At 47.7% G+C, this 60,215-nt stretch overlaps 1 protein-coding gene across 1 annotated transcript; it reads left to right on the top strand.

Annotated features, from left to right (window-relative positions):
- The first annotated feature begins 19,924 nt into the window (after positions 1 to 19,924).
- ADAMTS15 (ADAM metallopeptidase with thrombospondin type 1 motif, 15) lies at positions 19,925 to 42,168 on the top strand. The gene is made up of 8 exons (XM_004689089.2): positions 19,925 to 20,881; positions 31,104 to 31,236; positions 31,968 to 32,135; positions 32,354 to 32,637; positions 35,473 to 35,650; positions 36,640 to 36,821; positions 36,925 to 37,100; positions 38,850 to 42,168. Exons 1-8 carry the CDS (start codon positions 19,925 to 19,927, stop codon positions 39,622 to 39,624), a joined length of 2,853 nt encoding a protein of 950 aa, XP_004689146.1. The 3' UTR covers positions 39,625 to 42,168.
- Positions 42,169 to 60,215: the final 18,047 nt, after the last annotated feature.

Here is a 60,215-nt window from a genome sequence, read left to right as displayed (position 1 = left end):
ATTATTCCATTTGTTTCCCAAATCTGTAATGACAGCAGGGCTGGTGAAATCTTACATGCTCACTGCTTTTGCATAGTTTACAAAGTAAAAATGATTTTACATATTTTCAATGGTTGAAGAAAATGAAAACGCATAATAAAATTTCATGACTCTTGAAAATGGTATGAAATTCAAATTTCAGTGTCCATAAATGTTTTATGGGAAGGCCGCCTCAGCCACTCATTTACACGTTGTCTGTTCTTCTGCTGCAAGGGCATGGCTGAGTGAGCCTAAAATACATTTACAATCTGGCCCTTTGCAGGAAAACTTTGCTGACTCTTGACTCTGGAATTATAGTAAAGCAGTATTGATTTGGAGTTCTTAAGGTTGGAATGTGGGGTTATGTAGATTTACAATAGATGAATCTTAATGGAATTTCTTGCTCTGAATAGGAATAAAAAATTAAACTAGAAATATCTTTCTGTCTTTAATTCTTTGTCTAACAGTTATTATTTAACTAGACCAGATGTAATTAAACATTTATGCTAACTTATATTGTAGATCTTTTGTGAATTTTAAGTTTATGATTTAATTATAACTGGTACAACTAAAGCTTTTTTTTTAAAAAAAGATTTATTCATTATTATGTATATAGAACTGGGGTGTAGGCCAGGGGTGTAGGCCAGAGGTGCAGGGGTGGTGAGAGGATTCACCAAAAAGAGTGGGGAGGAAAAAAGGTAGATTGACAAAGTACACTGCTGAAAGGAGTTAGGGCGTGACAGGAGAGGTCTGCTGTCACCTCCCTGGCGGGTATCAAACTTGTGCTGAAGTGGCTGCGGCTATCTTCATAGTGTTGTGCTTTAACCTGTTGTGCCACCAGGGAGGGCCCACAACTAAAGCTTCCTGGAGTATATACTATGGACTTATACTATACTTATACTAAGCTCTGGTGTCCTCTAGGCTCTTCTTCATGTAGGAAAGGACATTAGTGGTCATAATCAGCTTCCATTCTGCACACAAGAAACAAAAATGCAGAAATTTTAGTGACTTGCACAAGAAAAAGGGACACTTGTACATTGTTGGTGGGTATGTAGGTGGTCTAGCCCCCTAAGGAAAATAGTTTGGAGGTTTCTCAAAATAGTAAAAACAGACCTACCATACAGTCCAGCAATCCCATTCTTAGGTATCTACCCAAAGAGTGCAAAAATGCTAATACAAAGGTACATACGCACTCCTATTTTGACTGCAGCACTATTTACAATGACCAAGTTATGAGAACAACCTAGGTGCCAATGGCAGATGAGTGGATTAGAAAGATGCAGTATGTGTATACAAGGGAATACTACTCACTCATGAAAAAGAATATTGCCATCTGCAACTACATGGATGGAATTGGCAGGATTTTGGTACTTGAAAAATGTCAGGAGAAAGACAAATCCTGGATGGTCTCACTTATATGTGGAATATAGAGAAACAAAACAAAGGCTCAGATAAAGCCAGACCAAAAACAGATCCTAGAAACCTGACTGTAGAATGGAGGTTAACAGAGGCAGAGAGGGAAGGAGAGCAAAGAGGGTAGGGTACCTAGCAGGGAGGGTGGAGAACTGTGAGTACCTTAGTGGGGGCATGCATCTGAATAGGTAAAAATCTATGCCTTTGAATCATATTTCTCATTGTTGTAGATCAGTGTTACTTTAAAAAAAGTTACATTGTAAAAACACATAATTAATGGTACTATGGTACCCTTAATTTAGGTATGGGTACTGTGGTACTTCCTGCGTGAAAATAAAAGAAACTGCATTACTTTAAAATTGATTGCTTATAGGGCCAGCTGTTATTTTTCTCTTAATTAAATTTACTTATAAATATTTATACCATTGTTCATTTTTTAAACAATGTTTAACTCCCCTCCCCACCCCAAGGTGAAGTCCCCTTAGACTTTCCTCCCCGAATTCACCCTTGCCAGGCATTATTTTAAGAGCTCATTAAAGTTAAATTGAAATTTAATAGAACAACAGCATCCATCATTGAATGCTTGCTGTGGGCTGAACTGGGCCGAACAGCTCACAAACATTTCACTTTATCGTCACAAAAATCCTTATCTTACCAATAAAGAAGTAGGTTAAGTAACTGACTTAAGGTCACCCAGTAAGTGGTGGAAATGGTGTTCTTAACCAAGGTCATACTCATAAATTGCCAATTAAGTTTAATATTTTTTTGGTGATAATGTCCTACACTGGACTAGTGTTCCTTTGTTTGGAACCAAGGATTAAATCATGGTATTATAGGGCTGGAAGAGACTCTGGGACTTTATCTTTATAGATCTAAAAAAAGGGATAAACAGCTTTTCTCAAAAGCCTGTTTTAGTAGTTACATACAAACAGAGTTCTTTCTTCCTAAACAAAATAATGCCCTTTTGGTCACAAAGCATATTCACCTTCTATCACATTGGCTTTTATATAATTGCCGTGATCCTGCATTGCTTGTAACAGAATTTCCCGCCCTCATCCAGTACCAAATCGCACCTACATCGCCGGCAACACATGTTTGAGTTTGGAAATGGCTTTTGTGTTTAGGTTCTCTTTATTTTCATTTGGGCATCTGGCTTTTGTGATTGTTACCTGTAAAAATGCAAGCATTCCTGGGTATTTTTAGCCAATTCTTTCTTAGTCCGAAATAGCCTATCTCTTGAAACCTTGGGAACCTCACCCAGCATTTGCAAAGCCACCAAGCCACTTTATGTTCAATTTCCTAACTCCTGTGAAGTGCTATCTACTCTGATTATTTTTCCTACTCTGGTGTTTACACCAGTTATAGTTTTGATGGTTATGTGTTTGACCCTGTTATCTATCTCGCTGAGACCAGATCTAGTACCAAATTTAATGCAATATTGGCATTGGCCTACTGGCGAAACAATTTTTAATTTATTTTAAAAGACTGAGAAACAAACCTCTTTGTTCTTACTGTTCGTATTTTTAGTTGCTAACTTGCAAATATTGGGTTCAGTATTGGGCACGCAAAATAAAAAGTTCCCCAAGATTCCGTGTGGAATGTGCCTGTGACCTGTGATCACCACTGTTATTAGGCAGGGGGTGTTATTTGCACATTTTGAGTCCTTCCCTCCAAAACAATGGCCTCAACGATGACGGAGACTTAGGTCATGTTTGCACCACAACCATATTACCAGCAGGTGGCACTATTGAACTTGGTATTTATCCTCCTAATTTTTAATAGCAATTTCCCCCAAAGTTTGAAATCCCTGTCAAGTTATGCAAGTCTGAAACAACAGTTCTTCAAAACTGTAGAAATAAAAACTTGATTGTTCATGGAAATTTCTTACAGTCAGTTGCTGAAATAGTTTAATGGTCTTTTAATATAACATTTCTACAGACTTTTATCTAGATTTCTGCTTTTCATCAGACAGCGTCTCTCAGTTCAAGTTATTAGGCAGTCTTGGAGAGCTGGCCAACCTGTCTTGAGCTTACCTGTCTATGGACACCGGATAACGAGAACGGTTGGGTTTACTGTACACCCGATGAATGCTAACAATACCTTCCATAGAGAGCCATGATTGATTCCTACCACCAGGTGGGAGTCTTGCTACATTTACCTTTTGTAGAGGCTGTAAGAGGGTCTGAAATCTCTCAACTCAGGTTCTGTCAGCCGCTTGTGATCATGCACACACAGCCACACCAGCACCGTTGTGAGCAAGTATAAATATGTATTTTATTGTACTAATTGGTTAAGAGGGAAGAAAAGAGGGATGGAAGAAAGAAACTGGAATTTCAAGAAGAAATGCGGTTTCTCACAACAGTTGGGTTTTTATCCACAAGGTCTTCAAGGGACTTGATATAAAACTACCCATTTTTTATCAGTGCATTCCAGTGTGAAGCTGAGAAGCGTGCTCTTCACACAGCAAGCCCATGTAAATGTACCTTGTTTCCTATCCTCATCTTGGTCTTCATCGTCTTCATCATCACTGTTTACTCCCTACCTGGTCAGGTAGACCTTGTAAAGAGTCTGCCATGTATGTGGGCTGTTCCCTGCTCATTCTCAGGCTCACCCTTCTTTTTGAGTGACAGGGGGTTCACCTGATCTTTGCTCTCAGGGAAACCAGTAGGAGAGGAACACGTGGGCTTCATAGCAAGTCCTGGTAGGAGTGTTTGGCCTATAAGAGATCTGAGGAGGGGGAAACAGAAATAATGAGAGTCGGAATTTCAGACAATGTGGCCTTAGCATGAGGGAGAAATCTGTGGCCTTGCTCTTGGTGTTCCCTCTTCCTGCTTGCGTTTCTGGGGGACTTCGCAGAAGGGGAGTGTCCTCACCCTGCTCAAGAAATGGCAAGGGGCACTTGAGGGGTTTTAAAAAGGGTCCTTGAATGTAGCGAGACACCTCATCAGGAGACCTAACAACAGGGAAACGAACATTATTTTCATTCTGGTCAAAGAATCCAATGTTCTTGCCTTTAGACAGCTAGGCCTGGTGCAAACTGTGTAGCTGTCTATGGACCCTACTTCCTGAGGCAGCAGGGGTTGCTTCTTTTTCTCCAGAAACTTATTCCTTGTAGTCTACTCTGCCTGGAGCCTTATCAAACTCTTTGTATTGGAACATTTTAAAGAGGGACGGAGGCCCTCCCTGGTGGCGCAGCTGTTTAAAGCGAAGCGCCTCAAGCTAGCTGCAGCCGCTTCAGTGTGAATTCGATCCCTGGCCCTGGAGGTGACCCACATGGCACTGCAGGCCCCTCCTGACCGGCCCGCTGCTCCCCTCAGCAGTGTACTTTGTCAGTCTGCCTGTTCTGCTCCCCACTCTGTCTCTGGTAAATCCTCTCACTGTGCCTGTACCCTAGTTCTGTATGCATGAATAACTAAATCTTAAAAAATAATAGAGGGACGCAGACATTGTTTTCCTCACCTCTTACGCTATAGCTGGGGGAATAGAGGCCCACAAAGCAGTCATCTCAGAGTCCCATGGCTAGTGGACGGCAGACTCAGGGTCTTCAGCCTAGAGTCCTGTCCATGTCACATCTAATTCCACTCTCCCTGCAGAGCAGAACCTGTGCTTGGAGTGATGGAAATGGTGTTTGTAACCAAAGCCATAGTCATAAATTACCAGTTCAGTCCCAGAGCTGCTTGGAAGTGGGGGTGGAGGTAGAATGTGGGTGCCCTTGATGCAGTGGGGTGGAAAGGCATCCTGTGTAATCCAGCTACTGTTATTTTCACTCAGAACTCTGTGTTTGATGTGTTTGTTTTTCTTCAGCAAAAGAACCTTCCTTATGGAAGAATTTAGAATATTTAGAATCTAACCATATATAGTGTTTTACGAAGGAGTGCTTCACCCTGGGTTCAACTATCTAAGATTGTGTAGGTATCTTCTGAATGCCTCAAAAGGTGATGGAGAGAGAGAACAGCCTGAGGACTTGGGAGATAGCGAGATAGGAGAGGTGGGAGGAGATAGACGGTCACAGTGATGGAGAGGGCTGAGTATTTGCAGGGAAAAGCATTTTAATTAGCACAGGAGCTTCAAATGTTGAGAACTTTCCACTATTTTGCTCATGTACTATTTATGCTTCTTTATCTTTTTAAAAAAGATTTATTCATACAAGAATTGAGGTATAGGCCAGACGTGTGTGTTGGGGGGTGAACAGATTCACCAGGGACAGAGTGGGGAGCAGAAGACAAATCTACTGAGATACACTGCTGAGGGGAGCAGAGGTGAGACAGGAGAGGTCTACTGCTCCCTGTGGTCAGGTATTGAACTCAGGCTGTGGCAGTGATAGTGCTAAAATTTAACCCTAGGCCATCAGGGAGATCCCTCGGTTTCTTTTTGACCAGACTAGGGAGTGTCTGAATATAAGAGCGAACAGCACATAGGAACTACTTTTCCACTTCTTGGTTCATGTCATCTGGAGCTATTTCTGCACATAGTAGTAGATAGAATTATTTCCTGAAAGTGAGAAAACAGGGGATGAGATTTAAGAATGAAAAGATGGAAGAAGAAAATTCAGAAAGAGGGATCAATTGAGTGCAGATCATGGAGAAGAGGAAAGACTAGGCCAGGGGCTGCAGAGATGAGAACTGGACCAAAGTAAGAAAGAGAGAACTGGCACAGAGCTTCTCCTAGCCCCTCCACCCTGGGGTGCTTGTGTGCACTCTGGGCTTGTGCACAGAGGTGCAGGTAGGTTTGATGTCTGGCCCGTCGGAACTCCCTGGGATGTCGAGGTGGAACATTACTCAGGGGAACATTACTCAGCAGTGACGACCTGGCAGTGATGGGAACTAAGAATGTGGGCTTGGGGACCTCATGCAGAGGTGACAGATGTAAAATCAGGGGTGTTCTTTCGTTCCATTTGCCTTTCCACTCACTGTTTGCTTCCCCTCTTGTACCACTTTTCCTTTTTCTTACTGAACAGGTGAAATCAGCCTGTGCAGTCACCATGCTTGCTATCTCCTCTCCTGCCCCACCTGAGGCCTTTCCAGAAGCAGGAAGCAGCAAGAACATTCTGTTTTCCTTACGAAAGCAGTGTTTTCTCCCCAGTTAGGCTCTGTGGCCAACAAGCATCTTCCACTTGGTCTGTTGACCAACTGGAAATGTTAGGGTGGCCTGTGCTGATGTGAAGAAGATTCCTGGTGACCCTGGGGAGGAAAAGGGAGGAGGGGAGAAATCTCCACTTGCTGTGACTGAAGTCTCAGCAGCTACAACTTGATAGTGTTGGACAAGTTGCTGGGCTGCTCATGCTAGGTTGGCTAAGGAATGACAATACTGGAGGGCCTCCTGGTGGTGCAAGGGGTTGCCACGCAGACTATGAAGCTATCGGCAGCTACTGCAACACAAATTCGATCTCCGGCCAGGGAGGTGATCCACATGGTGCAGCATGTCTCTCCTGTCTCTCCCGTTGCGCCCCTCAGCAGTGTATGTGAGGAGATCTGCCTGTTCTGCTCCCCACTCTGTCTCTGATGAATCCTCTCACCTCCAGCACCTCTGGCCTAAACCCCAGCTCTTGTACGTATACATAAATAAATCTTTAACAAAATGACAATACTGGATCCTTGGCTCTCAATAGTGATAAGGAGGCTGCCTAGATGTGGGGGAGGCAGAACCCCAGAAGCCTTATGAAGGAGACCTCATCAGGCTCCTCTGTGGCATGCTGGGGACTGCAAGATGGAGGGAGACTGGGGTCTGCAGGCACCCGGGCTCTGCCTGCAGCTGTGCCAGGAAGGAGAGCCTGAGCCTCAGGGATTTTTCTCCCCCAGGGCATCAGTGGTTCTTCCTCACTGACACACTCGCCTTCCCACCCTTTGATGGCTCATGTTTTTGAGAATCAGAGAAAACACATGTTGATGAGCCTCATGTATATGGCATTGTGGATGCTCAGTGGGAGTTGGCTGTCTCCCTTTGGATGTGCCATTCTCCCAGCAGCTGTCCACGTGCTCTGTTCACGTCCCGGAGAGAGCCAGACAGGCTACGTTAGTAGCCCCAGCCCAGCCTCACACGCACAGTCCAGGCAGGTGTCCTCAAGGTATTTCAGGATGTGAAGCCAGAGGAAAAAAATCGAGGGCAGTAGTTTGTGAAGTGGAACCCTCTCCTCCCAGGACTTTCTTGAAGACCCTTCCCATCTACTGGGTTTGGTAAGAAGACTGATGGGTGAGCGCAGGGTGGACAGATGGACCCAGGAGCAGGGGACTTGTTTCTTGTTTACGAGACTTGTGTTGCCCTCTGGTATGTAACCTGTACAGCCACCATGGCAACTGGCTTGGGAGCTCATTCTCCCTCCTCTTTTTTTTTTTTTTTAAGATTTATTTATTTATGTATACAGAATGGGGTTACAAGCCAGAGATATGGAATAGGGGTGTTGGGGTGAGAAGATTCTTCAGAGGCAGAGCGGGACCAGAATAGGCAGATCGACTAAAATACACTGTTGAGGGGAGCAGTGGGCAGGACAGGAGACGTCTGCCATTCCATGTGGGTCACTCCATGTGGGTCACGCCATGTGGGTCAGTTCCCTGGCCCGGGATTGAACTCGTGCTGAAGCAGCCGCTGCAGCTAGTTTCATAGTGCTATGCTTTAACTCATTGTGCCACCAGAGAGGGCCCCCTCCTCTCCTCTTAAAGAAGCTCCTTGCTGGCCTCTGTCTGAAACTTGAAGGTGCAAATGTACCCAAATGGCAAAAACTTAAAACCTGTTAACAATTTTCTTCACTTTCTTTTAAATGAGGATTCTGGTAGAAGCAAAATTTGAGAAAATGGAGTGAGGACTCCTGAGAAGAATTATAGCAAGCAGCAGGAAGCACTGTGGTAAGCAAGGGCTGGCGAGGGGTGTGGTGGTTGAGGGGACAGAGGCGTGCTAGGAGACAGAGAACACTGAGGGGGTTCGTATGAGGACAGGAAGAGTTGGCTGCCTTGGGGCTTCCATGGGCTACAAGCCTACCCCCTAACTGTACCCACATGAAGAGAGCAAGAGTCTGCCCTGCACCTCAGTTTTTCCTGGCAGAAGCGATCAAACAAATTGCAAACTCCTGCAGTGAGAAGTGGATCAAGCGTCTAATCACAGGAGTCCCAAATAATGCTACTTGGTGGAGTCCATGTGTCCTTATTAGTGATAATAAGAATATTCTTCCTGGTTCATAAATAAGGAACATAAGGTTCCAGGAGACTAGGACATTTAACGAGCACCTTCAGATATACCAGCATTAAGTAGAGCGGGGCTTAGTTTGAAGGTCTGCAGTTTGGGATCTTGAGCTAGATGGTTCTGGGCTCCCAGTCTCTGAGTGTTTCAGGCTCCGGTCCTCCTGGAGAGTCCTGGGTGATCGCCCAGGAGCCCATAAGCATGTGTGAGAGGTTGTTGAGACAGGAACTTTGTTGCAATTTTGAGGCAATGAGGGTGCAGGTTTGCAAGGCAAGACTCTATTACTTGAGCAGAAGTTCTTGTGCTATTGATTGAAAGCATACAGGCTAGTACAAGCTGGTCATGCCACAATGGTATGAGGAATAAGTTCCTGAGGGTGGGATTGGAATGGGGGACAAAGTTGTACAAGGGACAGGGAAGGGGACACCATGACCATACGTCAAGAGTCATTTGCGTCAGCAAGGTATTTGATGTTATCACAGGCAGGAATATCACGAGACCACCATGGAGATAGTCATGGAATCAGATCAACAGCAGCCTAAGCGTCCCTAGGTGATATGGATTATGGTCCTTAGGCAGTCGAGGAATGTTCTGCTGTGATTTGCGGATAGCAAAGGGGTCACAGTTGCCCACGAGTGGCCAGCTAGAAGTCAGCTCCTAGGAACCCACAGTAGGGCTGGTAGATCTCTGGGAAGTGAGTTTTCTGAGAGTCTGCAACTCTCCCAATATTGTGAATGAAATTTTGTGTGTATGTACATGCCTGGGTGATTTTTAGGGGTGAGGTTTCCCTGCACTAAAAACATTCTCAGAAGTCCCCAGATGGTTAAGAATTGCTTCACTGGAGCAAATGGCCATCTCTGCTGAGTTCCCTAGTGCCATAGTGTCAAGGAAAGAAAGTGAAAACAAATGCAAGGGGGAAATGCACGTTAATATAATTAGAATCAAATGGGTGTTCTCTGTAGCTCTTTGTAAAGACTCCAAAGACAGTAAACCAGTCATTTTAAGATCATCAAGTTACTTGTTACAGAGTAGAATCAGCTTCAAGGCAATTCACTTATTCTTGTGTATTCAATTTAAGGGAGCTTGAGAATATATGTTCCAGAGTGTGACAGGGAGCGTGTGAGTAGAGGGAGGATAAGGACAGACTATCTGGCTGGGTTGCAGGATGGGACAGGAAAGGGGAGTACCCTTTGGATGAGGGGCAAACCCATCTAATGACAATGGCATGGTCCCGCCAGAAGAAAGGCAGCTGAGTGGGGCACAGAGGAAACAGCTGGCTGGAAAGTGATACAAGAACTTCAGACTCACTTTTATGTCTCATTAACAAAATGGTGATCGTTGCCCAGCCTTTTTAAGTCATACCAAAGTGGAAATGCTAGTAATTCTTGACCTGCCGCTCGCCCTCCTCAAGGTTTTTGTGAGGATAAAGTGAGATGATATCCGAACTCATTTAAAAATCATAAGCTATTTTATAGCTGTCAAGTAATTTTATTAGGAGGAGAAGAGGATGATGGAAGAAAATATGGTGTGGGAGGAGTGGTGGGTTCTATTTTGGAGTCTCTTCTAACATTCTGGAGCCTGAAGGGGTGTTTTACCTTGGTATGCTGGAAGGCCTGAGGTTTCAGATCTAGCTCCATCCGGGAGCTACTACTCTTCCGGACACTGATGGAGATAGAGGAGAGGGCATGCTGGGAGGGCCAGAGGAGAGGAAGTTTGTTTGGAAGAAAAAAACAATTTGCCTTCTAAACGACTAAACAAGAGTCAGGTTTTAGGACAAGATCTTGCTCAACTTTATGTTTTTAAAAGATTTATTTATTTATGCATACGAAAACTAGGGTACAGGCAGGAGGTGCAGGGGGGTGAGAGGATTCACCAGAGACAGATTGGGAAGCAGAACAGGCAGATGTACTGAAATACACCACTGAGGGGAGCAGTAGGCAGGACAGGAGAGGTCTACTCCCTGGCCAGGGATTGAATTCCCCGCTGCGGTGGCTGTGGATAGTTTCACAGTGCTGTGCTTTAACATGCTGTACCACCAGAGAGGTCCCTCTTGCTCAACTTTCAGTAAGATTATATCACAAATGATGTAATCCTCTCCAAGATGTTCAGCTAGACTTTCTCAGACCAGGTCATTTGACATGTGTATTTTAGCTGAGGTCAATCAAGACCCTACAGCCACACAAGAAACTTTACTACCTAGAAAAATAGAAATTGGGGTAATTACCCAGAATGAATATTTTAAAATCAGAAATAGTTTTTCTATTAAAAAAAAAACAACTTGTATTTATGACAGGCAAACACCCTGGCCTCATTAATGAGTCTCCTTCTCCTCATCATGTGAATCCCCCTCCTCTCCTGGAAGTTCAGAGCCCTGTTCTTTTCCTTAATTTATTACAAATACCTTTACACTCTCCAACCATGGAGATTCTTCATACATATGTAATTGAATTTACTTTTTTCACTTTCTAATCTGTCTGATGTTCATTTGGTGACTTGACCAGCCCAAAAGAACCCATATGTTCACTTTCTGACCCTACACAATTGATCCATCACAAACTGAAATGATCTAAAGTGAAAAAATGCATTCAATCCACTGAACATCATAGTTTAACCTAGTCTACCTTAGGAGTGCTCAGCACCTTTACATTGTTCTGAGTTGGGTAAAACCATCTAATGCAAAGACTAATTTCAAGTAAAGTGTTGAACAGCTCATGTGATTCATTAATTGCTGCATTCAAAGTGAGAGCAGTCTGCAGAATGTAAGTTGCTTACCACCGTGGCTGTGTGCCTAGGAGTGGCTCTTCCTATCATGGGAGATGCTCCCTATCATAGCATCATGGGAGAGGGTCCTAGAACCTATTGTTAGCTGGGAAAAGCTCAAAATATAAAATGTGAACTATGGGGGCCCTCCCTGGTGGCACGATGGATTAGGACACAGAACTGCAAGCGAGTTGCAGCCACTTCAGTGCGAGTTCTACCCTCAGCCCCGGAGGTGACCCACATGGCACGGCAGACCTCTCCTGGCCCGCCAGCTGCTTTCCTCAGCAGTGTACTTTATGAGTCGGCCTGTTCTGCTCCCCACTCTGTCTCTGGTGAAGCCTCTTACCACCCCTGCTCCTCTGGCCTGTACCCCAGTTCTATATGTATAAATAAAATAAATCTTAAAAAAAAAAACTTTAAAGTTAAAAAAAAAAGTGAGCCATGGCTTCTCCTGAAGGCATGCTGATGTTGTACTGCTGTAAAGTCAACGAGTCATTCCGCCAAACCCTCCTAAGTTGGGAACATCCGATTTAAATTCATCTCTGTTGTAGGTGTTCTTCCTCAGCCAGCTGAGGGGTGAGCTATCCTGATCAGCCAAGAACAGCCAAAGTAACTTACATTGGTGTGAATCTATGGGGACATGAAGATCTATAAAACTGATTACTAAATTGGGGAGCTTTTATTTAAGACTGTGCAAGGGGAAATTTAGAGTATAAGGAGGTAGGTAGTAACTATTATTTGATGAGCTTCCCTAAGCGGGTCAGGACCCATTGTTCTAACCTCCTAGCATCCAAGAGAACAACTACAAGACTTAAGTACCAGAGGGACTTTTGGTAAATACTTGCTGCAGAGAAAAACAGAGTGGGTGGCTTGGAGGGAAAAAAACGAGTTAAATATTTCCTCTGAGCAGAGGAGAATGGATCCAGGCCCAGTGTATAGTTCACGGGGCCCTGGATGAGTCTCTAGCCGCTCCAGCTGTCTCCGCATCTAGGAGGTGATTGGCCAAAGGTGCCCGTGCTGGTGGAGGCCAGTGGATGATGTGGCTACAGTTCCTGAGTCTTCCACAAAACCTCCCAAGCCTGTATCTTTCTAGATACATCTTCTCTGGGAACCTCTTTGGCATGATTTTCTTGAAGAGCAAATGAAACATCTCTGGGGGTCTTTGAAAAAATGTGCCAAAAAGTGAAATATACAAAAAATGATAAACAGTGGGGGGAGGGAAATGCACTGGACTATGGTAATGGCACACGGGTGATTTGGTGGTGGGAAGCCCACGGGGATTGAAACTGAGGTGGAAAAAGGCATAAAATGATGTAAAAATAAACTATTATATTATTAAAAAAAACAGCTGATATATCCTTAAATCTATCTCTGTACAGAACCTGATCTGAATCCACACATGGCAGACCAAGGATTTGTAATATCTGATCAGGGGAATTGGGAAACTTCTTTCATTCACATTTTTTTCCCAAGAAAATTTTGCCTAGACCATAGAGCTTAGTCTTCATTTCTCCCCCAACTGTTTTTTCCCCTTAATCTTTTTTTCCCACTGGGGAGCTAACTGCAGTGTGCTGATTTGACAGGGAAGCAGAGGTCACTGTTGGTCCTGATGTTGGTGAGTAATCAGGGTCTGAAAGATGTGTAGTCTTCACAGTAGAGCCTCCTCATTGCCTCCTTCTGGCCTCAGTGCCTCATGCCTTTGGGATGATCTTCTATCTGGAGCCTCCTTGCCCACCTTGTTCAGCCAAGCTGTCAATCCCTAGCCTGGGGATTGTCATGGAGATGGATGCAAAAGAAAAGCAAGACGTGGTTTTGCTGAGTATCCAAAGCAGTCTGGCTGTAGTCCAGCCTTAGGAAAAGGATTTTTTTTTAAAGATTTATTTATTTATGCTTGTAAGAACTGGGGTATAGGCCAGATGTGTGTGTGTGTGTGAGAAAGAGGATTCACTAGAGACAGTGGGGAACAGAAAAGGCAGATCTACTGAGATACACTGCTGAGGGGAGCAGCAGGTGGGACAGGAGAGGTCCTCAATGCCATGTGGGTCACCTCTCTGGTGTGGGGTCGAATTTGTGCTGCAGTGTCTGTGGACAGCTTCATATTGCTGCAGAAAGTAAGAAAAATGGAGCAATCAAAGATAAATGGAGTGTTAGACAGGCATAGAGGAGTCTGATAGGGTAGCCTCTATGGGAGAGATGTTTTTTTATAAAGCTAGGACTGCTGAAAAAACAACTTCTGAATAGGAAAACTAAGCAATGAAATTAGTTTGACTCAAGTTTTCATGTAAAGGGTAAAGAGAAGTGAGTTTATGACATAGCAAAGCAATTGAGTGGATGGCCGTATAGAAGTAGCTTTATGTCCCACGGCTTAAGTTGCCTCAACTATGAAATGAACATACTGGTCTAGATGACTTGGGTGCTGGGTTCAAGTTCCTGTAAGAGAGCTTTAGGACATTATTAATTATGGGAGTAGCATGTCAGACACTCCCAATTCTCCTAGGACATAGCAGTCCTCATTTCAGAGATGAAGTGTCTTTTCCAAAGTTTCACAGACTGAGATTAAGTGGAGTCAATTCATTCATTCTATATTTATGGAGAGCCATGCATGGGGACAGATCTTTGGGGGTAAAATAGTGAATGTGACAGAGGGAAGAAAGTCAATAAAATATCAGAACTCAAGTGAGTGAAATAGGTTTAGATGGAAACAAACGCCATGACAAAAATAAGCCAGAGCATCAAGATTGTGATCTGGAACGTCTTAGGTTGCATGGCCTAAAAACTCTGGAGTCGGTACTTGGACTGAGACCTGAAAGGGCAGGAAGAGGTCAACCTCATTGGTGAACATAAAAGGCCAAGCTGAGATATTTAGATTAGATAGCAAGAACGAGGTGCCCATCTTTCTTTGAGACAGGAACAAGCAGGTGTCTTGCTCTCCCATACAGTTTACCCCTTTATGTAATTTCTCCATCTTCATTCCTCTTCTCTCTGGTAACTGCGATTTTGTTCTTAAGATAAATGGAGGGTTATATAGACAGGCATAGAGGAGTCTGATAGGGTAGCCTCTATGGGAGAAATGGTTTTATAAGAGTATGTTTCTTTAGTTTTGTTTCTTTATTGTCCACTGTTGTGACAGGAACTTTGATGCCCTTTTGCGGGGGAATCTCCATGAGGAACACAGCAATCATGGAACAGGTTTGCAAGGCAAGGCTCTGCTCCTTGAGCAGAAGTTCTTGTGCCAGTTACTGAAAGCATACAGGCTAGTAAAAGCTGAACACATAACAATGGTATGAGGAGTAAGTTCTAGAGGGTGGGACAGGAATGGGGGCAAAGCTATACAAGGAAGTGGGAAGGGGACACCATGACCATACGTCAAGAGATATTTGCGTCAGCAAAGTTACTAGCAGTTTTATCGTGAGACCACTGTGAAGACAGTCATGAAATCAGGTCAACAGTGGCCTAGGTGTCCCCGGGGCCTGCCTTGTAATTTGGGCTATCCTCTAGGTCGTCAAGGATTTCTCTGCAGTGATTTGTGGATAACAAATAGGTCACAGTTGCCCCTGAGTGGCCAGCTAGAAGCCAGCTCACAGGAACCCCACAGTACGTACGCATATGAATGAAATCATTTGGCGTTTGTCTTTCTCCATCTGATGTCTTTCATTGAGCATAATACCCTCTAGGCCCACCCATGTTGTTGCAAATGACATGGTTTCATCTTTTTATAGCTGATTAGAATTCCATTGTGTAATCCACCATATCTTTTTTATTTAATTACTAGTCAGTGTGTACCTCAGCTCTTTCCAGCTCTGGGCTATGAGAACAGTGCTGTGATGAACAGGGGTGCACATATCTTTTCTCCAACTAGTTTTTTTGTTTTCTTCAGGTAGATACCTGAAAAGAGATAACCAGACTAAATGGAAGTTTTACTTTTTGTGGGGGGGGGGGGGTGTGGCACTCAAAGTTGCTTTTTAAAAAATTTCTAAAGCAGCCTTCCCTGGTGGCGCAGTGGGTTAAAGCACAGCACTAAGAAACTAAAGCTACTACAACATGAGTTCGATCCCCGCCTGCCCCGGAGGTGACCACATGGTGTGGCAGACCTCTCCTGACCCGCCAGCTGCTCCTCTCAGCAGTGTACTTCAATGATCTGCCTGTTCTGCTCCCCACTCTGTCTGTGGTGAAGCCTCTCACCACCCCTGCACCTCTGGCCTGTACCCCAGTTCTGTTATGCACAAATAAATAAATCTTAAAAAAAAAAATTTCTAAAGATCTTGAGATTGTGAAGAACCAGGAATGGCAAGAGAGTGCCAAGCCCCAGACAAGCCCTCGTGTGGAAGCAGAACTGCTAAATGACTTTGGAGCTCCTGAGCAGAGCTGGGGAAGGAGGTTCCCACTAGTTCTCCTCCCTTCTGTGTTAGCAATACCTGGAAACTTCAGAACACGAGGATGGCAACGCTCCCGGAGCACCAGATAAAGACTGGTGGAAGTAGCAGCAGTCTCACTACTAGTAGTAATGGTATTAGCATTGGTAAAATAATTTGTAAGATATGAACAGCACTATTAGTATTTAAGAAACTTTTCTTTTTGTATCAAGCACTTTGAGTCCTATCAAAGCATTAACTTTTTAAATCCTCAGGACAGTTACAGGGGATGCATAGTAGTATCATTACCATAACTTAAAAGTGACAAAGAGGAGGCTTAAGGAGGGACAGTAACGTGTCCAAGATTAAATGACTAAGAGCTGTGGAGGGCCTTCCCTGGTGGCACGATGGGTTAGGGCGCAGCACTGCAAGCTAGCGTAGAGGCTTCAGTGCGAGTTCAATCCCCGGCCCTGGAGGTGACCCACAGATTTCTTCTGTCTCGTCCCCTGCCCCCCTCAGCAGTGTACTTCATTGATCTGTCTGTTCTGCTCCCCATTCTGTCTCTGGTGAAACCTCTCACCACTGCTGCACCTCTGGCCTGTACCCCAGTTCTGTATGCATAAATAAATAAAAAGCAAAAACCAAAAAACAAAAAGAGCTAGTGGAGCCATGATGCAACTGGATCTTCGAGGCTGGATTCTTAATCATCATGCTATATTGTTTTCCACCGGCCTGAAGCAGTCATGTAGCATTTGATCTGCAAGGATCTTTGCTATAACCTGGACTAGCAATTTTTAACACAGTCCCTTGATGAAAGTTCCTATTCTAAGGGAATTTCTCCTCCTAGACAGATGAGAAAAAGATGAGAAAAATCGAGTCTCTGAACTCTCCTGCACTGCTGGTGGGAATGCAAATGAGTACAACCACTATGGAAAACCGTTTGGAGGTTCCTCAAACTGCTAAACATGGAGCTTTAATATGACCCAGCAATCCCACTCCAGTGATCCCTACCCAAAAGACACAAAAGCACTGATTCAAAAAGACACCTGCACCCCATGTTTATTGTTGCTTTATTTATAATTGGAAAGACATGGAAGCAGCCCAAATGCCCAAAAGTAGATGACTGGGTTAAAAAGATGTGGTACACATACACAATGGAATATTACTCAGCAACCAAAAAAATAAACACATGCCTTTTGCAGCATGGATGGAGCTGGAAAAGATCATGCTTAGTGAAATAAGCCAGAATGAAAAGGAAAAATACCAGATGGTTTCACTCATAGCAGGAGTATAGTGAACCAGGCGAGAAAATAATAACAGTATTGAACAGCTATAGACCAGAGACATTTTATGGGGGTAGAGTGAGGAATGGGGTCAAAAACAGTGGGGGGAAGGAAATACACCAGACTATGGTGATGGCACATGGGTGATCTGGTGATGGGAAGCCCACAGGGATTATAACTGAGATGAAAAAAAAAAAAAAGCACAAAATGATGTAAAAATAAGCTATTATATTATTAAAAAAAACAAGTCTCTGAGTAAGAGAATCACACCACTGATGGATAGTGGTGTCAGTGCTGTGTTCTCCTAACTTCTACTAAGTCCTCTTTGTATTCTACTTCATCTTATTTTAAGAGCTTGGATTCTTGGTTAGGGAATCTTGGGTAAAAGTGATTGGACTTAAAATTGGAGCTTCCCAAGAAGTCAGAGGCAAGCATTAAGCAAGATAATGCACATAAAATGCTTGGTGTGGTTTAGTGCAAGGGTCAGGGCTCAGTGGTCATCAATACCTTTGAGAAAGTCCCCATGGCAGTTTCTGTACTCAGCACTGAGAACAGCAAGGCTATGATTATGGACAGAGAAGACTGGCACACAGGAGGGAAAGGGCTCTTCTCCTTGGGTCTGCCATCTTGATTGGCAAGCCACAGCCTTGCCAAGCCCCATCCAGTGCAGTGAAAGTAATGGTGGGAAACCTTGTAACCCACCCTTAAATCTTCTGGGTGTAGGAAAACCATTTTTGTCCTAAATAAGTGACTACGGTTGTCTTTGGTTGTCTGAGTTTCCTTTTAATTATAGACCCTCAAACACCCCAACACACAAGGCCTTTGTAAACTTGAACTCTCTCTCACACAGTTGTCCCTGAAAATGTATATTTTCCCTTTCATTTACAGAGCATAAATACTCATACTCATGCACATAATGAACTTCAGCCTCATGCCTGTCGGTTGGCGAGGGCTCCAAGACTATTATAGCACCTGAGCCCATGATCTCCCGGGAGCCCTCGGGTATCCTTTATGGAGAGAAGATGCTGGGCAAAACATACTCTCCTCCCATGAACGTGTCCCAGAGAGCTTGTTACAGCAAAAATAGTTGTTTACTTGGGCAGCCGTGTTCCTAAGAAAATTCTCAAACTCTTCCACACCATTTCATCTTTAGAACCACTGTGTATTTCCCTCTTCTCCCCTCCCTTCTTGCAGACTCAACCCAAAGTCTTTGGATTTGTAAACACTTTCTGGGTATCAAGAGAGACCAGGAAGGCTCTTCTTACTCTACTTGCCTTTCTATCTTGGTGGAAGAAAGATGTGGAGTTGATGGAGAGAGACTTGTAGGAAGCAGGGTACCTCCCACATTCTTCTGAGCTGGATGGGACCTCATGACTTGATGGTGGGGTGCTCATCCTCGCACAGCCTGTCACCACCGCACCCTGCGAGATGAACTCACGGAGGTGGTGCCTCTGCTTCTACTGTCTGCAGTCACTTGGCCTCCTGTTACCCCACCCCCTCATCTTGCAACAGCACAATTCCTTTCTCACATCTCACCCAGTGCAACTTTTTAATTTTTTTTTTAAACAGGGGTGCCCCTCTTCTTCCAAGTCCAAATGACATTTGGCCATTTCAGTGGTGTAAATACTCTGAGCACCACCCACCTATTCCAAATTCTCAGGTGATGTCCCTGAAGGAGGACATGCAGAGGATGAGGGCATGCGGAGAGGAGGGGCACATGTAGCTGGGGGGGACACGAAGAAGAGCACCCCAATAAGTAATTCCATCAGACTTCTACTTCCCTCTGCTCTCTTTTCTGGAAACTGAACACACAGTGGGTTCTGTGGGTTTCTGGGGGTGGGGGAGGGTGAAGGCTGGTGGTTCTGGAGGCTCAAGAGCCTCAAATAATTAGGGAGAGATGGGGTTTACTTGAAAACATAACTTACACATTTATACACTTTAACTTTGCATAATGGTTGTTTAACAGCTGAATGGCAAAATTCCTGAAAATTGAACAATCTGCACCAGTCTCTGGAGCTGCCCTCAGTTTCCAGGGCAGACCGAGGGGAGCCTGACTCCCAGAAGGGCTGTCAGTGTCCCGGGGAAGTTGCCCTTTTGGCAACAGAGTATTTCCAAGGTAAGTCTTGGTTCTGTGCGTTTAGCCGCCACTGTGGTGAAGAAACGCCGAGGTTGCAATAGGCGGGACCAGGTGGGCCTGGGAGGGGAGGGGCAAGCGGTGCGTGCATCCCCAATTCCCGACTCCAGCTGTCTTGAAGTGAAGGCTTGGACCGCCTGGACTGAGGCGGCTGATGTGAGTGTAAGGCAGGGGAGTGAGGAAGGGGGCGCACCGAGGCACCGCGGAGGGGTAAAACAAGAACCGAGACTCCAGTGCTGGTTTCCCCCGACAGCCTACGCCTCCTGCCTCAGCTCACGCCACTCCCTCCCAGCTAAGTGGCTTAGCTCTGGAGGCGGGACCTCGGTGCCCCCCCCCGCCACCCCTCCCCCCCACCCCAGGCTTGAGGCTGCAAGCTTTGGGAGGCAGAGAGGAAGGAGAAGGAGGGGCGCTAACTGGGCAGTCCAAAGAGGAGGGGGCCTTTAATAGGCTCGCCCATCGCCTGCTTTGCGGCGCTGCAGTGGCGGAGGTTGGGAGAAGCGGCGGGCATCTCCCTCTAGTTCTCGGCTGCAAATCCTTGCACTTGACAGTGATTGTACTTAAGCTGCCAGGGCGCGCTTTACTTGGAAAGGCACAGGTAGGAGGCGCGGGCTGCCCGTTGCACGCTCACTGCTCTCAGAGGAGTCTCTCTTCCTGGGCTCTCCTTTCTGAGTGCTGCGGGCTTTTCTCCAAGCGTTTTGTGGTTTCAGTGTGCTGGCTGCAAAGGAGAACGTGCCGGCAACCGGTGGAGCCCGGCTGAGCCCTGGTGAGAGGGCCGCTGTGCGCGGCCCGGCGCCATGCTCCTGCTGGGTATCTTAACCCTGGCTCTTGGCTGGAGACCCGCCGGCGGGTCCGAGCCAGAACGGGAGGTAGTGGTCCCCATCCGACTGGACCATGACATCAACGGCCGCCACTATTACCAGCGGGGTCCTAAGGACTCCGGGGATCAAGGGCTTATTTTTCAGATCACAGCGTTTCAGGAGGACTTTTACCTACACCTGATGCCGGATGCTCAGTTCCTGGCGCCAGCCTTTGCTACCGAGCATCTGGGCGTCCCCCTCCAGGAGCTCACTCGGAGCTCCCCAGACTTGCGACGTTGCTTTTACTCCGGGGACGTGAACGCCGAGCCGGACTCGTTCGCCGCGGTGAGCCTGTGCGGGGGGCTGCGCGGAGCCTTCGGCTACCGCGGAGCGGAGTATGTCATTAGTCCGCTCCCCAACGCTAGCGTGCCGGAGGCGCAGCGCAACAGCCTGGGTGCACACCTCCTCCAGCGCAAGGGCGTCCCCGGCGGGCCTGCCGGAGATCCCACCTCTCGCTGCGGGGTGGCCTCAGGCTGGAACCCCGCCATCCTGCGGGCTCTAGACCCGTACAAGCCTCGGTGGACCGGCTTAGGGGAGAGCCGCAGTTGGCGCAGGTCCGGGCGCGCCAAACGGTTCGTGTCTATTCCACGCTACGTGGAGACGCTGGTGGTGGCGGACGAGTCGATGGTCAAATTCCACGGCGCGGACTTGGAGCATTATCTGCTGACGCTGCTGGCCACCGCGGCGCGACTCTACCGCCATCCCAGCATCCTCAACCCCATCAGCATCGTGGTGGTCAAGGTAATGCTTCTCGGAGACCGCGACACAGGGCCCAAGGTCACCGGCAACGCTGCCTTGACGCTGCGCAACTTCTGCGCCTGGCAGAAGAAGCTCAATAAAGTGAGTGACAAACACCCCGAATACTGGGACACAGCCATCCTCTTCACCAGGCAGGTGAGTTCATCTGTCACCTCTGCGGACTCACACAGCTGCATTTTCTTAGGGTTATCACCGGGTAGCTCTCCAAATCTCCTTTGTGCAGTGTCCCTGAGTCTGAATTGTGACTCCCAATTTGGATCTTTCGGAGACAGCCCTCTCTTAGCCTCAGCGGAGCTCGGGTGCACCGGCCTCTGTGTACACGTGGGCGGTCAGAGTGTGTGCTCTTTGGGAAGGTGTTGGCCTGGCGTGGCCAATCAGCCAGCTCCTAGAGCAGGCGCGGAGGGGCAGGAACCCAGGAAGTTGCCGCCCAGGACCCGCAGTTTGTCTCCAAGGTAGATAGGAGGCGCTCTGAGGATGGTGTTGGAGAGGGCGGGAAATGTCCGCCTCATTGCCGGCGGCGTCTTAATTCTTCCGGACATCTCTTCCGAGGCTTCCTTTCTTTGTAGAACTGGAAAGTGATCTAGCTATCTCAGTTCAGTACATGGCTGCACTTAGACCGGACAACACGGTTGTGTTCTTCACTCTGACCTGGGCCTGGAAAACTGGATTAGGGTAGAGGGAGTTATCAGTGAGTTTGACTGCAAGGGCAACTCACTCAGGGCATTCGTCCCCTCCTTCTTTGGCTGATTTCTCGCTCGCCCTTCTGTCCTGGGATGGCCTTTATTTTAGACGCCTCCAATTCATTTAGGTAGTCTAGTTAGGCCACCTGTTTGGAGCTTGGCTTTTACTTGCATCTGAGCTGGGAACTTCTCTTTCAGTTTTCCTAGTCCTGGTTGAGGGAGGGTGAGGAATTTTCTCAGATGTGTTCACCTGAGCAGAGTAGCCAGGATTGCTCATGACTGAAACTTCTACCAATGACCGCACTCGACCACAGGGCTCCAGTTTTTGCCCTGAGTGCCTGGAAGTGGCGCCACCTTCGTAAAGAGCATCTGCAGAGCCCAGCCGCAGGGTTGGGAGCTGAGTATTGGGGGTTAGAAAGGCGCCCAGAAAAAAGAAAAAAAAGCAGATAGAATCAGCTTTACTTTTTGCAGGTCTTCAACTGATAGCTTGTCTCAAATAAGCCACAGATGCATGAAAATGTAGGAGCATAGAGTGAGAACAATCATACTTTTGGATTCTTACAATTTCTCAGATCAGAAGACCGGGAGCAGAGAGCATTCCAGTGACCCGCTTCCTCTGATTTTGGAGACGACAGCTTAAATCTGTGCCATGCTCCTATTTTGTTATTGCCATATCATGGCATTCGGGGCTGGCACGGAATCCTTGGTTACCTATGGGAGTCTAACGCTCCACTGCTTCCAAATGGCTTCTCAGAGTTGGAGGGAAGCGCATAGGCTGGAACTGGAGTCTTTCACACTAACCCATTTGGCTCAGCTAGTCCCTTCCTGGAGTTGAACATCCTCCTTTCCCAGCCTTCTCCTCCCACCACCTGGTTTCTCTAGGGAGGTCTTTGGCTTGAGTCTGCTTCCTTGTGCTCATTCTTCCAACTGAGGTCTGCAGAACTGCCACTGCCCAGCCCCTACAAGCACGGTCTGAGTCATAGGGAAACTGCAAAGGAGGCAGCTTCAATATCTGCACACAGACCAACTCAGCCGTCAGATTGCTGGTGGGGGGAAGCAAAGGCCAAGAACAGGATATCTTAATGGGGACAGCAGCTGTTGCTCTGTCCACTACCTGGCATGACCCTGCAGGGGTCACTCACTGGCGCTAAACAGTCCTCAGTCTTTGTTGCCTGGTGGCTGGATTGTCTTTCGGAACCCATCCTAGGAAGAGGACTCCTGCTCTTCTGATGGACCATGCCATCAGAAGACCCGCCTTTTGAAGAAAAAGCAATCAAACAGCGTGACAGCTTCTGCTTGTCAGTGGTGTGCGCTAGACCCAGGCTCTGTTGACTGTGTCTAAGGGGTACCAGATGTTTTTAGCACTTGGGTCAGAAGCAGTGGTGTGCAAGATGTGACTTTAGAAGCTGTCTATCCCTTAGGCATCTAGAGGGCCAACTCAGAGAGTGGGGAGGCTGTTTTGGCAGGTTTATCACCCAGGTATGTGCTTTATTCTTTAGCATAAACATCTCTCTCCCACCTTCTTGCCAGCGCAGACTTCAGGGGCTTTTGCATTCTTAGAGCCTTACAAACTGCTCATTCCTGAAATCCTTGGGGAAGGTACTGTATTCGATGAGAACACAAGTGCACAGCTGCTCTTTCTAGACTAAGGCAGATGCGATCTCCGGGAACCTGCAGCAGGGGTTGATTGCTTTATTGCAACACAAGAGGGATTTTTATTTTATTTTGTAAGGGTCAGTAGTAATCCTTTCAACCAGATGTATGAGCTATTCTGCTTAACCTGGCTTAGTATAATGTTAGTATAAGCATTGTTTTTTCACATTACAATTTGAATACATATATATTATATATGATATATATGATTTTTTTGATAAGAAGGTTTTAGTAATGTATTTTTAAATATTTATTTATTTATGCATACAGAACTGGGGTACAGGCCAGAGGTGCAGGGTTGGTGAGAAGTTTCACCAGAGATAGAGTGGGGAGCAGAACAGGCCAGCTGACAAAGTACACTGCGGAGGGGAGCAGGGGGCGAGACAGGAAGGATCTGCTGTGCCAAGTGGGTCACCCCCCTGGCCGGGATCGAACTTGTGCTGGAGCAGCTGTGGCTTGCTTCATGGTGCTACACTTTAACCTGTCGTGCCACCAGGGAGGGCCCTGATCATCCTCTTCTGATCATGGTTTTCACTGGAGGTGCAGTGGAGAAGCTCAGACTGTATTTCCTCCTGTGAAAGAGGCGAGGGCTGTGCCCGCAGAACCCCAGGTAGCAGGGGTACCAGGAAGGGGAGCAGTGTGAGTGAGGTGACCGGCAGGCCGAAGCTCCCTCTTTCTTGGACAAGCAGACTCACTGTGCATGAAGACAATCTGGGCTGGGCTGTGGGGTGACACTGCTGTCCTCTTGGCAGACAGAGGGAGGGGTGTGGGGGTTTGAAATCAAAACACTGGACAGTCAAGACCTAGGGAGGATCCTTTACTGTCCACAAAGGAGAATAAGTGGGTCATACTGTAAGTATTTTGACAATTGGAAGCTTGCTTAGAGATTCAAAATAAGTTCATGTTCCTGGAGAAGGAGCACACATCTGATTTTGCAAAGTGATCAGCCTCCAGGCTCATAACAGCAGGGTGAGGTCAGAGGACTGGAACCAGAATCTGGGAAGAATCAGAGCCCTTTTTTTCTGGGCGAACATTTACTTCTAGGAGGAGCAAAGTTCCTATGGCTTCCTGTCTCCTTGGGCAGCAGGAGCCAGATATCTCAAACTGGGGCTCAGTAGGACTGAATTCCACACCCTCCCCACACCCCCATCTTCTCTCTCTTTAGATCCCATATTTCTGCTCTTTGGGTAACTTTGTGGTAGGCTAGAGTTCACTCATTTAGTCATGCATTCTTTTCATACTTATTGAGCATCTGTTATTCCCAGGTACTGTCCCTAGGCTGTGAAGATACAGACATTACTAAGATGGGGCCTAGGGACACCTATGAAGCCCCCAAGGATTAATGACAAGGTGGAGTGTTAAGTGCCCTGGGGGAAGCTTGGACACTCCTCTGTTGGAAGCTCAGTGGCAGGTCAGTTTTCTTAAGGCCAGAGCAGAGAAAGCTGCTTGGAGGGGTGGGAGCAAGAAAGGCAATGGGTGGGGGTGGGGGATGATGGGAGAGGATGTTTGTTGTCTACCTGTAGGGGGCTCTCTCCTCTGCCCCTCATCTGTCTTACTATCAGGACATCTCTTCCTTACGCTGACTGTGCTTTGGGAGTTGTAACTTGTGGCTTTTCTGCCTACTTACTTCTGTACTCATTTTGTCTGTCAGCTGAGTACCAGTCTATGGCTCTCTCTTGGCCCTACGCTCACCATTTTCTTCTTCACTCTCTCCTTCCTCCTTTGGGAAAGACTCTTTCTTGTCTTTCCCATCTCCTATTTTCTTCATTCATTCTTGACCTTTCCATGTCTCACAACCCCAAGCTTGTTGCTTTTGTTCCTATTTTGGTCTTGAGTAGAACTGTGTTTTCCAAAGGTGACATGCAGGTGTGTGTGTTCATTCTAGACCCTGTGTCCTGAAACAGCCTTCTGGAACCCCACCTGAAATAGAAGACAGTTCTTTCCATAATAAACTACTTTGCAATACAGCAGTGACATTTAGCATTTGGATTAAATAAATCAATAATAAGAAAATGATAATAAATATTTTATACATCTCTCCCAGTGCAATAAAAAAAGACTTACTCCCAATTTCATCAGGATCATTTCTGAAGGTATTAGCCAAGAGGAGCAATCTATAATTTTGTACTTAATAATTTGTAAACCCTTATACCTAAGTGGTGGTGACTTCAGCCCACTCCTTTTGGTAGGGAGGAGGCAATGGGAGAGAGGGGGAGAACAAAGCAGAATATGCTTCCTCTCTGGCTCATAGGATATTACTCTTCTCCCTCCTTGCTTACTTGTACTAATAGTGAATATTAATGATGGAGGATGGTGGTGGGGGCTGGGGGACTGGAGGGAGGAGTGTACTCTAGGGTGTTTTCCTTTCATTTTCAAACACTGGTTTAGTCAAGAAGGCAAAGGCCTTGCTCCTGTGTTTCTTTCGATCTTCTCTGTGTGGTTTCTGGATGCCATGTTTGAGCCTGGGCCTCATCATCTGGTGATGGCACAGGGAAGAACACAGGCCTGGGGTCAGGCAGAGCTGACTTTGAATGTTGGCATGTGTTCTTTCCTCATGGGGCACGGGGCATGGAATGAATCAGCTAGTTGAGCTTCCCTTTCCTCATCCTTAGAATAAGGGTGAGATGAGGACAGTGATACCTACCATACAGGGCTGTTTCAAGGATAAATTATGAAGTGTTCCAGAATGGGCACCCAACTGTGGCAGCTGTTGTCATCACTACCTTGGTAGACACTCAGTTAAGTTTGTGGTTGAATAATTACCTACAGGTTCCTTTCCAGAGCTTACATGTGGGATCGCCCCAATTGAAAACTTCTCTCCCATGGCCCTTGCACGGGGACTTGGCTGATGACATATCTCTGCTTTTGCATGGAAATTATGGACTCCGGCACTTTCTAGTCAACTCCTTGGAGGTGGGACCCTCCCCCACAACTTTGTAGCCCCTCCAGTGGGCCCTTCCTTAGTATGATGTTCAGTGTATTTCATGGAAGGAAGGTGCTGACCTAAGGGAAAGTAGCTGGGGTGCTTGAGTAGCTCACCTCCCTTCCTGGAGAATCATTAATCGGGTGTTTGGGGCTGTTGCTGCAGGTTGGGGGAGGACTCTTTACTTCTTCCAGCATTTCATCTTGGCTTTTTGCTGTTGGGTTTCCCTGGACTCTTTGCTTCTTTCAGCATTTCATCTTGGCTTTTTGCTGGTGGGGGGCAGAGAGAAGCTAGAAGACAGGGTACACAGGAGAGATGGGAGTCAGCGTGTCAATTTAGGTGTGGGGCCAGGAGCCAGGACTTTGCTCACCCAGGGAGGTGGTACAGCTGTAACTCCAGCAACATGCACCACTTAAAGCTGCCTCCCCCCATCAGTGAACAGCCTGCTCTCTGAAGGGGGAAATATGGGATAGATAACCTTGACCTTTTGAGATTCCACAGTCATTTCATTCTTGGGGGGCATTTGCACTGGAAGGAACACAGAGCCATGGGGAGATCTCAGCTCAGAGGCTGCCACCTGCTTTTCCACACCTGGCTGCACCCCCACCCTGGTCTAAGCTTGGGCTACTTCTCTGGGTCTTTCCAGTAAAATGGGGCTTAATAATAGCCTCTCCCTCATGAAGCTGCTGTAAGGATTCCGTGAGCTAATACAGGTGGAACTCAGACCTGTGCCTGCTACATAGTAGCCACTCACTAGAGCTTACCTACTATCATTCTATTTGGCAGGCAGGCACCCTCTCATGGAGTCAGCATTTGCAGAAAAATTTGTTCTTTCTACAAGCTTTGGGTTTCTTGTCTTCCTCACTTTAGTAATTCTTAGTGTTCTGGTTACCTCAGTCTCTTGCTTTATTATAACATCCATCTTGAGAGATTTATATTCTAGTGAAACCAAATCTTGTTAGAAGTTATTGGCATGTTATTTCTGTCTTCTGGCATTCTTAGTCACTTTGCCCAGGACCTGACTTCCTAGATTTTTTTTCCTTCTACATAAAAAAAAAACAAAATACAATTCCCCATCTTTGAATATTACAAACAGAAGTGATTTGGGATTAGATAAGGAAACAGAGTGGTGCATGATGGGTATTCAGATGGAAACAAGTTACAGTTACAGGGCAGTGTTAATACTGCCCAGGGTGGCCCCCAGCCATGGTGCCATCCTCACCGGTGTGTGTGATTCAGGCCAGAGATCTCTACTGCCCTGGTGTCAAAAGGACCCCATTCTTCCCTTCATAGCTGCATGGCCTGGGGTGAGTAACCTTGGTTCTGTGAACCTCAGTTTCCTCATCAGCAGCTTTGAGATCCTGTGAGTATGATACCTAGAGGCAGTGTTGTGTGGTCTTGAAGACGTGGCCTGGCTCCTTGATGAGGGGCAGAAGTTGGGCACATGAGGACATTGTATCTTCTGCCACATGACAGAATTTATGTGCAGTTTCCCTGTGGCTGGAAACTGTTAGGCTTCTTAGTATCTGATGGGGGAAATGAGAGAAGGTGGGAAGGGGGTCTGGCGGGAAGACAGGAGCTATCGTGGTGACACAGATGGGGCCTGTGCTAAATGCTCCCCTTTTTTATATTTCAAAATGTTGCTCCCATCCTTTAATTATTTTGCATGATGGGACAGTTAGAAAAGAAAAATCTGGGAGGGTCTCGGCCAAGATGAGTTGGGTTATCTGGAAAAGCATCTAGGCCCAAGGAGAAATGGCACAGTTCCAGAAAGAGTGAGGCAGGTAGGGGCTGGGCTGGAAAACGCTTGCACCTGCCAGGTGGAAAAGACCAGAAGAGTTTCTGTCTCTAGGGACGAGTGCCCCAGTTGAAGAGGTTAAAACCGTGGGAGTGTATCTGAGTTCAATTCAGAAGGGTGGAGATTTTTGGTGCCACAAATGAGGCACAGCCACCGTGGGTGTTCAAAGTGGCCTGATACCTCTTCCCTGGGACCGGACAGGCAGAGTCTCTGACCCCAACAGCTGCATCTTCCCACCATGAGGACACTGAGGGAAAGCTGCTCTCAGCTACGCCCCGAGCCTCAGGAAATTCGCAGCTCTTTCCTTGTTCCTCTTGTTTGATCCAGGGAAACCAGGGTTTCTTGATGGAAAGAACAGGTTGCTCCTGGCCAGGAAGGGCCTGCAGCTGTATTTCATTGCTCCAGAGAGAATCCACCCTCCCTGAGAGGGAGGACGGCTTTTGGCTTTCAGGGCCTTCCAGCCGCAGAGGTGGCCTGGCGGGCAGCTGAGTTCCCGTGACCCCTGAGGCCCCGGGCTGACCTCTCAGTTTGGTGGACCTACTTCTCATGGGCGGGGTAGGGCACAGGGCACTAGCTCTCCCCGTGGGTGACCTGCACTCTGCTGGGACTTAGTTTATCAACTATGTCACATGGGTTTGTAGACAAGATAGTCGCTAGGGTCCTTTTCATTCTAAAAACCCACTGCTCTGCATTCTCCTTTCATAACCTTTCAGCACCCTTGGAGCCAGGAGTGGCTAAGAATCCTGGGATATGGGAAGGAGCAGAGGCCGAGGGCACTAGTTTTAGTGGGAAGTAGCTGAGAATGGGCCCTTCCACAGAGGAAGAAAGTGAGGCGCAGAGGAGAGATGTGACATGCCCACAGTCACATCATCTGCTTGGTGATAGCTTGAGGTTGGGTGCCAAGGCTTCATGTTCTTATTCTGCACACTCTCTTGTTCAAGGCAGTGGTGCCACGAATGGTATTTCTTGGCCAGAGGCTCACCCTCCGGGCTGTGGCCACCAGGCTAGAATTTCCAGAGGCTGCCACCTTTATGGGGGGATTATATATTCTAATGTCCAGGAACAGAGGGCCCATTACTCATCTCCTTCACTACATCCCTGCACAGGCCTTAGTCCCTTCCTTCCTGATCTTGACCACTTCCCTTCCATCCTCCTCCCAAGTTTTTTTTTAAATATTTATTTATTTGTGCATACAGAACAGGGGTATAGGCCAGAGGTGCAGAGGTCGTGAGAGTATTCACCACAGACAGAGTGGGGAGCAGAACAGGCCTACTGATGAAGTACACTGCTGAGGGGAGCAGCGGGCGGGTCAGGAGAGGTCTGCCACGCCATGTGGTCACTTCCGGGGCAGGCGGGGGATCGAACTCATGTGGAAGTGGCTTTGGCTTCTTAGTGCTGTGCTTTAACCCGCTGTGCCACCAGGGAGGGCTCCCTCCTCCCAAGTTTTGACAGCTGTCTACTAGTTCAGGACTCTGGGCCAGGAGAGTTTTCTGGGAGGGTGGACCTTTGGATAGGGAAGGGTACTTGTAAGAAAAGGGACTTTGATGGTCACCCTGTGGGGTGTGAGCACAGGATGGGGGGCCAAGGCTGGCTGTGCTCGCTGCGCCCCTGACACGGGGCCCCTGGGTAAAGTCTGATCACTCCTGTGCTTCTCTGGACATGATCACTGTCAACTCACTGGGAGGTGTGGCTGTCAGCTGACTGTGGGAAGCCACGTATCACTGCTCTGGTGGTAAACTTTAAGCGCTTGGGGTTAAAATTTGCTGATTTTCTGGACTATGACCAGTTTTCCTCCTATGTGCTAACCCCACAAACTCTGCTGCCCACCTTCCCCATGTCAGCATGTGCACACACACATACCTGTACACACACGTATGCACACACACAGGCCTGAAGAGAAGCACCATTGAGAAAGTGAGAGCATCTCCGAGGACGTTTGTGTGAACATCTGGGCTCCCTGGGAGAGAGTGAACACAGATGTGTGCACACACACACATGCTCACACACACACACACACACATACACACACACACAGAGCTCCTTCTCCTGAGTGGAGTTGTCAGGCAATCAGCTGTGACACAGAGAGAACCCCAGTATATGGACGCCAAGTACATGCTTTTCTGCTCTGTGACTTGAGTCTCTGAGTTTTGGTTTGCTCATCTGTGGAAGGTCAATGTAATAGTCCTTAACCGGCTGGTTGTGGGGAGGATTAAGTAGGGTCAGCATGGATGGTACATGTCCGGTTCAGCACTGACTATGTTGTCGCCACGATGAACTAGGGGTCTCGGTTTCCACCTTTGGCAAATAGGTATATTAATGTACCTGCTCCCTAAGTCTCTTGTGGGACCCACATGCAGTGTTACTGGTAACCATTGTTTGTCAAGTATAAAATGCCCTGAAATTAAAGGTGAGGATGATGAGACTATCAGCTCCCCTGATTCAACACTGTCTTCTTGGGGGGCGGGGGAGACAGAATGTGTACACGTGTCTTATGCTAGTTCCAGCTGCTGGGCTCTTAGGAGTCTAGGTGCATCACTGGCCTGAGGTGCCCACTATGACCTTTGCCCTTTCACCCTCCCAGAAGCGCTCTCTGTCAGGGTCACTGCTGGATCCCTAACTTCTGCTGCAAGTTTCATCTCAGTACAAAGTGGGGGGACCTTCTTGCTTAGCTCATGGTCCATTTAATTCATCTTACCTTCCTAACAGCCATGATGCCCAAGCTCCTCTGAAGCTTCTGTAGCCAAATGGGCCATGTCTGCACAGGGGCTCGGTGCCTCCTTACCTATTACCACCTCCCAAGAAGTCAGATCTCGGCCAGGGAACGTGGCTGGCCAGTGTCCTTCTGACAGAGGTGCATTTGTGTTTGTTCAGAGGCAGTGACCCAGCAAGGACTGAGGCGGCTCAGAGTTGATTCTGGGTGGGTGATGGTGACCTACCACTGCTCCTGCCTCAGTTACGATGACCTGAGCCTCAGCCAGCTACGGGAGTTGCCATTTCCTGGTCTGGAAGCCCTCTCTATATAGAGTGGTTTAATTCTGTACCTCCTAATTTACGCCCGCGGGACCTCCCTGCATAGGATAGGGTAACATCTTGTCAGAGCCACAGAGCTTTCTTCCTGGGGCCTCCTCCCTAGCCTGGGTTGTTCCATAAATAGCCCCACAACCGCTGGAGGAAGCGGTGCTGGCTCTGGTAAGGCCCAGTGGCGATGAACTGGAATGTCCCAAGGGTGCCCTGTGTTCTTCTGAGGACTTTGTGGTCACTGACTGACTTCTGGCTGGTTTCACTTCTCTTCTGCCTGGGCAGGACCTGTGTGGGGCCACCACCTGTGACACACTGGGCATGGCTGATGTGGGCACCATGTGTGACCCCAAGAGGAGTTGTTCTGTGATTGAGGATGATGGGCTTCCATCAGCTTACACCACTGCCCATGAGCTGGGTAAGGCTGGCTGGGGGTGTGCGTGGGTGGAGGGAGGGGACAGTCCTTGGGTCATTCTGTGCTTACACTGCATGCCCAGGGTGGGGAGTGGTAGATACTTGTCTTTGCTCTCTCATGTCCTGAAGCCCTATAGACGCCTTATTTAAAAATATTTATTTATACATAGAAGAACTGAGGTGCAGGCCAGATGTGTGAGAGGTGAGAGGACCCACCAGAGACAGAGTAGGGAGTGGAACAGGTGGATATTCTGAAATATATTGCTAAGGGGAGCAGCTGGCAAGACAGGAAGGTCTGCTGTGCCATATGTGGTTACTCCCTGGCTGGGGATCCCAGGCATTGGTGGTGATGGCTTTGAGACTTAACCCCTGTGCTATCAGGGATGCCACAAAATCCCTTCTTAGGGTCAGAGTCTTCTTAACATGGCCTTTATTTTCCCAGGGGCTCCAGCCCAGCTGGCCAGTGACATTGGGTACATCAGTCATTGGAGTGTCTCCTCTATCAGGTGCTAGGGGGAGAATAAGTTCAGTATATGCAGTCTTCACATACACTGATGGGTGGGACAGAGAATATAAGAACATGACCTTGAGGCATTCACAAAAGACCTAGTGATAGGCAGACACAGCCAGCCTGAAAACTGTGGCTGTAGCTCCCAGCTTCCCTGGCTAATCCCTCCTCCCACCCCAGGTCTCCTTGAAAATGGGTAACCCCCAACCCCCTGGCTCACCCCACAGGCCACGTGTTCAACATGCCCCACGACAACGTGAAAGTGTGTGAGGAGGTGTTTGGGAAACTCCAAGCCAACCACATGATGTCCCCCACGCTCATCCAGATTGACCGTGCCAATCCCTGGTCAGCCTGCAGTGCTGCCATCATCACCGACTTCCTGGACAGTGGGCATGGTAAGCAGGGTGGCAGAGAAGGAGCTGTCAGGGGAGGCCACCTCCCTGACCCTGTCCTCTGTCACTAGCTAAGGTAGGTGTGCGTGGCGCCAAATAATTGGGCTCTGAATTCGGTGGGTTCCATTGCCCCTTAGTTCATGCTCTCCCTGCCATTTCGAGGCTGACTTGGTGAAGTCTCACCTTCTCCTTTTCACCCACTCTGCCTGGCCTCTCTGCAGGTGACTGCCTCCTGGATCAACCCAGCAAGCCCATCACCCTGCCCGAGGACCTCCCAGGCATCAGCTACACCCTGAGTCGGCAGTGCGAGCTGGCCTTCGGCGTGGGCTCGAAGCCCTGTCCCTACATGCAGTACTGCGCCAAACTGTGGTGCACCGGCAAGGCGAAGGGGCAGATGGTGTGCCAGACCCGCCACTTCCCCTGGGCAGATGGCACCAGCTGTGGCGACGGCAAGTTCTGCCTCAGAGGCACCTGCGTGGAGAGACACAACTTCAGTAACTACCCGGTGAGCGTGCAGGAGCTGCACGGGCTGGCTGGGGTGGGAGAGCAGAGACTGGGGTCTCCACTGGGGTCTGCTCCATCACAGCTTTGTGGTGTGTTTATAACTGTGTGGCATTGCTGCTCTGTGCCTCTGTTTCCCCAGCTGGGCTCCTATCCTCTTCTTGATGCTAAGTCTGGAGGGTAAAGTTACGGTGGGTCACAGACCTAAGGCAGGTGGGGTGAGGAGCAGAAGTGAGGGGCCTAATCCTGGGCTCAGAGCAGGGTGCTCTGGACCCAAAGTCGCACATTCAGAGTGGCTCACTTGGCGTCTTCTTTTCTTTCCTCCCCAGGCTTTATTTTCTGTGGTGGTGGTGGTTTTTTGATGCTTTAACATAATTGAACAAAAATTACTTTTCTGCCCTGACATATAAGAATAGCAATCAAGAATAGGTTCAGGACCTCAACATTATCTGAATAGAATAGAAGCTTTATATTCTTTAGATGTTAGGTTGGGGCAGTAAAGAGATTTGTGCTCTCTAGACAGGAATGAAGAGTCCATTCTCTTCCTGACCCTAGTGATGGCTGGGTCCTTGCTCCCAGCCCCCCACACTGTCCCCATACCTCTGCACTGTCCTCTGCCCTCCATGATGTCCCGGTCAGCAGCTGACATGGCCAGTGCCATGTCTCAGAGGTGCACTGTCTAGGGGAGAAACTAGAATTGTAACAGACCACGTGGCAGACGGGTGTACCTTGTATGTTAAGAAAGAAGTATGAAGTCCCTGGAGAATAGGAGATGAGAGATTAACAGTGCCTAGGAGGGCCCTCCCTGGTGGCGCAGCGGGTTAAAGCACAGCACTAGGAAGCTTAAGCCACTTCCGCATGAGTTCAATCTCGCCTGCCCCGGAGGTGACCCACATGGCCCGGTAGACCTCTCCTGACCCGCCCACTGCTCCCCTCAGCAGTGTACTTTGTTGATCTGCCCGTTCTGCTCCCCACTCTGTCTCTGGTGAATTCTCTCACCCTCCGCATCTCTGGCCTGTACCCCAGTTCTTTACGAATAAATAAATCTTAAAAAAAAAAAACAACCAACAAACAGTGGCTAGGAGTCTGAAAAACTTCAGTGAGGTGGTTAAATTTGAGGGAGCATTGAGGTCACCTTGAAGGCTGAATTGGGCCTCGGTAGGCACACCTGGCACCAGTCAGGAAGGTGGGGCAGGCTCAGGCTTCTGCTGGCTTTTCTGCACGTGTTGCCAGGAATGTGGTTGGAACTCAGCAAATACGGTGAATGAATGAATGATTAGCCGTGGTAGGGAGCGTTTCCTGTAGGAACAGGAGAGAGGGCGTGGTGTCAGGTAAAAACACAGCAGGGTCTCAGAAGCCACAGGAATCATGTTAAGTACGAAGAAAAATTAGAGCTGACAAGGCCTGTCATGCTGTTTTCACCTTCCCTGGTCACTGCTGTCTTTTGAGAGAGCAGCTTCTGTGGGGTGATGGGGGTGACTCCTGGTCACCAGACCCCGAGGAGGGAAGAGGGAGAAAGAGAATATAGCGGGGTCTCTCAGGAAGTAAGAAGTTAGAAGGAGCGGGGGACTGGTATTTTTTTTAAATAGGATAAACAGACATGTTGACACAATGAGACAGTAGCTTCCTAACAGAAAGGTAGCATAAGAACCCCGAACATATACATCAGTTCAAGGATTTCTCTTGCTCGCAACCAGTTTCTGATTAGCTCCATGTGGGTCCATCCCACTGGCTGTCACTGTTTAATCCCAGGCTTCTCCGACTGGGCTGTTCCCTCTATTGCTCAACCAATGTGTGCTGAGGGGATAAAAACTGACTTTACTGTCATCCTTAGAAAAACATAATAAAGATTATATATTTTCTATCCCTTCTCCCACCCTCTTCAAAAATAAAAGACAACTGCATAACTCACCCCAAAGCCAAATGGAGTTTTAGAATTGCTTAATAATCTCTTATCCATATCTCCCCTTAACACAAACATTCAAACTGCATATAGTGTAGCGTTCTCAAATTCAGTCTTCTCTTAAGGTAAAAAACCTGAATTGTAGGACACTTACAGATATCTATGACAACATAATTTACCAGCAAGATTGGAGTCTGGCCATGCCCAAGATTTCAAGACTCATTCTCACAAGTATGCTGATAGAATAGATAAGGAGAAATTGAACTCCTGGGGGGCAAGTGGGTGCGAAGGGATTTTCATTCCTTTTGCAACATTAAATCTTCCTGTCTACTCATCCCTGAATATTACTGGCTCCAGTATTGCAGAGGAAGTCTCTGCAACTTAAGGTTTTTTTTTTCAAAGATTTATGTTGTTATTCATACAGAACTGGGGTACAAGCCAGGGGTGGTGAGAGGCTTCACCAGAGACAGAGTAGGGAGCAGAACAGTCTGAATGATGAAGAACACTGCTGAGGGGAGCAGCGGGTGGGTCAGGAGAGGTCTGCCTCGCCATGTGGGTCACCTACGGGGCAGGGATCAAACTCACACTGAAGCTGTTGTGGCCAGCATGAAGTGCTTCATCCTAACTCATTGCACCATCAGGGAGGGCCCAGCAGCTTAAAGTTTTGCCACTTGCTCAAGACCACCCCTGAGATGAGAGAGAGGCCCCTGGTGACCTTGATCATCCCAGCTGGTAGCCCAAAGACTGGCCCAGAGGGCGGCAGCTGGCATTTGCTAACGAAACTGCAGAAGTGTGTGGGTCCCTGCAGGCTGACGGTGGATGTTCCTCCCCGTGTGGCATGGGGTCCTCAGGCTGGACCCGCATGCTCTCTGCAGGCTCAGCCTTTGGGTGTGGCGCTCCAACCCCGGCAGGAGTGTGACATGCTCTTTCTCACAGGTGGACGGTTCCTGGGCCAAGTGGGAGCCCTACGGGGCCTGCTCCCGCACCTGTGGCGGGGGTGTGCAGCTGGCCCGGAGACAGTGCAGCAACCCTGCTCCTGCCAACGGTGGCAAGTACTGCGAGGGTGTGAGGGTGAAATACCGGTCTTGCAACCTGGAGCCCTGCCCCAGCTCAGGTGAGGCCAGGAGGGCAGCAGTGGCCCCAACTTGCAGGTGGGGCTGGAGGCCATGGCCTTGATGCTGGGTAACTGTTGGCCACCAGGTGGTTCACTTTGCTGTGCACATTCCTTCAGTCTCCTCTCTCCTCATTTACCTTGGGTGAGGGGTGAGGGTGGTGTTTTCTTCCAGTTAGACAGGGTGGCTCAAGGGCCCAAGACAACGAGAAGCCAAGAGTTCTCTCAATTAAACACTGAATTCTTTATCCAGCCTTCATGAATGTAGGTGGGAAGAAAATTTTATCTTTATTTTTACCAACTTTAAATCTAAAATTTGGTATTGCCTTCAATTACTTCAAGACTTTCCTTCAGAAGTTTAATATGCTGTGTTCTACTAATTTTTCTATCTCGAAGTTAGTGTTTATTTAAACCAGAAAGCAAACTACAGCACTAACCGGCAGTCGTGTGACTTTGTCACCCGTAGAAATGCTGGGTATTTTCCCTTGCATCACAGTTGACTCAGATTTCGCACCATCCTATTGGTACTCATCACTCTGCACATACTGAATGTTGCTACTGAATGCATGAACAAGGAACACATCTGTCACAAATATTTTCAAATACATTCATAGTTGCATATCATTTTGTAACGGATGGGGCTTATTTCATGCATTTAATAACATTCTCTAAATAGTTTTCATAGACCGCTGAAGGACCCTACAGCATAGCTGGTTAGGGTACCTCTTCTAGAGGGAATTTAAGGCCAAATTCTGGGGAATTCTGGCCACATTGTCTGGGGGACTCATTACCATCTCTACCCTGCATCGTTTGGTCCCAGCCTGCTTAGTCCTTTGAGATGGGGTGACTTGGCTTGATGAGTCACTTGGCTGAGAGTGGGAAGAAGCCATTCAGAGCCACTGGAGGTGAAGCACCCCCCCCCCAACCCCCAATCTCTCTTGGCCCCACCCAACCCTTTTATAAATTCTGGCCTATCCTTTCTCCCTCCTCAGCCTCTGGTAAGAGTTTCCGGGAGGAGCAGTGTGAAGCGTTCAATGGCTACAATCACAGCACCAACAGGCTGAGCCTGGCTGTGGCCTGGGTGCCCAAGTACTCAGGCGTGTCTCCCCGGGACAAGTGCAAGCTCATCTGCCGAGCCAATGGGACTGGCTATTTCTATGTGTTGGCACCCAAGGTGAGTGAGCCTGGGGCAGGAGGCCAGAGCAGGGGCCCGTTCTTCTGGGACAGCAGTGGTTGAGCCGCCCTCTGCTTGTCTCACCCTCCTGGGGGTGCTGCAGGTGGTGGACGGCACCCTGTGCACACCCGACTCCACCTCGGTCTGCGTGCAAGGCAGGTGCATCAAGGCTGGCTGCGACGGGAACCTGGGCTCCAAGAAGAAGTTTGATAAATGCGGGGTGTGTGGGGGAGACAACAAGAGCTGTAAGAAGGTGACAGGAACCTTCACTAAGCCCATGTGAGTACCCGGCCCCTGGTGCTGCAGGGAACTGGGGGAGGAGTGAGTGGGGTTGCCCTGAGCATTGGAAACTTCAGTTACATTGGGGTAAATGTCAGATCCTGGCTAGTGCTCTTGCTGTGGAGACCGCTCAGTTCTTTAAGCCTGATCATTCATTCATTCGCTCATTCATTCATTGATCAGACAAAGGTGAATGCTTGAGTGGGTAATAGGTAATCGGTGAAAATATTCAGGGAGGTGGCAGACAGCTGTTAGGGTCTGCGTGGAGTTTGATTTACTTTGTCACTCAAATCTTAGTTCTTATGTTCTGGATAACCTTGGGCAAGTGAGGAGTCTCTAGAATTCTAGATTTCCTTCTGTGTAAAGTGGGCCAGACACTAATATGGCTTGTGCTGTGTAGTGATGAGAATGAATGAAGGGAGTTTATCCTAGTAAAATGCATTGCTAATTACCTAGTATATCACTGAGTTTGTGATGGTGATGACAAAACATACCTGGAGATGAACTAGCACAACTTTTCTTCTCCCGGCTCCTGAGGTCCAGACCTTGGGGACTCAATGGTCATGAGGTGAAAAGGGGCAGCAGTGTGAGTGGCTGGTGCTGAGGGAAGTCCCCTTGAGGAAGACGTGTGTCCAGTCAGCTGAGGAGATGTCTCTGGGCCTTTTCTCTTTTCAACTCCAGAGTTTGCGGCTCCCCTGACTTGAGATTTCTGAGGCCAAGCACATTCATTCCCTTTAATTTCAGGAAGAATATCCTTAAGGAAGCAGGGTAGCAGTCAAAGCCCTGAGGCCTCAGTGGAGGGGGTTATGTTTGGCTCTAAAAATTTGAGATTCCAAGTCTAGATGTCTGTCCAGGGGCCTCCACTGCTCCTGGACACAGTACCCTTTACTGAACCCCTCTGGGGGAAATTTCTCTGGGTGCTTGGGCAGGACAGATAGCATTCTAGGCTGCCCTTCACAGGAGCCTACAAGGGGAGGCCTACTAGGTATTTAAGGGTAAATACCCTTGACTTGCTTCACTGGAAATGACAAGTGTCCCTTGGACCATGATGCTGAAAGATACCCTGGAAATCACCTGGTTTAACCCCTCATTGTAAGGAAGAGGACACGGGGCCCTGGACCAAGATTGAGACTGACTTGCTTAAAACCTCCAGGGTAATGGTATCCTGGCCAAGACTTGATGTGGGTCCCTGATTCCGCAACTTGAAGGCTAGAGTCCCAGCCTTGAACTCAGGCAGTGTAGACTTACTTCCACCCCCTATAGCTAACATCTATTGAGTGCTTCCTATATACTAAGCAGTCTGCTACATGCTTTGGTGTTTTGGCTCATTTAATCCCAGTTACCATTTAATGTTACGTGTGATCCTGATCTCCATTTTCTAAGTGGGAGAACTGAGCAGCAAGGTAGCTTACCTGAGGCCACAGTGAAGGGGACTCATTGGCTCTGAAACTTGTGTTTTTATTCAATGCTAGTCTTCACTCAAAGTTAAATGGGCTGCAGAGAAAAAGATCCTGAGGCATTTTAGTCGATAGGATAGAGTGGATTTAGTTTTAGGTGACCTTGCTTCCCACATTCCAGGTTGGGGGTGCCCAGGGCCGCTAAATTGTGGTCCAGGTAGGCTGGTGAGTCTTGGTACTCTGCCAGCGTCGTGACCAGCCCCAGGGTCTGTGAAAGGGGAAAATCATTTATAACATACGAGTTTCCTAAGTCCAGCACTTGTCCAACACACCACCTCCCTTGTGCCCCCAGGCACGGCTACAATTTCGTGGTGGCCATCCCCGCGGGCGCCTCCAGCATTGACATCCGCCAACGTGGCTACAAAGGGCTGATCGGAGATGACAACTACCTGGCCCTGAAGAACAGCCAGGGCAAGTATCTGCTCAACGGGCACTTCGTGGTGTCGGCTGTGGAGCGGGACCTGGTGGTGAAGGGCAGCTTGCTGCGTTACAGCGGCACGGGCACTGCCGTGGAGAGCCTGCAGGCCTCCCGGCCCATCTTGGAGCCTCTGACGGTGGAGGTCCTCTCCGTGGGGAAGATGACGCCACCCCGGGTCCGCTACTCTTTCTATCTGCCCAAGGAGCCTCGAGAGGACAAATCGCAACACCCCAAGGACTCCCAGGACCCCTCTCTGCTCCACAACAGCGTCCACAGCCTCTCGAATCAAGTGGAGCAGCCAGAGGACAGGCTCTCTGCTCGCTGGGTGGCAGGCAGCTGGGGCCCTTGCTCTGTCAGCTGTGGCAGTGGCCTGCAGAAGCGGGCAGTGGACTGCCGTGGCTCCCCAGGGCAGCGTGTGACTTCTGCTTGTGACGCGGCCCATAGGCCAGTAGAGACTCGCGCTTGCGGGGAGCCCTGCCCCACCTGGGAGCTGGGCGCCTGGTCGCCTTGCTCCAAGAGCTGTGGCCGGGGATTCAAGAGGCGCCCACTTAAGTGTCTGGGCCACGGAGGGCGGCTGCTGGCCCGGGACCAGTGCAACCTGCGCCGGAAGCCTCAGGAACTGGACTTCTGCATCTTGAGGCCGTGCTGAATAGGGTCAGCCCTTCTTTTTCTCACTCTGCCCATCGGTGCTGCCAGTGTCCTGGCTGGCTGGAAGCATGGGCAGAGGGCAGGGGCCGGTTGCCCATGCCATGGTGTCACCACATCCAGGGACAAGGACCAAGGCAGGGGCCGAGGTTCCCGCCTCCTCCCTGGCCTGGGCAGGGAAGCTAGTAAATAATGCACAGTCTACCTCACGCCCGGCTCCTCCAAAGCCCAGTCTCGGGGAGAGGCTGAATGGTGCAGTGCTGGGTGGAAGGCTCTGGGGCCCAGTTTCTGAGGATCTGGAGGATGGACATCTCCCAGGCAGAACTTCAGGGACCTTGGCCTCCATCAGGGAGACCACAGGCTGCTGGAAGAGCCATGGCTCAGTGGCATGGCACCCTCAGGTGGCCCCAGGGGCTCTGAGCCATCTCTGAACAGGGCAGGTTTTTATGGTGCTTTTGGCCCACCATCTTTCTCTGACTGACATGGACTGAACATTAAAAATGGGGGTGGGGGCAGAAACGGAGAGGAGAGCCTGGGCTGACCCATTTGGGAAGATGTGTGTGTGGAGACACTATCTGGGTGGTCCAGGATGTGTCTAGTCGGAGGGCAGGCGCTCAGGTGTCCTCTGAGGCTCTGCTGGTAGAGACAGGAAGTGACTAGGGAGCTCATTGTCTTCTTCAAGTGGGTCTGGCTAGTAAAACAAGATGCCCAAACTTATAAGGGGTGTTGGATTCTGTGACTGAAGCGGGGGGTTTGAGGCGAGTTCTAGGAGGTTTTATTGTCTTTGGGGCTGGGTCAGAGCTTTGGGGGGATGTCATCTTGGATGGGATGAAGTTCCGATGGCTTCTTCCTCCAGAGAGGCAGGCATAAGTGAAGCTGACTCCTTTGGCTCTTTGTTCCCTTGGACAACCTTCTAAGTGGCCACAGAGATATACCCACAAGTGGGAGCTTGGGATATGTGTAGGAGGCTAGGTGTCTGATGCCCATGCACCTGGAGACTGGGCTTCGACTGGACAGTTACATGCAGTCTGGGCCTGGCACATCCATCACCTCCCAGGCTTCTGCAGTTGGATAACGGGGTTCATTGTTTGCTACCTCAGACTATGCTCTCTGGGAACCCACCGCTCTCCCTTTCTGGGATAGTGGTGACCCTGGTGCTTCCAGCAGACCTAGCTGCTGTCCTCTGTAGATTGAGCTGCCCCCAGCTTGAATATGAGTGTGGATCCCTCACCCCTATATCCCACCACCTGCTGGTGCTCCAGATAACGACAAAGCCTTTTTCTTTAGGTGCTTGGGGACTGGTTCAGAAAGCGCTATGAATCAATGACCTGACCTGGGGTTACTTGGCCGTCACCCGTGGTTGTTGCTGGAGAAGAGACATGTTAGGGCATTTTCAATATCTCCAAGTGGAAAGATGTTTGGGGGTACAGATTCTTTGGCCAAGCAGAATATTTCTGAAAGATGCAGCTGCCACAGAGTGTACTTGTGAGATTTTGCTTTTGAGTAGGTAATAAGTTCCCAACATCAATGAGGTGACCTCAGAGCCAGTGACTTTCCTGGGGAAAGGGTTCAGTCCTTTGTTCTCCTCTGAAAGAATCACAAACCCACCAGCCAGCCAGGCAAGCCTCTGGGTTGCTGTTCTAATCCCATTCTAACCCTGGGTGAGTCCTGAATGGAGTTTGGGTGAAGGGGGTACAGAGGGCATGTGGGCCTCTGAGACAGGGGTGCTGTTGCCCTTGAAAAGCAGAATGAGAGTGTGCCTGCCTCCCCCTATTGAGAACACTGTGGGGTTGCAGGGTCAAAAGGGGCTCAGGGCACCAGGGCAGATGGGACCCCCGAGTGTTGACGACAGCACTGTGCCCTGTGCTCGGCACACCCATTCTGGGTGGTGCGTGGCATGGGAACTGTGCAGAAGGGACGGGGGATGGGCGGGAGGGCAGGGAGCGGCCATCACCGGGGGTCACTGGCCCCCGAGTAGAGTGGCTTTCCACATCTTTTCAAGGAGGGACAAGCAACCTTGTTCCCGACACAGCTGGGTCTCGATGCCCTTTTCTGTCATGGTGTTTTCCTTCTAAAAGAAATCTGACTGGGACCCCTTGGCAGGGTTACTTCACTAGTCCAGCCTCACCCTCCCAGACTCAGCGGAGTCAAGTTTCACCACACAAGTTTCTGGTGATGGAATGAAATGTTCAGGTGGTATCTCATGACTGCGGAAGAAGAGGGACGTCGGGCGCTCTAACAACTTCTTTCATGGGGTGCGTGGAGCAGGAGGGGTCCAGGCTCTGGAGTCCCCTGCCTCCTCTGCCTCTCAAGCGCACTGATGGAGACTCCACCCTGGGCAAGCTGTGTGGGGGCTAGGAGTGGAGCAAGTGGGGGGGGCGTGAGCATGCCCAGCCCGAGAGCTGGCCCCCGAAGGCACTCGACACTGTCACGGACAGAGGCTCCCTTGGGCTTGGTGGCTCTTTAGCATTCCGCGCACTGTAGAGGATGGGCGGGACCTGGGTACTGGCTGGGCTGTGTATACTGTGTATACATGGGAGTCGGCTGCTGCAGGGTCAACAGCCCGCTCCTAATAAAGCTGTAAGTATTTAAAACCCGTGTCTTGCCTCTGTGACTTCCTCTCATCTATGCTCCCCAGGCCTCTTGAACACCCACCATACTGGGGCTACCGTACAAGTGACTAGGACAGGGGGAGATCCCATTACTATCCTCTGTGGTTCCAGGTGAACTGAGGGGCAGAGCAAATGGTCCCTAAGCAAAGAGACGAGACGAGTGACACACGAGGTAAGTGCCTCAACCAGATGAATTGCTGCTGAGAAAGACAGCGGGGGTCTGGCTCTGTGGTGTAGTTGACAGGAAGCCTGGCAGAGGAGGAGATCTGCCCTGTTGAAGGGGAACTGGAGCCCACCAGTGGAGGGGCAGCAGGCGGGGGCTCCCGGGACAGGAGAGTGTGGGAGTGTGGGTGCTGCAGAGGCAGAGAGAAGCCTCTGGGACTGGGCCGTTGGAGAGAGGGCATACTCTGAGGCCTGAGGGTCCATCATACAGGGGGTTCCAGGAGGAGACCCCCCGTTTCCCGAGGCAAAGTTCCATTCTGTTTGGAGAAGGCTTCCTGTTTCCTAATTCTGTTTTGGTCTGCAGTCTCAGCAAATGCACTGGCAGAGAAGGGCCATGGTGCATTTTAAAGAGCATCCAAATCGGAGTCCAGAAACTTGTAAACTTGCATTGCTCTCAAATCTGAGATCCTTCCTTGGAATCTCATTTTCCATCAGCAGAGGAAGAAGGGAGAGTCTGTTCCTTTAGAGTACTTCCAGTTTCAGCTGTCTGGGTTTTCAGGCACAGACGTGATTTCAGCTTTGGTTGATGATCATTTGGTTTCAGTTTGTGGTTCAGGGGTGAGTGGGCTTCTCAGACCTTTTCTGAAGGCCTAGCCTTGGGGTGAATGACTTCATGAGCTGGTCATAGACTCCAAGGCCAGGATGAAGTGTCCTAAGTGGGCTTGGGTAAACCTTTAGCACTTGATAGAAGTTTCTGGTGGAAGGAGGAGCCAGCTAACAGATTCCTCCACCCCCACCCCCATAATCAGAAGGTAGTTAGAAGCCTGGGAAGGATCTAGAGGGGTTCTGCTTGCTGTCTAAGCTAACAACTGTTAAGATCTTTGTGAAATTACTCAAAATGTTGTTAAATTCCTGGACTTGTTATTTTTGTTTCCCTTCTGTTTTCCATTGTAGCAATTGCCAGTAAAACCTTTCTAAGGAAAAGTTCCCACGGGTTGGTTGGAGGTAAAGGAAAACTGTTTCTCTAATTACACTTCTGACACCAAATGTGGCTGTTTTTCCCACATCAGTTTTCCAGCTCTCTGGATACCAACTGGGTTCACCACAACTTAATTAATTTCTGACACTAACTTGGTGGAATCAGCATCAGCCTCACAGATTGTGGGCTCATTTCACAAGACGGTCCTCCCTACCATCACGAGAGGGTCCTAGGTAATGCGGTCCAGGCCACCCACACTTCCTACTGACTGAGCGACAAAGTAGAGACGATCCCACAATCCTCCCTCGGGTTTGATAATTTGCTGGGGTGGCTCACAGAAGTCAGGGGAACATTTGCTTATGTTCACTGGTTTAGGATAGATCCGGTGATGAAGGATGAGGATGAAAAACCAGATGAACAGGTATGGAGGGTGAATTCTGCAAGCCGTCTGAATGCAGGAGCTGCTGCCCCCTGCAGATGGGGCAGGGTATGTCACCCTCCCTGCAGGTGCGTGGAGGGAAGCTTTGTCATGGCAGCTTCATTACACAGGCTGATTGATGACGGAGTATGAGCTCAGTTTCCAGAGTCCCACCCTCCCTGAGGATGGATGAATGGGACTGAGGTGCCAAGCTTCTTACCATGGCTTGTTTTTTTTTCTGCTGGCCATCCCACATTCTGGGCTTCATCTCCAGGAGCTCACCCAGGGTCACCTCCTTAGAAACAAAGACACTTCTCCCATCCCGGAAACTTCAGGGGATTTAGGAGCTCTGTGGTGGGAACTGGGGGGTAAGGCCTTATGTATCTATATCGCTATCCTATCTATCTATATCTATATATGTATGCACACACACACACACATTTCTCTATGTTGGAGGGGGTCACTATATAACGAGAGGCAGAGACTGGGCTTCACCCGGCCATTGGTCTGGAGGCTCAGGAAAGCAATGGCGCTAGCAACTCTCACTGAAGGAGCCTCCATGAGCACCGACCTGCCTGTGCTTTTAGCTTTCCTGAGAAGGAAGAACAGTTTCCTAATCTTGCTGACCTTTTGAAGAGATTCAGGAACAATTTGCTTTATAATCCATCCTCTGGAGAAGAATGCATTCTTGCCGTAGTAGAGAAAAAGCCTTGTAACTGCAAAAAGGTCTTGACGCCCTGAGCTATCCCTTCTCCCTACCCCCTCCCATCAGTGAGGTCTGGCTGTTCCCCAGTGGGCTGAGCTGGCATGGCCAAGGGCGGCATGTGTGACCCACAGAGTCTTTCCGTGTCTTCTTGGCCAGTGCCCAGCCTGATGGATGAGTCAGCCCTGAAGCTTGCAGACCTAGCAATAAATCCCAGAAGAGTGGAACCTCTCTCTTCAGGCTCTGCTGCCCGCCTCGGGCCCCCAGCCCCCATCACCTCCAATTCAGAGCAGCCACGAGAGAATTGCAGTAACCTGTTCACTGCTTCCAATCACGAGAGTCTGCAGAAAGAGAGGATGGCGGGAGTAGGCTTTGGACTGCTCCAGGAATGGAGTTCTCACCCTTCTCTCCCACCCAGCCTCCCTCTCCTACAGCCTATGGTGCTGGGCATTGTTTTGCTCTCCTTACTCAAAATCAGAAATGTAAATCACAATCCAAGCCCTAGCCAGAATGTGGAGGGAGATTAGAGTTCCAGGGGTATTTCAAAGGAGCAGAACTATTTGTCTCCAAAGGAAAGGATCTTGGCATAAAGAGCAAGGTAGAGGGAACCAGAAGGGAAGCTTCTCTTGAAAAACTAGATTTGGCAAAATGGTAAAAACATTTGTCTCGGTGAATGGTTGGAGGCTGATGAGACTTTAGACTCCTCCTTAGGTTGTTACAAACAGTCCTCTCCCCTGCCCTCAAGCAGGCCACTGTAGGTGGAGACTGCTGCTGGCTTGGACACTGCCGTACTGCCCAGATGTCCTTACAGGACACGCATTCTCATCTCAGTAGGGAGCACCCATCACCTCCACCCTGGGGAGCCTGGCAGATATTCCTGATGTGATGTTGGTGCTGAGGATTCAAAGAAAAGAGCCTTGGGGAGGCCTAAGGAAATGTGCCTGGGGGATACCATGACCCCAAAGAGCCTTCCTTGGGTGGATCTGATGGGCAGAGAGAGTCTGGCCCTAGGGGATATTGGCACACAGCCTCTTGCCCAGGGCCTTGGCTTGGTCAACCTCGGTGGCTTCCCTGGGAACACGAGCAGAACACGAGAAGAAGACAGAAACTGCCTTCTCTGGAGTTCTGAGGCCCCCTTTCTATGTGGGCACTTCTCTAACCCCACATCTGAGGGCACTTGCCCTTCGTAACCACTCTGAGTGTTGGTTGATTCAGCCAATCAGGTTGATTGATGCTGAAGCAAGGGAGTAGCTTAAACAAGTGAGGTAACAGAGCCAGGAGTCAAGCTCCAGTTTGCTTTCTTTACAATAAGACACTTCCCGCTTCTGTGCGTTCAGAGGCCACGTCATCTTCCTGGCATGACAGGGAGACAATGATCCCATTCCTTTCTTTGTTCCTGAGAGATTCCCAGGAGTGGCTTATTAGTGTGTTCTTAAGGTAACATCTTGTAGTTTCTTAACAAAAAATGTTTTAACACAACCTGTACTTGTCCCTGATTCTTATAATCTCCCCTAATTCACTGGATGGTTTTCTTGGTCTTTTTCCCAGTGGAGTATCTTCTGAGGCTTTTGGAGCTGACTCTTGAAGCCAACTTGTCAGCAAAGGAACCTAGAGTTCAGAGAAGCTCCAGATATCTCAAATGGCCTGAGCTCTTTTGAGTGTCAAAGGGACAGAAATAAAAATAATGAGAAGTGAGTAAAACTCTGGCAATGGAATCTAACAACCCCTGTGACTCTTTGTTTGCCCTGGAAACCTCCAGAAGTTTTTTTTTTTTTCTCCTTTCCTTTCCTTAAAATAATTATTCATGACTTAAAACATACAGCAATACAAAGAATAATAAAACAAAGCCTAGGTGTTAATAACCTAGCATAGGAATTAAAACATTATTGAGTGAAACTCTTTAATAGGTGCCACCCACTTCTTACTCCACCCTCTTCCGCCAGGGGCAAGGTGGTCTTGAATTTGGTGTTTCCCACCCCAGTCATTGCTGACGACTTCGCTCCACGTATCTGTAACCCTGCACCGTGCAGAGTTGCTTTGGTTTGCGTGTTTGTTAGCTACAGGGGCAGGTAGCATCTGCAGATACCTGCATGCTACCTATGTTTCTTTGAGACTCCCTTTGCTTAATGTTCCATATATGGGGGTCATTCATGTGGATGCCTGTAGGTCCTGTTCCTTGGTTTTCGTGTTATTTTATTTCTTAGGAGGTAACTAGTGTGAAACTAATATAAATCATTTCCAGAATTTTGCTAATATAGGTAATTCTGATGTGAAAAAAAATTAAATTTTCTTTTGCAGGTAAGTGGTGGGCAGTAGAGGGCAGTGGGCCGGCTTTGCATCTCTCAGCAGCTCAGAGCTCAGAGCACTGAGTCAGGCCCAAGGGCCTGGGGCTGGAGATTGATCATCTAGCCTGGCTGGCTGGATGATGGTGGAGACTGCTCAGAAGGTGATGGTGAGCAGGAGGGCTGGGGACATGTCGTCCAGGAAGGAGGTAGCTGGTGGGGATCTTGAGACTGAAAAAGAAACTGGGTAAGTCCTTGGGTCTAGCATTATGGCCTCTAGGAGCCTCAGGCGTGGGATGGCCAATGGCTCACCACCCTCCTTCCACACCTCTACATTTCCTCCATAACCTCTCACCCACGAGGCCCATACTGCCCTCCCATGTGTGTTAGGTGTGGGTAAGGGTAGCCCAGCCCAGCTCCTGTTGAGGTCCCAGGGAGAGGGGCCTGACCAGGTGCTGGGTCCTGGGGTGGCTCAGCTCAGGCAGACCAGGTCCCTGACCACCCACTGCCTACCCCAACCAAGCGCTCCCACTGTGGGTAGGGAACCCTGCAGCCTGTCGCCACCTCAGGCCTGTAACCATGAGGTGTGGGCTCTTGGCCAGGGTGATTCTGTAGACAGAGTGACTGCAGGGCTGCAGCTGGGAGGGTCAGAGGCTTCTGTAGTGGCCATTGAGGGGAGCAGGGAGTGGCTAGCACAGTTGGGGGCCACCACACCACAGGTGGGCCAGTCACTCCCTGAGTCAGGAAGGCCTCCTCAGAATGCACTTGACCTGTGTGTCCCCGAGAGTGGTGACCTTGTCTTCTGTCAGAGAGAAGGTGAGGACCCAGCAGGAGGGAGGTTTTATTTGTGCTGACATCAGCCTCTGCAGCTTTTGTTCCTGCCACGTGGAGTGTAGCTTCTTTGCCTCAGTAGGTCTACTCCTTCTTCACAGAAGAGTTTCCCACTAGAGACTCTAACTTGTCCCAACCCCTCTCAGGGAACACTCTAAAGAAGGCCTCATGCCCTCACATAGAGGAGGTTCTTGGCACATGGGCATGTTCGATTCTGGTCCAACATCTCTTCCAAATGCCAGCATTCTTAAGAGAGCGCAATCAGGGAAGGCTTCCCATAGGAAGAGGCATTTTGGCATTGTTCTGAGAGAAAATTTTTATGTATGATTTCCAGTGCATGTAATATATGAGAACTTTGAGGGGTGGAACCTCTGGGCCACAGAGAGTGTGCATTTCAGCTTCATTATGAACCATTTCCAGATTGCTCTCCATGCTGATTCTACCATGCCTTAAGGTTGACAATTTGCCTTTCTCTCTTTTTAGGGGTCACCTTCTCTTACAGCAGGGACTGCTTCCTGATTTACCTTACTGTTGACTTGGATTCACATTGCTCCAGTTTCTCTCTCCCATGATTCCAGCAAACATTAGATGGTACACTCAAATTAGGATAATTTCAGGAGAGAGTTGAATAAAGAACAGTTTACAAAGGTGTGGTAGGGGGTAGGCAAACCCTAAGAGCTGACAAAGAACCCCAGACAGGAAATTGTGGGGCTTAGTTTCCACACTGGCTCTGAAAGGTGAGGGAAGAAGTGATCATGAGGAGAGAGCAAGAGAGGTCAGGGTATGTAGACGGGGTACTGGACAGGAGGGGAGACTTCTGATTGAGGGTCACAGCTTCATGTACTTTATCTACACAGGGGGAAATAATAGAAATTACCTCACAGAGATATTGCGTGAAATCAGTGGGCTAATGTGTCTGGCATCAGAAAGTAATCAATAAATGCCAGCTAATTGTTATCTACACCAGGATTAAATTACAAAGGATCAAGAATTCTCAAGGAAAGTGCACGGCCCACAAAAATAATAGAACAAGAGTGGCTACCACTGCGTAAACTATATACAAGCACTACATTAGGGGTATGATGTATATTTTCATCACAACATTATGAGTTATATTGGGTGATTGCACCCTTTTGCATATGAAGAAGCTAAGGACTACAGGTGTTAAAGACCTCATCTAAGTTCTTCCAATTTGTTTGTGGCAAAGTCAGAACTCTGAACTCCATATTTATTGTATGAGTAAAGAATGAAACCCCTTGTCCTGGTACTCAACAGGCTCATGATTTATTGGAGAGCCAGACATAAGCCAATGATTGTGATATGAGGTGGATCTAGATCTATGGGATTATAGAAGAAGAATTTGCAGTAGTAACTTTCAGTGGGGTTGGTAAGATCTCAAAGAGGAAATTATACTGGAGCTGGGTCTTAAGAATGAATAGGAGATTCTGGAAGATAAGGAGGAAAGGCTTTCTCGCTGTGGGGTCGGTATGTGTGATCACATGGGAGCTTTGGGGATGGAAATGGCTGTGCTGTCCTGTGGAATGAAGAGGAGAATGGTAGGAGATGAGACCTGCAGGCTGTGCTGGGGACTTATCATGAAGGGCCTTCTATGCTATGTTAGGGGACCGTGTTTTGTGTAGTGAGCAAGAGAGAGCCATGGAAAGGTGTTAAATCCAATTTTTAAATCAAACCAGGTATTTGATTTAAATATCTGACTCTGGATTAAAATAGGAAAAGATTGTTGGCCAGGGAAGTGACCCACTTGGTACAGCAGACAGCCCTCTCCTATCCCACCGCTGCTCCCCTCAGCAGTGTATTCTGTCAATCTGCCTCTGTCTCTGGTGATTCATCTCACCCCCTGTACCTCTGGCCTGTACTCTAGTTCCTATAGCATTCATAAACAAATCCTTAAAAGAAAAAAAGCTCCTTCAATCATTCAGATTTAAGAGTGTGAATTCTGGACTAAGGCAGCATAAGTGGATTGGAGAGGATAGCATAAATTCTCAAAATATATAGGAGCTGGTTTGATAAGGAAATGTGTACAGGCTATATAACTTGAAAGAAGTGTCAGAGGAAACTGTGAATTGATGTTTTTGCATCAATGACTTCCTTGCTTTACAAAGGAAGTGTAAAGTTAGACTGTTCTTTGACATAGGGGTATGATGATGGACCAAGGGGAGTAGAAAAGTGGAGATTCACAATCTCCTTTGGATTAAGTTTCTAAAATATAGTCTGGCCAGGATCCAGAGGGGCAGGATAACTGATACCTCTCTCCTGTTGCTCCTTACTTCCTACCAGACTCTCCTTACTGACTGCCTCAGTTCCTGGCATCACACCTCCTGTCTCTATCCTGTGGTTAGCTTGGCACCAAGAAAGCATACAAGGAGACACAGGGAACCAAAAGGAACAGGACAGTGCCATCAGAAGAAAAGATAGAAACACAGTCACGTACATTAGTGTGAAGGCAACTGTATGGTATTTCAAATGTATTTCAACATAGGTCGTCTAAACAGATTTGTTTTTTAATATACCCCATGTTTCTTTCAATTAGCCATACATTGTGCATAATATACTTCAGAATGGGAATAGCAGAAACATATGTTAACAGAGTTGCATTAACTCTAGGGACAATACCACTGGGTTACGAGATATTACAGCTCCATATGTTACCCATAAAGCAGGCTGTGGCTTTAATGTATAACACACTCTGTACTGGATTGGCAAGTGGCTCGCAGTCAGACTGAGAAAAATGAGGACCCTCTGAATGAGAAGGTTTATGTACTGAATCTGAGCAAAACCTTCCTTTTTTTTTTTTTTTTAAGGTAAATTACTTGCTGCCCATTCTCCATCTCAATTGAAAATTCCAGCAGTTTAAGCCACAGCACTTTTCTCACCACCATCCTGGGGAAGTTTGACACATGTACATTGCTTTGAGATCATTAGGTAAATGTCTAATTGTTTAAGGGGGAAGGTCTTGCGTGGTTCCCATAAGTCCAGGACACTATATCTTTTTTTTTTTTAAAGTTCATTTATGCATACAGAACTGGGGTATAGGCCAGAGGTGCAGGGGGGTGAGAGGAGGTCTCTTTTTTTAAACTCATCAGTCCATAAGTTGAAAATCTCAGCTCCAACGGGGTTTTGTTTGTCAATTCTTCTGAAACAAAAGATGTATTTTTTTAAAAAGATTTTATTTATGCATACAGAACTGGGGTACAGGCCAGTGGTGCAGGAGTGGTGAGATGAAGCACACTGCTGAGGGGAGCAGCAGGTGAGACAGAAGAAGTCTGCTGTGCCATGTGGGTCACCTCCCTGGCTGGGGATCGAACTCATACTGAAGGGACTGTGGGTGAGCATCACAATGCTGTGCTTTAACCGGTTGTACCACCAGGGAGGGCCCAAGGAAATGTATCTTTTGATGCTTTCAAATTTCCATGTTTCTCCATACCTGTCGGAAGTTGCCCTCCCAAAGCATGTTATCTGCTCTTCCAACTGTTGGCAGCCCTCTGAAACAGAATAACGATTAGACAAATTTCAGTACATACATTTGTTACTGCCCCTGGCATTTCCTTAGCCTTCTTGGTTTTTAGAGTCGTTTTGGATGTTGGGAACCAGAAAGTGGTACTTAAATATTTCTATTTCTTCCCTACATTTATCATGCCACACCTAGATACCTGTTTTGTGCTCCACACTGCCACCCACTGGGCAGTTCTCATCACTGCATTCTCTTTGTGTGGGGCCTGGGGGAAGGAAACCTGGATACCTTTTGGAAGGTGAGAAAATAATAAGGCTGTGTCTACTAATAATGAAGAGTTTTAAAATCCTACCCAGGCACGGTTATTTATTTATATATATTGTCTATGTTTTATGTGTCATAGGCTATATGTATGTATAGGTCACATGTTGTCTGACCTTAACAACTCAGTGAAGTCAGGTCTATTATTATTCCTGTTTTGCAGATCAGAAAACTGGTATTAGTTTTATGACCATGACTTTGGTAAGACTTGGAGCTAGAAACTGTGAGAATGGTTCCTACTGGGCTCCTGATGTCACAGAAACTCTCAACAGTCACATGTCTGTCTCAACTTGTGCTTCAAGTATCACAAGAGAATGGATTTATTGTTGGACAGTATTTTTGGTTCAGTACAATAACTATCTATTGCAGTGCATGTTTGGAGCTGTGGAGCTGAAGAATGAAGCCCAAGAATTGGTCCTTGTTCTTAAAGGGTCTATAGTACAGAGGGCACTGTGCATATACAAAATAAATAAATAAATAGTACAGAGTAGTCCAGAAAGAAGAGGATGTGAGAGGAATGAGGTGGAACTTGGAAGCTAGTGAAGATCGTGAGAGCCAGAGTATGGAGAGATTGGAAGATAATTCCCTGTTCTTTCTCTGTCCCCTTTCCCCCTTTTCAGTATTTATCCAGTGTCTCACTAGATCCAGGAATATGCGATAAGAGACACAGAGTTTGTGCTCAGCTCAAAAGTCTGATGGATCAACCATGTATTTACCCTAGCACAGGTGCCTGGCAGGATAACTCCCCTCAGGAGAGGCAGGCTGGGAAGGTATGGTAGATAAGAGTGGACAAGAAGCGTTCTGTGGAAGTGTTCTGAATTCCTGCCCGGAAAGTCAGGGCTTTATGTTGAGACATAGCAATGGGGAGTCTGATTGTTAAACAGGGGAACCATGTTCTGAGATAACATTGGATTGACTTTTTTTAACTACGAGAAATGAGGAGAGAAGAATATAAACTTCTGGCTTTTGCCAGAAGCGAGTCTCTGCCGTCAAGTGTTGAATTCTTTGAAGCCAACTATGGAGAATTCTTGCCACCATCCTGTGCCACATTCTCTATCCATCAATATTTCTGGAGGAATTTTGCAACACCTACTGTCACAATTTTTGGGGCCTCATTACTTCAGGTCCTATAGTATAATGTCAGTTTTTATTTTTATAAACCAGTTATTTTATTTATTAGTCTTTAAACATCCTTTTTTAATTTTTTAATAAGATTTTTTCCCCTTAGGGGTGGTCCCTATAGTTTTCCCACCACCAAAGTGCCCACAGTTCTCCACCACCCCACAGTTCTCCACACCCTCCACTGAGATCCACCCAGCTCTCCACCCTGCCCCTCCACTCTCCTCCTCTGCCTGCTCGCCCCTGCTGGGTGTCTTAGAACTACAGTATACTTTCAGCATTCATCTTACAGTTCGTCTTAATCTCTGTCAGTTTTAGGAATGGCCTAGGGAGCTCAAGCACTAATGAGCCCAAATGGAAGCTAGAGAGAGAAGAGGCTCCTTGACTTCCTGAAATTGAGAGGCTCTGCCAACTTTCTGGAGTTAAACACGTGACTGAGTTTCCTTCCCTTTTTCTTTATTAGCTCCCTCTGTGTGAAAAGGTCAAAAGTAATCCAAAAATACAAAACCAAAATCAACAACTCAAAATAGGAATAATCGAAGGGAGGGCGGGAAACCAATTTAATTCAGCAAAAGAATTATGATGAATTATTTAACAAACAAAATGCATGCATAACTCAAAACTCTCAGGCATTGTGTTCTGACTTATAAAATAAGCTTCTTAGTTGAGTTGAGAACTCTTCTTTTGTTAGGGGCAAGGATGTCCTGAAGGAACTCTGCAGAGTTTTGTGGACTCCACCCCCTACTCCTGTAAACTACAACTCGCAGCAATATCATGGAGAGAGCTGTGAGGACCCAAGGACAGAGCTAAGCAGGCAGTCTGGGACTTTTGGGGAGATAGAAGGGAGCCACGTGAGATGCACTCTCTCTCTCTGGATCGCATGCCTCTCTCTAGACCGCGTGTCTCTCTGGACTGAGCGGCTGGTGGCTGGTCGTTTGGCTCTTGATGAGCTATCAGTGTATTGGAGTTCCAAGTCAGCTGAGCTGGTAGGATGTTCTAGTTACCTTGTATCTCTCTCTCTTTCCCTGGGTTGTGCCGTTTCCTTTCCCCTTTGTAAATAAACCCATTATTGACACTTTTGTGTGTGCCTGCAGTATAACTGAATTTTAAGTGCATGGGTGAGAACCCACAGACAGGCAACCCAGTTCACATTGGGTTGCCCTGTAACACTTTGATGAACCTGACCTATAGAAACACCAATGTGCAAGAATATATCTACGGGAGGCTATACCTACGGGAGGCTATATCATTATAGCATCACTTGTAATTGAAAGGGAAGACAGAGGGAAAAGAAGGGAGAAAGATGGAGAGCATTAGATTCTTATCAAAAAGGAAATGATGTAAATCAATTGTGGTACATGTCTAAAGTGGATTTTCATGTCTCTCAAACAGCAACGTAGTGAAGCTTGTTCTAGTTTTATAGAATGCTGTAACAAACACCATGGACTTGTCTTAAGCATTTTTCTCTCAGCTCTGGAGGCTTGATCAGCAGGCTAATTTTCTTCTGAGGCTTCTCTTGGCTTGTAGCTGTGTTTTCCCTGGATCTCCACACAGCATTCCTTGTGTATATGTGTGTGACCTAATCTCTTCTTATGACAATAGTCGTGTTGGTTAGGGCCCCTCCCCCATTTTCACTTCTTACTTTAAAATCCTATATGTAAATATATCCACATCCTGAGGTCCTGGAGGTTAGGGTTCCATTATATGATTTTGAGGGGAACACTGTTTAGTCCATAGTAAACGACATGCACTTATATGGAAAGGTGTCTAGAATTGTTAAAATTAAATACATTTTAGAGCTGTTCAGTAAGTATGAAACCAGTTTGAAGTAGGATCTATGCAGGATGTATATACACACAAAAAAGGCATTTGGAAGGATAGATGCCAGACATTTAACAGATAGGAAGGCGGATATCATGGTGACAGAGATGTGAATGTATAGGGATGGATTATGGCGATCTTGCCAATTTCTTTATTATATGAATTGAGTTTGCTATATATGTTATATTTGGCATTTGTTTGGTGATAAAGAGCACATGTCCTAGCGTCAGAAGGCTTGAGTCATGATTTGAGTGCAGGTTGAAATTCTGGCTTTGTGACTGCTTCTCTAAACTTCTTTCACTTCTTTTGTAATGGGAAAAATATAATAAGATTTTTATGGCAGTCACATTATAGAATGTGAAGCCTTAGCCACAGTGTTTGGCATCTACTAAATCCAGTGAATATCAGTAATATTTTAGTGTTATTTTAATTATATGAAATCTATATACTACAGAAACATGTTCTTGTATATATAAACTTTTACAACCCGTATTTAAAAATGTTAGTCTTATCTTTATTACTATATTAATGAAGAAATAAAGCTTTCACTTACAATTTGGGATAAAGACGTGTGTTCTTAATCCCAGAATGTTGTTCACTGAATCTAGTTCTATTGGAAAAATAATTGAGGAGTTGGCATCCATAGATGTGGCATCCAAGACCTGTGCTTCACACCTGCAGACGAGCAAAGGCCCTGGGCCCGTGCCTGCCTGTGAAAACTTAAGAACCAGCAGACATGGCTTTGCCTACAAATAACTCCAACTCACAGGGATCTTGTGGTCGTGCAGGGAAGAATAGCTGCAATCCACTTAGTAAGAAGGCCATGCATGACAGATAATTGCTATTGTTCCTTTCCTCTCTTTTGCATCACCATCTACTTAAATTTATAAAGCAGCCTGGGAAGGAAAGATTCAGGAAAATTACTTAAGGGAAGTGTCACCAAGCCATGCACATCTAGCTCATTCCAGACATGTCTAGAAGCAGAAAGGAACACCTGGGATGGCCAATGAGGGTGTTGTCTCACCAGTGCTGGGATAGGAGAATCTGGCAAGTTTACTTTTCACTATTGCTTTTGGCCACCAAGGGCTCCTGTAAATATAGCATCACCAAGTTACAGTTGCTGAGATCCTTGTCCCAGCTTAAAAGCTTGACTTCTTTTTGGCACTTCCTTCAAGCAGAATGGATTATTTCTGTAGGGGCTGCCGATTCTTGTTCCTTATCCCTGGCTTGGACTAAGCCTTTGCTTGTGGTCCTGTTAGCCTGTCCATGCTCAGCTATGCTGTAACTGTTCTCATCAGTAGTGATGGGCATGTCGAGGTCTGGGGGCTCTGCTGTCTCGGTCTCTTAAACAGGCCCCAGTTTCTTCATCTTCACAGACTTCCCAGCTCCAGCTCTCACTGTATCCACAGAGCGCATGTGCAGCTCAGGCCTGTAGCCCTGGGCCCCTCTGTAACAGCTTGGTGTAATCCCAGTCAAGTTGACAATCAATCATCAAATCGAAAAAAAGGTGTCCCCTACTTTTCCAAGTCCTCATTGTGCCACCTTGCTTTTAGGAAGAGCCTATATTAATACCTGTTTTCACTAGCTGAAAGACATTCAAAGAGGATTTTTGCTTTCACAATAAAAGGAGAAAAGCAAAAACTTCTTCGCTTGACACCATTTGGGCTAAGAAAGGTTTTGTAGGATGCGCTGTTGTTGGGTAGTAGGTGCAATGTGAAGTTGGGTTAGAAAGGGTGGATGGCTCACTCCTTTTTCCCCCTTTCTTTTTCTTGAGATAAGTCATATGGAATTGGCTTTTTAGTGAAAGAGAAGACTATATATACACCTGGAGCCTCTGAGCTAGAGGCTTTGTTGCTCAGACAAGTATGAACACAGGGCCACAGAGACCCTAGCAGCTGAGCAGATAGAATGAATGAAGCAGGAAGTTTCCCAGTGCGGCTTAGGTTCTCCTACTTTCCCAGGTCTGCTTCTGGGGGAGTCTGTTGCTTGGATTCTGCTGCTCACTGGAGCAGAAAGTCCCTGCAATGTGCTGCTTGCCCACAGTAGTAGCCATGGCTACCTTGACCCCCTTTCCACACAATAGAGGATGCTTATGCTATGATGGATGGGATGACAAGGTTCCTCATACACCTGTGTAAAACCTGACCATTCCTGTAATTCAGAGCTCAGCCTTTTGGGACTGATCCCATTGAGCCTGCCAGTGTGACAAGTAAGTCTCTCTCCACCTCTCTGAGTGCCGTCTGATTTCTCTGGGAAATTGCTGTAACAATAGGAAAAGCCTGGTAGGAACACAAGCAACCAGCTGTTCTTATGGTCACCCCAAGTAGGTGCAGAGCCGTGAATGCAGAGCAGATGAGCGTGTGCCAGGGAGGGGGAAAGACTCAGCAGAGGAGCCCTCATAAGATCCCCCGCCCCCCATATTGTGTCTTGTGTCTATAACGTGAGGCAGATTTTTAGTGGAAACTGTCCATTTCCTGTGAGGTCACTTCCCACCCTGCAGAGATGGGATGGCACTTCTGGAACTCCAGCCACCCAGGGCCTTTCCTGAAGCTCCGGTTCTTGCCTTGTTGGGTCCCACTGACTCTGGACACGCTCACCTGGCCGGCAGAGACCTGTGCCTCAGGCCTCTGGCTGGGCCCTGGCTGTCCAGCTTTCCTCTGCAGAGTACAGGGCCCAGTGGCCTCCCCAGCTCAGCAGTGCACACAGCCCAGCCCTTCTTGGCCTTGCTGGTGGAAATATGAAGTGTGACTTCCCTTGCACAGGGAAGCTCCAGCCAACACGAGGCAGAGCTTATCTCTTTACTGGACACAGTGTTTATTTTAGGAAAAATCAAAGGGCTTTCTTTTTCTGTTTTCTTCAAAGGCAGGAAGAGCAGAGCTGGCTGCTGCTTGGGTCAGGGGCTGCCCGAGTTAAAGGGGTCAGGTCAGTGCTTCTTCTTCTTTGTCCCGCTGCCTTGCTCTGTGGCAGGCCCCTTTCAGCAGGCCAAACTGTGTGCGACTGGATTGTATCAGGGTGTCCACACTCGGGGCTGTGCCTCAGGAGGCTGTCTGAATTTGGCTCTGGAAAGGGAGACTGTTAGGGTTCACTGGCTTCCCTAGAGCCCTCACTCCCAGATCACAACCCCTCTCCCCAGCACTGCTGAGGCCCTTCCTCTATTGTAGGTTCCTCATTGCTGGTCACCCCTCTGATTCTATAGCATGTGCAGCTGCCCAGCTAAGCCACGAGTCTGCAGGTGGAGTGGACCGGGAAGGTGTCTCTTTCTCCTCCCCTTCCTGTTCCTTCCCGTTCCTTCTTCCCATGCCAGACCGTCAATACAGAAGGCCAGCACAACATCTTCACCCCCGCCCTCCACTGCAGGGGTGGCCAGAGCCCCTCTCTCCTCCACCTCCACTGAGGGTCAAGTTTCTTGCTACAGGCACTGAGGGCAGTGAGATCTGCTGTCCAAGGCGCAACCACTGGGGCAAACAAAGAGCTTGTTGTTCCAGATGCTTCTAGGAGTACTGAGTCCACTGGTTAACAGATTCCTCTGGGAGGGGACAGGGCCTATGAGCGAGCTCTGGAAAGTCACTTGTTGGTTCTTGGAGCCTTGAGTCCCAGCAGGAGCAGTGACTAGCTAGTAGCCCCCAAAACTGCTTTACTGGGTTCAAAGCGCACTTCATAGTTAGACTCTTACAGTACGAACAGCAACATTGTTATGGATGTTTTGAAATACATGCAAGTAGAATAAAATAGAGCAATGAAAACTCAGGTACCCATCACCCTAACTCAAAAGCCCTGGCTTTGCTGCTGTTTCTGAAGGCCCCTAATTCTTACCTATTCTTGTATCATAATTTCCTTTTTGACTTGCAAACAATGTTGACTTTTTAGAAGGATCTGGCACATTCTCTTCTACCCTAATAGAGGAAGCCAGTGTTTTTATTATGATTTATTATCACGGTTGATTTTTTTACACCCAGGAGCCATGATCTATTGTAATAAAGAGCTTAATCCAATGGCAAATTTTGTCAGAAAGAGTGCCAAATGGAAAATAGTGTTTTAGGCAGGCATTTTCCTATAGCCAATGAAATCACATTAAATAATGATGTGACGGACCAATTTATGCAGCTGCTTGGGGCTGGTGAGGGGGTGGGTCAGCTGGAGGCTGACTTTTTCTGAGGACCCTTTCCCAGAAGCAGGGTCTCTTTGGATTACAGATTCATCTGCAGCCTTGCAGTTATCCATCAGCCTTTTCTTTCTTTCTTTTTTAAAGATTTATTTATTTATGCATACAAGGCCATGGAGTACAGGCCAGAGATGGGGGCAGGGTGAGAGAATTCACCAGAGACAGAGTGGGATATACTGAAATACACTGCTGAGGGGAGCAGCGGGCGAGGCAGGAGAGGTCTGCTGAGCCATGTGGGTCAGCTCCCTAGCCGGGGATCAAACTTGTGCTGCAGCTGCTGCGGATAAATTCATAGTGCTGTGCTTTAACTCCTTGTACCACCAGGGAAGGCCCTCCATCAGCCTTTTTGATAGTATGATGCTACATTTCTGCAAAAGGCAGCTCCAAGAAAGGGTCTATCTTTCCTGATACCTGGTATGAAAATGAAGAATACTATTCTTTCTCACTTTTTGCCTTGGTTACCAGGAAGCTTAGCATTAAAGTTAGGACTCAAATACAGTGACATTTTTCCTATGCTTGCATTAACTACTCTTTCCCATTTCCTCTATCTGATCTCAATTTCTCTGTCTCTCTTTTATTATATTCAGACTTCATTTTCATTTCTTTGAAATTAGAAGTGATAGAAATTAACAACAGAAGCTAGCAGAATGCAGGTCTTCCAGCCCTAGGATCCTTGTTCATATAGCCTTATTTATGAGAAAGCCAAAGAGGTTAAAGGACAAGGCCAGATCCCACTCTCAGGATTAATATATGCAGTGCATCTATGCTTTGTAATTTGTGATATGTGAAAGGCTTTTTAAAAAGGCCTTAGAAAAGACTTTCTCCGATCTTGAGCAAATTGTCTCAATTTGTTTGGCATGTAATCTACTTATCTACTCTTCTATTGAGGTAACTAGTTTACAACACTGTACAGGTTTCAAGTGTGCAATTTCTCTCTTGACAGCTGTATATACCACACCATGCTCTCCACCGAATGTCTAGTCTCCATCTACCACCAGGCAATTGCTCCTCTCTTCATTCCTGCCCCCATCTTCTCCTGTTAACCATCCTGTGGGTGTCAGTCAACAAATCTGTTTTATTTGCTCCTTTGCTGTTTCCTCCTTATATATTCCACATCTGAATGGGGTCATAGAATATTTGGTTTTCTCCTGATTTATTTCACTTAGCATAATCCTTCTCATATCTTGGCAAATTCTTTTTATATATTTCCAAATAATGAGATTTCATTAGCTATATTTTTTACAACTGAATAGTATTCCATTGTGTGTGTGTGTGTGTGTGTGTGTGTGTATCCATACACACCACATTTTCTGTATTCATACACCCATTGTTAGGCATTTGTTTTTTAATATAGCTTGGCTGTTGTGAATAGTGCTAATGATCATAGGGATATTTATATCTTTTCAAATTAGTGTTTACATGCTGGGCCCTCCCTGATGGTGCAATGAGTTAAAGCGCAGCACTGTGAAGCTAGCCACAGCCACCTGAGTCACAAGTTCAGCCCCCAGCCCCGGAAGTGGCTACATGGCATGGCAGACCTCTCCTGACCCGCCCGCTGCTCCCCTCAGCAGTGTACTTTGTCAGTTGGCCTGTTCTGCTCCCCACTCTGTCTCTGGTGAAGCCTCTCACCACCCCTGCACCTTTGACCTGTACCCCAGTTCTGTATGCATAAATATGTAAATCTTTAAAAAAAATGGACTTGCGGCCCTCCCT

This window comes from Condylura cristata, unplaced genomic scaffold (genome assembly GCF_000260355.1).
Source record: "Condylura cristata isolate star-nosed mole 26May11 unplaced genomic scaffold, ConCri1.0 scaffold00025, whole genome shotgun sequence".
Taxonomy (NCBI): domain Eukaryota; kingdom Metazoa; phylum Chordata; class Mammalia; order Eulipotyphla; family Talpidae; genus Condylura; species Condylura cristata.
This window is presented reverse-complemented; position numbering and strand designations above follow the sequence as displayed.

Bases quoted from the DNA above. Each gene is read 5' to 3' on its own strand.
- ADAMTS15 (XM_004689089.2), top strand. From the start codon at position 19,925: ATGCTCCTGCTGGGTATCTTAACCCTGGCTCTTGGCTGGAGACCCGCC. The intron at 31,237-31,967 runs GTAAGGCTGGCT...CTCACCCCACAG, and splicing joins CACCACTGCCCATGAGCTGG to GCCACGTGTTCAACATGCCC. The intron at 37,101-38,849 runs GTGAGTACCCGG...TTGTGCCCCCAG, and splicing joins GGAACCTTCACTAAGCCCAT to GCACGGCTACAATTTCGTGG.